General features: G+C 39.1%; 4 protein-coding genes, 1 non-coding gene and 2 pseudogenes across 5 annotated transcripts in view; 3 read left to right on the forward strand and 4 right to left on the reverse strand.

Moving 5' to 3' along the window:
* Window positions 1–1,391: 1,391 nt before the first annotated feature.
* LOC104118418 (UDP-glucosyltransferase 29-like) lies at window positions 1,392–3,169 on the reverse strand (annotated as a pseudogene).
* Window positions 3,170–15,875: 12,706 nt separating this feature from the next.
* LOC104118419 (UDP-glycosyltransferase 90A1-like) lies at window positions 15,876–22,644 on the forward strand (annotated as a pseudogene).
* Window positions 22,645–30,792: 8,148 nt separating this feature from the next.
* On the reverse strand, window positions 30,793–31,314 carry LOC117273018 (acylsugar acyltransferase 3-like). Its single transcript, XM_033652086.2, has one exon. It carries the CDS (start codon window positions 31,312–31,314, stop codon window positions 30,793–30,795), a length of 522 nt encoding a protein of 173 aa, XP_033507977.2.
* Window positions 31,315–31,407: 93 nt separating this feature from the next.
* Window positions 31,408–37,991, forward strand: LOC117281038 (acylsugar acyltransferase 3-like). The gene is made up of 3 exons (XM_070187509.1): window positions 31,408–31,946; window position 33,659; window positions 36,949–37,991. The coding sequence occupies exons 1-3, from the start codon at window positions 31,686–31,688 to the stop codon at window positions 37,872–37,874; spliced, it is 1,188 nt and encodes a 395-aa protein (XP_070043610.1). The 5' UTR covers window positions 31,408–31,685; the 3' UTR covers window positions 37,875–37,991.
* Window positions 37,992–56,366: 18,375 nt separating this feature from the next.
* LOC138899732 (uncharacterized) lies at window positions 56,367–57,439 on the reverse strand. The gene is made up of 2 exons (XM_070186423.1): window positions 57,251–57,439; window positions 56,367–56,882 (listed from the first exon to the last, which is right to left on the reverse strand). Exons 1-2 carry the CDS (start codon window positions 57,437–57,439, stop codon window positions 56,367–56,369), a joined length of 705 nt encoding a protein of 234 aa, XP_070042524.1.
* Window positions 57,440–58,090: 651 nt separating this feature from the next.
* On the forward strand, window positions 58,091–58,197 carry LOC117281039 (small nucleolar RNA R71). Its single transcript, XR_004511632.1, has one exon. It is a non-coding gene; the product is annotated as a small nucleolar RNA R71 (small nucleolar RNA).
* A 10,115-nt stretch (window positions 58,198–68,312) lies between these two features.
* The window catches only part of LOC104104634 (uncharacterized), a 4,506-nt gene continuing 729 nt past the window's right edge, over window positions 68,313–72,089 (reverse strand). Inside the window, exons 2-4 of the mRNA XM_009612775.4 lie at window positions 70,839–71,451; window positions 69,587–69,863; window positions 68,313–68,588 (exon numbers count right to left, since the gene is read on the reverse strand). Of these exons, the coding sequence (XP_009611070.1) occupies window positions 68,535–68,588; window positions 69,587–69,863; window positions 70,839–71,451 (944 nt within the window). The 3' untranslated portion in view covers window positions 68,313–68,534. The remainder of the gene's footprint in view (window positions 68,589–69,586; window positions 69,864–70,838; window positions 71,452–72,089) is intronic.

Below are 72,089 nucleotides of genomic sequence, written 5' to 3' on the forward strand. Positions count from 1 at the left end.
GTTTTAGCAAATAAACTAAAAAACTTCAGCTTGTTTAGACTGAAGTTTCGAATAAAACTCAGGACAAAACTGTAGACTGTGTTACAAAACTTCACCATGTTTTGGTATGAAGTTTTAGCAAATGAACTAAATAATTTCAGCATGCATTAGCAAAAACTCTTTAGAAAATTACATACTGCAAGACAAAAATTTAAACATGTTTAGTCTGAAGTTTTAACAAATGAACTAAAAAACTTCAGCATATTTAGTCTGAAGTTTTAGCAAATGAACTAAATAACTTTAGCATATTTTGTCTGAAGTTTTAGCAAATAAACTAAATAACTTCACCATGCATTAGCAAAAACTCATTAGAAAATTACATACTATAAGACAAAAACTTAAGCATGTTTAGTCTGAAATTTTAGCAAATGAACTAAAAACTTAAGCATATTAGTATGAAGTTTTAGCAAATGAACCAAATAACTTAAGCATGTTTAGCCTGAAATTTTAGCAAATGAACTAAATAACTTCAGCATGTTTAGATTGAAGTTTCAGATAAAATTCATGACAAAACTGTAGGGTGCAGGATAAATAACTTCGGCATGCATTAGCATGAAGTTTTAGCTTCAATGTGAAACAATTTCATGCTATATTAGCATGAAGTTTTAGCTTCAACATGAAACAACTTCATGCTACATTAGCATAAAATTTTAGCTTCAAGGTGAAACAACTTTATGCAAGTGTGATTCTGAAAATGAATCTGGACAAGTTTCTGATTTTTTTATAAAGTTGCTGAGAGGAGAGGAGAAGATCGTTTTATATCTTTTGTCAGGGGTGTAATTGTCATATTATTACGGATATTTTGTAAGATGGCTACCAAATCAATAATTTTAAAAAATAGGGTACAGGTTAAAAGGTGACACAAATATTGGGTACGGCTGCAAATCCCCCGATGAATTCCACCTTATAAAAAAAAAAAGGCTACACGGCCACTTATTTCTTATTAGAAAGATGTACTTTTTGTTTTTGAGATTTCTTCTCCGTAGAAAATCAGAGCAAAATAAGTGTGACCTAATTGTTACTCCTATTAAAGTGGAATAAAAATTCATAGAAACAAATTCAAATCTCAACAGAGTCAAAAGAGTGAGTTTTATCTTCTTATATGTCTAGTTATTGTAGAATAGAGAGTAATTTAATATTTGTATCATTATATGGTAGAAGGTACTCATAAAATATTTGAGTCGCATTTAAATCGATTCATATTGTGAAATCATAGATCAAAAGTTCATCATATATGTCCACCGTCACGCTCCTTTTCACCATCCGTGACCACGCGAAAGAATTTTAAAATCCGCCATCACCCACCCACCCAAGCAAGAAATTAAACTCAAAGACAATAATACAAGAAGGAGTAACAAATTTGAAATCATTGAACAATCTTCTTTCAGATAGAAGACATGAACCAAAACATCAAACAGATACTTAAATACTTTTCTCTTTCTTATTCATCAAGCAAAGCTTCCGAAGTTCCTCCAAAGCTTCTTGGTCAATCTCTTTTTCTTCCTTTATTCTTATTTTCTCACTCAATTCCTTTGATTTCTCCCTCAGTTCTTCTCCCATCTTCTTCTCCATTATAACATTTCTTATAGCTTTTGCGATCTCCTCTTTTCAGCCCTCCTTTTTCATCTCTCTGAACCTTCAATGCCATGCCTTGCTCAACTGCATAATTTGCAGTTATAAACTGATCCATATTAAATGGCATGGCTATAAGTGGAACCCCAAAATGTATACATTCAACTGTAGAATTCCAACCACAATGATTCAAGAATCCGCCAATGCTTGTGTGACTCATGATTTTGGCATGAGGTACCCATCTTGAAACAACCATCCCTCTCTCCTTAACTCTATTCAGAAACCCTTCAGGTAAAACTTGTTCAACTTCGCTCCCTGGAAACCTAAGTACCCATAAAAAGTTTACATCGCTTAGCTCAATTCCATGAGCAATCTCTTGAATATTTTCCTTTGACCAGACGTTTTCACTTCCAAATACTGCATAGACAGTTGAAAATGGATCTCTCTTATCGAGCCATTCTATGATGTCGGAATCCTGATCATATTGAGTGCTTTCATCAGTTTGCCCTATGAGTGGACCAACACTTAAAATCTTCTTATTGGTTATAGTGGACAGGTACTGCATATATTTAGCCTCAGTTTCCTTCCAATTGTTGATCAAAATGATGTCATTAGACTTTTTGCGTGCGCTGTAGACAAGAATCTTTTCCAAAAATGTCGTAATAGACGATCCAGTAGGCTTTGAAATCAGTCCTATCTCTATCTCATTGTTAGAGAGACACATTTCTGGGAAAGGGTAATCATCAGTTGAACCGTCGTGCAAATAAAGATGATACATAAAAGAATAGGATGCTGCACCAGAAACTGTGAAATTAACAATAGGAATATTTTTTGATAAAGCAATATCTGGAGCCCATGCCTGAAAGAAGTCTTCTATGATCAAATCAGGGTTAAGATTGTTGACTATGTTGGAAAAGCTTTCGCCAGCCATTTGGAATGCCTTGAAAAGAGATGGATATAGATGGTTAGGAAGGCCTTTGGTGCTCTGGTAGTGTGAAGGAAGATCGGGCATAGATGGCAAGTGAAGTTCTATGAGTTCGATATTAGTGTTTGAAACATCTGAGAAGTATTTTTCTTGGCTTTACTTAAGGAAACTAAGGACAGCAGAAGTGGAACATAGATAGATGTGGAAGTTGGCTTTGGAGAGCTTTTTGGCGAGTTCAAAAAATGGAGTTGCATGACCATGTGCTATCATTGGAACAATCAGAATTTTTTGAGGTTCATCAACCTGCTGTTTTTTCCCCTCCATGAAATCAAAGTTAACTCTTGGTCGAATAGTGGGATTTTGTTGTTTGAATAGATCAAAATCCTTAGAATATAAAAAGGTAGTATGTTTTAGGCAAAGAGGAACACTAATCAGATTGTTGGAAAAGATCAGAAGAGAAGAGACATGAGGAGGGGAAGACCTCTTTTATTGAGTGAGAAGTTCTTTAAACTGTCTTGATTCATCCAATATGGAAGGAATCTATTTATAGGAAAAAGAACTTTGCTTTTTCAGAAAGTTAAAGGGCGAAACATCTTATATTCACACATTGTAATGACCTTTTTAGTGATCGACTAACCCCCTTCAGAAAAGAAAATAACTTGCTAAACTTGATGATTTTGTCATGTAACATAAATAAGATGCACATGGTGTAATTATATTACTAATTGGCAAAAAATTAGTCATTTATTGATTCTTGTAATCTGTATAATTATTACATTGCCAAAGTTCAATTATTATGATACAATTATTTTTATAAAGATCATGCTAAGCAATCACAACGCATCGATCGATGGGGAGTTACAAGGAATAGAGCCCAATTATATTTAATGAAAGTATATCTCTCCAGTTAATGATAGAGATATACTGTGTTGACTTAGAGGATCTCTTGTTTGTTTTAGTATCTATCTATCTATCTCTATATATATATATATATATATATATATATATATATATATATATATATAAATATATATAAAGTAGGACATGGAAAAGCTGATGTAGCATATCTCTTTGGCTTTCATTCACATTTATCTTTTTCTGGTTTTTTATGCCTTTTTTTTTTTGTTCAAAAACAATTTTCCCTTTCAATGTACTTTTTACTATTAAAATATGACAATTATTACTCTATTGTAACTCCTAAAGGTACGTTACTTATTTTTGCAATTACTCAATAATTACCACCCTCTTTAGTACCTGTCATAATTATAATTTTTAAGACCATGAACTTTCATTTTAATTAGTAAAAATAAATATGACACCCAAGAGTCAGTCCTCTTCAAATAGTCCTTCTGCTCTCAAGTATTGTTTTCATTCCCTTTGGCATCAGGTCAATCCCTTTGGAATCTTTTTTTTTTCTTTTTATTTTTTTGTAGTTTTTTTGCCTAGAAAATTATTACTTTGGATGTAACACTATTTAGCCTACTTTTGTTTTTCAGAAATCGTTGATGTATTGATTTCCTGATAATAATTGTTTTCAAATGTTATTTGTTCTCTTCAAATTTTCTGATTTGATTGATGTTATTTTTTATCATGTTTTTATATTTTACTGATTCATTAATATGTTGTTTGTTGCATATATTACGGTTTTCAATTGATGTTGCTCTCTTCTTCTTTGTTTCGTTCTATTTTTGGACATGGAAGTGGAACTTCCTAATTAATTTCTAATGGATATGAGTTTTTTTGAAGTGAAAGTAAGTTTGTCAAGGTATTATAATCTCTAATGCCAATTGTCTTATGTTTCTTTTTGAAATAATATATACATCTTATTTTCTCTATTTTGAAATATATAAATAGCCAATATACTTTGATGTCTTTCATGTATTTTACTTGAGTGTGTAAGAATATTTGTTTGTTGTTTTTGCTAAGATTAAGAACTATATCAATAATAGTATGTACAAATGTTGCCTTAAGATAAGTTTTACCAGAAAATACTTAAATTTACTGAAGTGTAGTTCCAACATGTTAGATGAGTTTGGATTGTTTCCCACTTTGTGCTCTTTTTTGAGAATGGTAAAGGTTGCTCTTTTTAACTCCTATTTACAAGATTGATGTATAGTAATATTTTAGGCGTATACCAGTACATAATTTTCCTTAGGTACGTAATAACAGTAACTATTACACTTTCTTTAAAATAAACTTTTGTCTGTGACTCCTATTCAAATGTTTGCAATAGGAGTTGCATTTTAGATAAAGTAAATGTTATTTGTCAATCGCTATAAATCAATAGTATAATCTTATAAACTCTAGCCTTATGAGACATTACAAAGAGAGATTAACAATTATTATTGGTAATTAGGATTTGGGATCACATATTATGAGTAGAAAACTAAATATGGATTATATTAGTTCAACTTTACCGAAGGAATGGTCTTTTTCCAAGAAAACGAAAAGAAAAGCAGCTTAAAATTCATTAAGAAATAGAGAAATTCTCTTCAAATATCTAAAAAGGGGAAGTAAATTGTCACAACCCAAAATCTTAACCTGTCGTGATGGCGCCTATCTCGATACTAGGTAAGCCGATAATATCAATAAATCACAATTTCTTTTAAATTTGAAAATATAATATTTAAATACAATACCAAATCTCACAAATACTGATACGAACACTTCCCAAAACCTGGTGTCACTGAGTATATGAGCATCTAATATGAATACAAGTCTGAAAAATACGGTCTATAATAGTCTAAGACCAAATACAGTAAATAAGGAGATAGGGAAGGAGAGGCATGACTGTAAACACGGCAGATACCTCGGAATCTCCGAAAAATTAGCTGTGCGAAAGAATCAACACCCGCTATGTCCGGGAACACACAGATCTGCACACGAAGTGCAGGGTGTAGTATGAGTACAACCAACTTAGCAAGTAACAATAATAACTAAGGAACTAAAGATAATGACGAGCTACACAGTTATAGTTCATTTTCAGTAATTCCAACAAGGAATACACATGCTTTCAAATCCAGCAATTTAAGTCAAATCAATTTATACATTTCAAGTTCATATAATTCTGATATAAAAGCTTTCAAAGAATTTCACAACAATGACAAATAGCATTTAAGTGCAACAACAAATGAAAGCAAATACAGCCTCTCAGGGCAACAGTTACTCCACTCGTCACAACAACTCAACCACTCGCCTCTCAGCCCTCAGCACTCACACTCAATTGGTACCCGCGCTCACTGGGGGTGTACAGAGTCCGGAAGGGCTCCTACAGCCCAAGCGCCATAATCCGCACGGACAACTCACGTGCTATAATATCCTGTACGGACAACTCACGTGCCATAATATCCTTACCTCACCGATAGGCCCTCGGCCTTACTCAGTCCTCAACCTCTCTAGTCTCTCTGGCTCTCAGAAATCACAAAGATCAGCCCAAACAAAGATAACATAGTGAATCAACAAATATCAAGAAAGACCGAGGTATGATGCACAAAAAAAATCATGACTTAGTACAAGACAACAATTAGCAAGTAATTCAACAAGTACGCGACCTCTGTGAGTCCCAACAGTACTATCACATAGCCTAAGCATGATTTCTAACATGATTTACAGTCAAATTTCTTTAACACATAGAGAAAATATAGTTAACAACAAGTTGTTCAACTTTATAGTTTCACGGGACAGACCAAGTCACAATCTTCTCAGTGCACGCCCACACGCCCGTCACCTAGCATGTGCGTTACCTCCAAAATAATCACAGGACACAAAATTCCAGGATTTCATACCCTCGGGACCAGATTTAAAATTGTTACTTACCTCAGAGCATGAAATTCTTTACTCTGCTATGCCTTTGCCTCACAAATCGGCCTCTGAATGCCTCGAATCTAGTCACAAATAATTCGTTTTAGTCAATAGAATTTATTGGAATTAATTCCATATGAAAATATAATTTTTCCATAACAATCCGAATTTTACTCAAAAAATCGCCCGTAGGGCCCATGTCTCGTAACTCGACAAAAGTTCCAAAATATGAACGTCCATTCAATCACGAGTCTAACCATTCCAAAATTACTAAATTTTGATAACAATTCGCCCCTCAAATCCACAAATTCATCCAAGAGGATTTTCAAACTTTTCCAACTTAATTCTCCAATTAAATGATAAAAACAACGATGGATTCGGATAATTTAACCAATATTGAGTTAAGAACACTTACCCTGTTGTTTCCTCTGAAACTCTCCCAAAATTTGCTTCAATCCGAGCTCCAAATCGTTAAAAATGGAAGTCCCATTTTCTGAACTTAAACTTTCTGTCCAGACTTCTCTTCTTCGCGAACGCGACAGGTCCCTCGCGTTCGCGAAGCACAACTCGACTCCCCAAAATTTAACCCTTCGCGAACTCTATCATAGCTTCGCGAACGCGAAGCTTTACTAATCTTACCCTTCGCGAACGTGACCACCACCTCGCGAACGCGTAAAACAAGGACATGGGGTCCCCAATTGCCTCACTCCTCTTCGCGAACGCGATACCACTCTCGCGTTCGCGATGCACCACAGACCACACCTTCACACTCGCGTCCTCCCCTTCGCGAACGTAAAGAACAAAATCTCACCACTCCAAAAATACTCTTCGCGAATGCGAGGGCCCACTGGCGAACGCGAAAGAGGAAACCAGAAGAGTGCAGCAGCAGATATCAGCAATCTCACCAAGGCCAAAAATGATCCGTTAACCCTCCGGAACTTACCCGAGCCCCAGGGACCTCAACCAAACATACCATCAAGTCGTAAAATATCATACGAACTTAGTCGAACCCTCAAATAACCTCAAACAACGCTAAAACCATGAATCATACCCCAATTTAAGCCTAATGAACTTTGAAATCTCAAGTTTCCACAAATGACGCCGAAACCTATCAAATCAAGTCCGATTGACCTCAAATTATGCACACAAGTAATAAATGACATAACTGAGGTATTCCAATTTTCAGTATCGGATTCCGACCCCGATATCAAAAAGTCAACACCCCGGTCAAACTTCCCAAAAATTTAACTTTCGGCATTTCAAGCCTAATTCCACCACAAACCTCCAAATAATTTTTCGGAAATGCTCCTAAGTCCAAAATCACCATACGGAGCTATTGCAATCATAAAAATTCAAATCTGAGGCTGTTTACATATAATTCCACATCCGGTCACTTTTTTAACTTAAAATTTTCTATTATGAGACTAAGTGTCTCATTTCACTCCGAATTCTTTCCGGACCCGAACCAACTAACTCGGTAAGTCATAAAATAACTGTAAAGCATAAATTGACTAGTAAATGGGGGAACGGGGTTATAGTACTCAAAACGACCGGTCGTGTCGTTACATTCTCCCCCTCTTAAACAAACGTTCGTCCTCAAACGGATTTAGAATTATACATGGAATCTCAAATTGGTGTGGATATTTGTTTTGCATATCCTACTCAATCTCACAAGTAGCTTCTCCGAATGGATGGCCTCTCCGCTACACCTTTACTAATGCTATAGTCTTTGACATCAACTATCAAACCTGCCGGTCTAAAATAGCCACTGGCTCCACATCATAAGTCAAATTACCGTCCAATTGTACTGTACTGAAATCCAGAATATGAGACGGATCCCCGACATACTTTCGGAGAATGGATACATGGAACACTGGATGAACACCTGATAGACTAGGTGGCAAGGCAAGTTCATAAGCACCTCTTCAATTTTATTAAGTATCTCAAAAGGCCTAATATACCGAGGGTTCAACTTGCCCTTCTTTCCGAACCTCAACATGCCCTTCATGGGTGAAATCTTGAGAAGAACCTTCTCCCCAACCATGTAAACAACATCACGGACCTTCCTGCCAGCATAACTCTTCTGTCTAGACGGTGCCATGCGAAGCCGTTCCTGAATCACTTTGACCTTCTTTAAAGCATCCTGAACCAAGTCAGTACCCAATAGTCTAGCCTCACCCAGCTCAAACCAACCCACCGGGGACCAGCACCGTCTCCCATACAAAGCCTCATACGGAGCCATCTGAATACTCGATTGGTAGCTATCACTGTAAGCAAACTCCACGAGTGGCAGAAATGGATCCCAAGAACCCCCAAAATCAATGACACAAACGTGTAACATATCCTCCAATATCTGAATAGTGCGCTCGGACTGTTCGTCTGCCTGAGGGTGAAATGTTGTGCTCAACTGAACCTGTGTGCCTAATTCTCGCTGCACTGCTCTTCCAAATCTGTGATGTAAACTGCGTGCCCCGATCTGAAATGATGGACACGGGCACATCGTGTAGGCAAACAATCTCGCAGATATAAATCCTAGCCTACCGCTCCGAAGAATAATTACTGCCAACTGGAATAAAATGCACAGATTTGGTCAACCGATCCACAATCACCCAAACAGCATCAAACTTTGTCAAGGTTCGTGGAAGCCCAACTACGAAATCCATGGTAATACATTCCCATTTCCATTCCGGAATCTCAAGTCTCTGAAGCAATCCTCCCGGCCTTTGATGTTCATACTTTACATGTTGACAATTTAAACACCGAGCTACAAACCCAACTATATCTTTTTTCATTCGCCTCCACCAATTGTGCTGCCTCAAATCCTGATACATCTTCGCGATACCTGGATGAATGGAGTACCACGAACTGTGAGCTTCCTGGAGAATCAACTCACGCAAACCATCTACATTAGGTACACATAGTCTGCCCTGCATCCGTAATACATCGTCATATCCAATAGTGACTTCCTTGGCATCACTGTGCTGAACTGCGTCCTTAAAGACAAGCAGATGTGGGTCATCATACTGGCGCTCTCTGATGCGATCATATAAAGAAGACCGAGAAACCACACAAGCCAAAACTCGATTCAGCTCGGAAACATCCAATCTAACAAACTGGTTGGCCAAGGCCTGAACATCCAAGGCTAAAGGCCTCTCTATTATAGGCAAGTATGCTAAGCTGCCCAAACTTTTCGCCTTACGACTCAAGGCATCGGCCACTACATTGGCCTTTCCGGGATGATAGGGAATGGTGATATCATAATCCTTAAGCAACTCTAACCACCTCTGCTGCCATAAATTAAGATCTTTTTGTGTAAACAAATTATGTAGACTCCGATGATCGGTATATACCTTACACTGGACACCGTACAAGTAATGCCGCCAAACTTTCAAGGCATGAACAATAGCAGCTAACTCAAGGTCGTAGACTGGATAATTCTTCTCATGTACCTTTAATTGTTTGGACACATAGGCAATCACCCTACCGTTTTGCATCAGCACTGCGCCGAGACCAATATGCGGCGCGTCATAATACAAAGTATAAGACTTTGAAACTGTAGGAAACACCAATACTGGAGCTGTAGTCAAAGCTGTTTTGAGTTTCTGAAAGCTCTCTTCACACTCATCCGACCACTTGAACGGAGCACCTTTCTGGGTCAATTTAGTCATAGGCAATGCAATAGACGAGAATCCCTCCATGAAGCGACGATAATAAACCGCCAAGCCGAGAAAACTCTAAATCTCAGTAACTGAAGATGGTCTGGGCTAATTCTGAACTGCCTCTATTTCCTTCGGATCCACCTTAATTCCTTTACTGGACACTAAATGTCCCAATAATGCCACCGAACTAAGCCAGAACTCACACTTAGAGAATTTGGCATAAAGTCTCTCCTCTCTCAGCCTCTATAATACAATACCCAAGTATTGTGCATGCTCCTCCTGGCTACGTGAGTACACCAGAATATCATCAATAAATACTATGACAAATAAATCAAGATATGGCTGGAATACACTATTCATCAAATTCATAAATGATGCTGGGGTATTGGTTAGCCCAAACGACATCACAAAAAATTCATAGTGGCCATAACGAGTTCTGAATGTCGTCTTCAGAATATCCGAATCCTGAATTTTCAACTGTTGATACCCAGATCTCAAAATCCATTTTGGAGAACAGCCTCGCTCCCTGAAGCTGGTCAAATAAGTCATCAATACACGGCAAGGGATATTTATTCTTGATTGTAACTTTGTTCAACTGCCTATAATCGATGCATGTCCGCATCGTACCATCTTTATTTTTCACAAACAGAATCGATGCACCCCAAGGTGACACACTAGGCCTAATGAACCCCCTTTTCAAGGAGTTCCTGAAGCTGCCTTTTCAATTCTTTTAACTCAGCTGGTGCCATACGATACAGAGGAATAGAAATGGGTTGAGTGCCCTGCACTAAGTCAATATCGAAATCAATATCCCTATCGGGTGGCATACCCAACAGGTCTGTAGGAAATACATTCGAAAAGTCTTGCACAACCGGTACTGAATAAATAATAGGAGTATCTGCATTAACATCTCTCACAAAGGACAAATATGACAAACATTCCTTTCCAACCATACGTTGGGCCTTCAAATAAGAAACTACCCTACTAGGAATAAACTCTAGAGAACCCCTCCATTCAACCTTTGGCAACCCCGGCATCGTCAACGTCATGGTTTTTGTGTGACAGTCCAGAATAGCATGACATGGAGACAACCAATCCATACCCAGGATTATATCGAAATCAACCATACCAAGTAATAAGAGATCAACTCTAATCTCCAGTTCCCCAATAGTTACCACACACGATCGATATACACGATCCACAGTAATAACATCACCCACCGGTGTAGATACACAAACATGTGAAACTAAGGACTCACAGGGCATATCCAGATAATGAGAAAAATACGATGATACATATGAATAAGTGGAACCAGGGTCAAATAATATAGAAGCCTCCCTATGCACACTGAAACAATACATGTGATCACTGCATCTCAAGCAATAGCATCTGGCCTGGCAGGAAAAACATAAAATCGGGCCTGACCAGCCTCCCTCTCTTGGGCGACCCCTAGCTGCCTGACCCCCACCCCGAGCTGGCTGGGTGGGTGGTGTAACTATTGGTGCCGGTGCCGGTGTCGTCGGTCGAGAACTCTACTGTAGAGCCCCACTCAACAGCCTAGGACAATCTCTCTTGAAATGACCCAATTTTCCACACTCGAAACAACCCCTCATCTGACGGAACTGCTGCTCCTGATAACCCGAAGAATTACCTATAGAAGCCTGAGCGGTCGAGGCATGATGAGAACTCTGCACTGGTAGTGCACTGAATGGAGACTGTCATGAGTGAGCACTATAAGAATCGTGGCTAGCTGATGCACCACGATGAGCTGGACGACTCGTCTGAACGTGTCTGTAAGAACGACCCCTACCGCGGTAAAACTGACCCCCTGAAGGAACATCGCTGAAATTACCTGAACCACGAGGCCTCTTAGCCTCCTTCTCAACCCGCTCCTAGCTACGAACCATCTCAATCTGACGAGCAATGTCGACAACCTTGTCGAAAGTAGCACCATACACACTCTCTCTCTAGTCATGAGTAATCGTAGCTGAAAAGTGAGACCATCTATGAACATCCTGATCCTTTCTCTGTCTTTAGGAATCAACCAGATAGCATGACAGGCCAATTATGAAAATCTCATCTCATATTGTGTCACGGACATATCACCCTAACGAAGTTGCTTGAACTGCCTGCGCAGCTCCTCTCTGCGGGACTGAGTCACGAACTTCTCCAGGAATAGACCGGAGAACTGCTGCCAGGCAAGGGGTGCTGCACCAACCGGCCTACACCTCTCGTAAGCCTCCCACCATCTGAAGGCTGCCCTAGAAAACTGAAAATAGTGAACGAGACCCCACTGGTCTCTAGAATACCTGCTATCTGAAGCATCCGTTGACACTTATCCAGAAAACCCTAAGAATCCTCTGTCTTAGCACCGCTAAATTGTGGAGGTCGAAGCCTCTCAAATCTCTCAAGTCTCCTCTGCTCATCATCTACCATAACAGGAACTACTGGGGCCTGAGCAATTGCAGTCGTCTGGGCTGGTAGTGCCCCCTGTAACTGAAGTCCCTGTACTACCTGGTCTGGAGTACTGGCAACAGGGGTATGAGTACCTCTCCCGGCCTGAGAAGTGGCAGGTGCGGCCTAAGCCGAAACCACCTGAGCAAGACCAGTGCAAACTGTCAATATCTGGGCCAAAGTCTCCTGAAGGCCTGGAATCTCAATGGGCACAGCTGGTGCCCGAGCTGATCCTATCGGCTAAGCTATATCTGGAATCTGCTCCTGAGCTGGAGTAGCTGGTGGTACTACAGGTGCTGGTCCAACTGTGGTACGAGCTACACCTCAAACTCTACCTCGGCCTTTTCCTCTATCATATCCCCAGCCTCTCGTGGCCCTAGCTGGTTGCACTGGTGGTTGACCGTCCGATCTGGTAGTACATGTCCTCACCATCGGTGAGAGAATAGAATAACAGAAATTTAGTTTTCGAAATCAACAAATTCGCACGACAGATTACAAGAAAGTGAAATTTTCCTAAGGGTTCTGCAGCCTCTCGAAGATAAGTACAGACGTGTCCGTACCGATCCGCAAAACTATACTAAACCTGCTCATGACTCATGAGACCTATGTAACCTAGGCTTTAATACCAACTTGTCACGATCCAAATTCCCAACCTGTCGTGATGGCGCTTATCTCGATACTAGGCAAGCCGATAATATCAATAAACCACAATTTCTTTTAAGTTTGAAAATACAATATTTAAATACAATACCAAATCCCATAATATCCTTACCTCACCGATAGGCCCTCGGCCTTACTCAGTCCTCAACCTCTCTAGTCTCTCGGGCTCTCAGAAATCACAAAGATCAGCCCAAACAAAGATAACATAGTGAATCAACAAATATCAAGAAAGACCGAGGTATGATGCACAAGAAAAATCATGACTTAGTACAAGACAACAATTAGCAAGTAATTCAACAAGTACGCAACCTCTGTGGGTCCCAACAGTACTATCACATAGCCTAAGCATGATTTCTAACATGATTTACAGTCAAATTTCTTCAACACGTAGAGAACATATAGTTAACAACAAGTTGTTCAACTTTATAGTTTCACGAGACGGACCAAGTCACAATCCCTTCGGTGCACGCCCACACGCCCGTCACCTAGCATGTGCGTCACCTCCAAAATAATCACATGACACAAAATTCAGGGGTTTCATACCCTCAGGACCAGATTTAAAACTACTACTTGCCTCAGAGCGTGAAACTCTTTACTCTGATATGCCTTTGCCTCGCAAATCGACCTCCGAATACTTCGAATCTAGCCACAAATAATTCGTTTCAGTTAATAGAATTTATTGGAATTAATTTCATATGAAAATACAATTTTTCCATAAAAATCCGAATTTTAACTCCAAAAATCGCTCATGGGGCCCACGTCTCAGAACTCGACAAAAGTTATAAAATATGAAAGTCCATTCAACCACGAGTCTAACCATACCAAAATTATTAAATTCCGATAACAATTCGGCCCTCAATCCTCAAAGTTATCCAAGAGGGTTTTTAAACGTTTACAACTTAATTCACCAATTAAATGATAAAAACAATCATGAATTCGGGCAATTTAACTAATATTGAGTTAAGAACACTTACCATGTTGTTTCCTCTGAAAATCTCCCAAAAATTACCTCAATCCGAGCTCCAAATAGTTAAACTTTCTGTCCAGACCTCTCTTCTTCGCAAACGCGACTGGTCCCTCGCGTTCGCAAAACACAACTCGACTGCCCAGAATTTAAGCCTTTGCGAACGCAATCATGCCTTCGCGAATGCGAAGCTTTACCAATATTACCCTACGCGAATGAGACCATGGCTTCGCGAACGCGTAGCTTTTCCAGCTCAGACCTTCGTGAACGCGTAGAACAAGGACCTGGGGTCCCCAATTGCCTCACTCCTCTTCGCGAACGCGATACCACTCCTACGTTCGCGATGCACACACAGACCATACCTTCGAGTTCACGTCCTCCCCTTCGCGAACGCGAAGAACAGAATGTCACCACTCCGAAAACACTCTTCGTGAACGTGAGGGCCCACTTGGGAACGCGAAAGAGGAAACCAGAAGAGTGCAACAACAGATATCAGCAATCTCACCAAGGGAAAAAATGATTCGTTAACCCCCCCGGAACTTACCCGAGTCCCCCTGGACCTCAATCAAATAAACCATCAAGTCCTAAAACATCATACGAACTTAGTCGAACCCAAAAACCACCTCAAACAATGCTAAAACCACGAATAATACCCCAATTCAAGCCTAATGAACTTTGAAATCTCAAGTTTCCACAAACGACGCCGGAACCTATCAAATCAAGTCCGATTGACCTCAAATTTTGTACACAAGTCATAAATGATATAAACGGAGGTATTTAAATTTTCAGTATCGGATTCCGACCCCGATATCAAAAAGTCAACCCCCGGTCAAACTTCCCAAAAATTTAACTTTCGGTATTTCAAACCTAATTCCACTACGGACCTCCAAATAATTTTTCGGACACGCTCCTAAGTCCAAAATCACCATACGGAGCTATTGCAATTATCAAAATTCAAATCTGAGATTGTTTACACATAAGTCGACATCCTGTTACTTTTCTAACTTAAAATTTTTACTTATGAGACTAAGTGTCTCATTTCACTCCGAATTTTTTTCGGACCCGAACCAACTAACCGGGTAAGTCATAAAATAACTGTAAAGCATAAATTGATCAGTACATAGGAAAATGGGGTTATAATACTCAAAACGACCGGTCGGGTCATTACTTAAATGTAATACAAAAAGAAACTTTTATTCTAGAGCATAAATTAATTTACTTGGAGCATTAATATTAAATTAGACACTTGACCTAAAGAAGTGAAGTTGTAAAGTTCATCTGGATATGTTTTATAAAATAATTATCATTGATAGGCTATCCCACAAACATAAGTATTATGTTAGAACTTTAGACTCCTAAATCTTATTCAAATTATTATTTCTACTCTCAATCAAAAATTAAGTTAACAAAAGAGAATCCCCTGAAATAGGTTGAGCACCAAAGAAAGGACTTGCATTGGGCTGGTTTAGTAGAAGAAGCCAGATACATGTTTAATACAATATTTGGTGATGTGTGAGATCAATAGACTGTGATGAAGCAAGGTGAAGAGAAGTCGGGAAAAAATAAATGAAATAGAGGATACATTAGCTTTCTTTTTATTTTCCTTAATCAAGTTCATATACTAATTTAAATAGTCGTTTCATTTAATCTGAGATGTCTTTCACATACCTTTTCTCAAAATGTTTTTTGTTGGATATTATAAGAATCGAAAAAAGGATAGTAGTAAATATTATTTTGAATAAAATTAAAAAAGAAATCATATTTAATATTTTTTCGGGAAAGTACACTAGTAATAAAAAGTAAACCTCTCCTTTGTTTTAGGAATGAAACACCAAGGAGCTAATTAAGATAACAGGCGGCAGAGAAATGGCTTCTTCTGATCATGCTACTACTACTGCAACTGAGGTTGTTATGTTCCCTTTCATGTCCAAAGGCCATACCATTCCATTCTTTGACCTTGCTCGCCTTTTTCTCAATTTCCATGTTCACCACTCCGGCAAATCATCCTTTCATCTCCAGCTCCCTTTCTGATACAAATATTAATATCATCGAAAGTACTGATAAACTTCCATCTTTCCTCCCTTTGCGAGCTTCCATCTTTCCTCCCTTTGCGAGTGCCACTAAGTCCATGAAACCACATTTTGAAAAGGCGTTAGCGTCTCTTAATCCTCCAATTACTTTCATGATCACTGATAGCTTTAATTTCTCAGGTGGACTTTAGAGTCTGCAAACAAAATTGGTATCCCAAGACTCGATATCCTATATATATATATATATCATACAATGAGCCCATTTTCCACGTGCATGGGACGTTCGTCCAGTGCACTTGTTCAGACACAACTGTCCGACGACGAGCCTTTTACAGTCCCCGACTTCCCCTGGATTAAACTGATCACTAGAAACGATTTTGATTCACCCTTGAGAGAGCGTGAACAAAAGGGCCCCCTTTTCCAGTTTGTTATGGAGTCGGTCATAGCCACCTCTAAAAGTTATAGTATGTTTTTTAACAACTTCTATGAGCTCGAATCGATTTATGTAGACTACTTTAAAACCAAATGCAGTCCTAGAGCATGGTGCATTGGACCATCTTATGAGCAACAAAAGGCACAATTAATGAAATTCTTAGAGAAACAAATGGCTTGACGGAATGCTACAATAGGGGAAACCAGTTTTGTACGTGGCATTCGGGATCCAAGCAGAGATATCACCTGAACAATTCAAGGAAATTTAAATTGGGTTGGAGAATCCCAAGTCAATTTCTTGTGGGTTGTTAGGAGAAATACTATAGCTGATGAAGTTAACAATGGCGTAGCGTTTGAGTTTGAAGATAGAGTGAAGAATAGGGGACTGGTGGTGACAGAGTGGGCTGATCAAAGAGAAATCCTGAGTCACGAGAGCGTTCAAGGGTTTTTAAGTCATTGTGGTCGGAACTCGATAATAGAGAGCATATGCGCAAAGGTTCCAATTCTGGCATGGCCTATGATGGCGGTGTTTAATTTGACAAGATTAATGCGAACTAGTGTGAATATTTGAAGCCTCCTTTTTGGAAAAAATTGGTAGATGCATTTTTTCATGCATTTACATTGCATGATTACACTTAATGTGATATCATGCATGACATTATTAAGGTCATTTCCCTTCTATAAATAGCAAGGGTTTTGTTCATTTATAAATATCTCTCACTTGCCTTCTTATCTCCTAAGGCATTTGAATCTTCTTTCTATCTTGTAGTATTTTACTTGTATTTTTGGAGTGAAATAAAGTTTGAGTTGATTGTGTCCGAGGACTAGGCAAAAATAAAATTTTGCCGAACCTCGTAAACTTCTGGTGTTCTTTTTATTATTGTCTCACTTACTATTTATACCTTTAAATATAGTAGTTATTATTTAATTACTCTCTATATATTGGGCTTTCGCAATAATTGGTATCAGATTCAAGGTTCTATCTGAGTATGCTTTGTGGTTGCTGCATAGTCTGAATTTCCACATTAGAAAAGAATTACTTTGGTGTTCTGTAGTGTTAGCAAATAACTAGTATCTGTAGCAAAAATAGGAGACAAGAAAAATAAAGAGTCCACATCGAGTGTCAGTAATACGTCGTTGGCAACTTCGCTTATGACAAGAATTATGTCAAATGTAAAATTTACAGTTGAAATTTTTGATGGTTCAGGACATTTTGGGATGTGACAAGCTGAGGTTCTTGATGTCCTTTTTCAAAAAGGGGTAGATATTTCCATGGACGAAAAAAAACCAAACAATATCGGAGAAGAAGATTGGAAGATTATCAACCGCGTTACTTGTAGTACCATTCGATCTTACCTCGCAAGAGAACAGAAGTATTCATACACAAAAGAAACTTCTGCAAGTAAATTATGGAATGCATTGGAGGATAAATTCTTGATGAAAAACAGTCAAAATAAACTTTACATGAAAAAAATATTGTTACGCTTCACATATGTTCCTGGTACTACAATGAATAATCATATCACCAGCTTTAATAAGTTGGCGACATATTTGCAGAATATGGACATGACTTTTAGTGATGGAGATATGGCCATAATGTTATTAAGTTCACTTCCCGATGAGTACGAGCACCTCGAAACTACTCTACTTCATGGAAATGATGAAGTATCTCTCAAAGAAGTTTGTTCTGTCTTGTACAACTATGAACAAAGAAAGAGAGAAAAGCAAAAGAGTGGAGAAGGAGAAGCACTGGTCGTGAGAGGTCGTTCTCAAAATCGGATGAGAACGAAGAAAGGAAGATCGAAGTCAAGATCCAGACCCAGCAAAGATGAATGCGCCTTTTGCCGAGAAAAGGGGCACTGGAAGAAAGATTGTCCAAAGTTGAAAAATAAGGCCAAACCTAATAAGGAGAAGGTTGTCATCGATTCAAATGTAGCTGATTGTGACGACTCTGATTTCTCACTAGTTACAACTGAGCCATTCAAACCATGTGATATATGGTTGGTGGATTCAGCTTGTAGCTATCATATGTGTCCCAACCGAGACTGGTTCGTTGATTTTTAAAAAGGAGAATGTGAAGTTATTCACACCGCAAATAACAATCCTCTTACCGCATATGGTATTAGTTCAATCCGATTAAGAAACCATGATGGATTGATCAGAATATTAACAAATGTTCGATACGTACCAGAATTGAAGAAAAATTTTATTTCTGTAGGAGCCCTAGAGTCAAAGGGGTTCAAAGTTGTTGCAAAAAATGGGATAATGAGAATATACTCTGGTGCACTAGTGGTAATGAAGGGAATTCAGAGAAATAATAACATGTACCACTATCACGGTAGTACAGTTATTAAGACAGCAACAGTGACATTCAGTGATGACAAGGAGGCAGAAGCGACCAAGCTATGGCACATGCGCTTGGGACATGCTAGAGGAAAATTCTTAAAAATTTTATCAGATCAAAGATTGTTAAAAGGAGTAAAGACTTGCAATTTGAATTTTTGTGAGCATTATGTCAAGGGGAAACAGACAAGGGTCAAATTTGGAACATCTATCCATAATACTAAAGGTATTTTGGATTATGTTCACTCTGATGTTTGGGGTGCTTCCAAAACACCTTTATTAAGTGGAAAATACTATTTTGTAACCTTTATTGAAAATTTTTCCAGAGAGTGTGGGTGTATACTATGAAAACCAAAGATGAGATGCTGGGAGAGCCCAATCGATTCAAATCGGTCAGTCGAACAAACAAAGACTATAGATCGCGATCAATTCGTTCGCTTCTATAGCGGTTCGGAATTCTATTTTGATTTGTAAATTCTTCAATTTATCCATCAAGGATAGAAGGGAGCAGGGGTATAAGTAGGGGCTTCTTGAATGGGATGGCTTTTCTGGAATTTTTCTCCAATGGAAGGCGATGATAGAGACTCAAACAGGACAAAAAATAAAGTATCTTCGCACAGATAATGATGGAGAATACAAAAATTATCTTTACAATAAGATTTGTGAAGATGATGGCATTTAGAGACATTTCACCGTCATAAATATACCACAACAGAATGGAGTGGCAGAACGTATGAACCGAACTTTGCTGGAGAAGGTTCGGTGTATGTTGTCCAATGCTGGCTTGGGCAAAGAATTTTGGGCTGAGGCAATAACATATGAATGTCACCTCATTAATCGTCAACCATCTGCCATTATTGGTGGCAAGACACCATTTGAAAAATGGTATGGAAATCCTATTGAAGATTATAATTTTTTGCATGTGTTTGACTCAATTGCATATTGTCATGTGAAAGAGTCAAAATTAGATGCGAGAGCAAGGAAAGCTATATTTATGAGAATTATTTTGGAGTCAAAAGATACCGATTATGGTATCCAGAAACTAGAAAATTATATTCAGCAGAGATGTTACCTTTGATGAATCTTCCATAACAGATAAGGTGGCAGTTGAAGATGCCAAACAAACTGATGGTGTTTCAAAGCAGGTGGAGTTTGAGGAAAAATTAATTTTTCCAACACAGGGAGAAAACGAGGAAACAATAGAAGATTTTCCCCTCGAAGAAGAGTCAGCAGAGAGAGATATTCAAATTCAGGAACCTCAACAACAACTAAAATCAAATAGAAATCAGCAAGCCAAAAAGAACAATAAAGAAACATGTTCGTCTCATAGAGACGGTGGATTGTGCAGCCTCAATTGTAGCTGATGGTGTTCCTACCACTTATAAAGATACAGTCCAAAGTTTAGAAGAAGATAAGTGGAGGATTGCCATGAATGAAGAAATGCAGTCCCTTCATCAGAATCGTACATGAAAATTGGCCAATCTCCCGAAGGGCAAGAAAGCAATTGGGTGAAAATGGGTATTTGCAAAGAAATAAGGATTTCCTAACCAAGAAGATGTTCGCTACAAAGCAATATTGGTGGCCAAAGGGTACGCTCAAAAGGAGAGAATTGATTACAATGAGGTATTTTCTCTAGTCGTGAAACACTCCTCCATTAGAGTTTTGTTGTCTTTGGTAGCATAATTGAATTTGGAACTAGTTCAGTTAGATGTAAAAACTGCATTTTTACATGGAGACTTGGAAAAGGAAATCTATATGACTCAGCCAGAAGGATTCAAAGTTGTTGGAAAGGAAAATATGATGTGCAAACTTGAAAAATTACTGTACGGATTGAAACAATCTTCTAGACAATATTACAAACGATTTGAAAAGTTTATGTTGCGGCAGCAGTACAGAAGAAGCAAATACGATCATAGTGTGTATTTGCGCAAGCTTGAAGATGGATCCTTCATATATCTTCTCCTATACATTGATGATATGTTGATAGCTTCCAAAAATCAAGAGGAAATTAAGAAGTTGAAGATTCAACTGAGAAAGGAGTTTGAGATGAAGGATTTGGGTGAGGCAAAGAAAATTCTTGGCATGGAGATAAAAAGAGATAGACATTCAAAGAAACTCTATCTATCTCAAAGAGAATACTTGAAGAGAGTAATCGATCGATTTTTCATGAATGACAACACGAAGTCGGTTAGCACTCCACTTGCTCCTCACTTTAAGTTTAGTGATGCTATGTCGCTGAAGAATGAAGCTGAACGAGAGTATATGTCAAGAGTATTATATGCGAATGTCGTTGGTAGCTTGATGTATGCAATGGTTTGCACAAGACCTGATATTTCACATGATATCGGAGTTGTAAGCAGGTATATGCATGAACCAGGAAAGGAGCATTAGTAAGCTGTAAAATGAATTCTACGGTATATTCGTAATACTGTAGATGCTGGATTGATTTTTGAGCAAAAAGATAGTCAGTATCTAGTTGGATATTGTGACTCAGATTATGCAGGTGATTTGGACAAGTGTGATCAACTACTGGTTATGTTTTCACTTTTGTAAATGCACCAGTTAGTTGGAAGTCTACTTTGCAGTCAACGGTTGCTTTATTTACTACTGAGGCAGAGTACATGGCAATTACATAGGCTGTAAAGGAGCCAATTTGGCTTCAAGGGTTGCTTAGAGAGCTTGGTATTGGTCAAGAAAGCATCACACTATTTTGTGATAGTCAAAGTGCTATCCAATTAACAAAGAACCAAGTTTATCATGCAAGGACGAAGCATATTGATGTTCGATATCACTTTATACGAGATTATATTGTTTAAGGTGGAGTCACGGTGCAGAAAATTCGGACTACATACAACCCTGTGGATATGCTAATAAAAGTAGTGACTGCGATCAAGTTTCAACATTGTTTGAACTTGATCAACATTGTTGAACTTTGAAGATTGAAGTTGAAGACACAATCAAAATTTATTAGTGAGAGAAAATTGAAAGCGTGAAATCTTGCCAAGGTGGAGATTTGTTGAATTTGACAAGATTAATGTGAACTAGTGTGAACATTTAAAGCCTCCTTTTAGGAAGAAATTGATAGATATATTTTTTCATGTATTTACATTGCATGATCACACTTAATCTGATGTCATGTATGACATTATTAAGGTAATTTCATTTCTATAAATAGCAAGGGTTTTGTTCATTTGTAAATATCTCTCACTTGTCTTCTTATCTCCTAAGTCATGTGAATCTTCTTTCTCTCTTGTAGTATTTTACTTGTATTTTTGGAGTGAAATAAAGTTTGAGTTGATTGTGTCCGAGAACTAGGCAAAAATAAAATTTTGCCGAACCTCGTAAACTTCTGATGTTCTTTTTATTATTGTCTCACTTACTATTTATCAGATACCTTTTAATATAGTAGTTATGATTTAATCACTGCATATATATTCGGCTTCCGCAACAGGCGTAACAACATCTAAATGCTAGACTGGTGGCGGAGGAAATCAAGATTGGGATAAGAGTTGAGACATGTGATGAGTCAGTGAGAGGGTTCGTGAATTGGGAAGGTTTGGAAAAGTCGGCAAGGGAGTTGACGGAAGGAGAGAAAGGTAAAGAGGTAATTAGGAACAAAGTGAAAGAAATTGATGCGGTCAAACAAGGTGGATCATCCTGGAAAGCAATATTGAACCACATGATTGTTGAGTTAACACGGGTTTGATAAATTGTCATGTTTTTCTTGTTGAATTTGTTAAGAAATAAATTTGTTGTATTTTGATCCTTTGGATTTCTGAGCATTAATTTTTACTTTACCCATAATTTAAGCTTGCTATCAATCTGAAAAGGCGTTTTGGGGCGAGTATCGGGACTAACCCTACGGCAAGCTTAATGAAAATGTACCAGGGCGATCGTGATGCCTAAGCGCCAGTATTCTTGGCGTACACTTCGGCATTAGACAAGGTTTTCTTTTTGGACGTAAGCCCAAAATTCTCTCCAAATTAAAATAAAAATTGCTAAATAAGTCCTTAATTTAATACCAAAAAAACATACTTCCTCTGTTTCAATTTATGTAAACATGTTTGACTGGACACGGAGTTTAAGTAAAATATGAAGACTTTTGGAATTTGTGGTCCTAAACAAGTCAAAAAGGGGCCAGAGTATTTGTGTGGTTATAAAACCTTCTCATTAAAGGTAGAATTGAAAGTGTAAGCTAAATTGTTTCCAAATTTTGAAGGGGATCATTCTTTCTGGAACGGACCAAAAAGAAAATAGGTTCACATAAACTGAAACGGAGGAAGTAAAAGCCAACTTATTATTAAATTCTAAAAAGTTAAAAAACCTTAAAAGCCAAAGGAATTTTTTAATTATTAGCCTTTACTTTTATTGTTTCTCTTCCTTTTCTACTGAGTGAAAGGGAAAATGATCAATTTGTAAACTACAAAGGAATAACGTGTCATCCTTCGTCACTTGCTCTTGTTCAGACGCTTCTGATTGTAGATTTCTTATTTGCTTTTCTTTCTTTTCAAGTTCTTTTGCTCTTTTAATTTAGTTATAAATTTCTACTCAATTGTTTTTAAATGTGTGATTAGCTTTTTTGGATAAAGCAGGTATGATCAATCATGGCAACTTTAGGTGTGTCCATATGTATTAAGCTTTATTCTGATATAATATAAGGGTTCACCAAACTCTATAGAAAACTAGGTTCTCTATCGGTTCCACTGGAATACACGCACACAACAGAAAGTAAATGACAAGAAAAATTTTAAGTGGAAAATTTCCAGCTCAACGGGATTAAAAATCACGACCTGCCCTTGTAAGATTTCAACTTCATTACTGAGCAACTTTTAGATTACAACCTATGTAACCTAAGAATTAACCTCTTAATCCCTCACTATCTTGTAATACTCTATTATAAGCCACTTTGTAATAACTCTATTACAAAGACTTTATAACTCGACTAACTCTAGCCAAGACTCAAACACAGAGGTTTAAGGTTTACAAAGAGTTTCTTACAGAATACTTCTAAACAAGCTAAGTAGAAATTACAATTTAAGAACTATTACAAAGTTACAACTCAACTAAGAACATACAATGACTTGTTGTGGGGAACTGGTCTGTAGTAGTGTTGTTATTTATTCTTGATACACTTGAGAATTGATTGCTCGATGATCAATGACCGTAAGAGTGCTTGAATGAATTATCTAAGTGAACAAGTGATTTGTTTTACCTTGCTTGATGTTAATAATGCATTTGTGACATCACTAGGATGATGTAAGCAAGGTAGGTAAAAGACACTCCCTATAAAGTTGACTACTATACTATTTCTGCACTGCAGCATGTGCAGGCAGCAACTTTACAGTTGGGGCAGTTGACTTGTGCAGTTTCCTCGGGAAATGGTAGCTACCTGTTTCCTCTGTTGTTCCTTTGACTCTGAAGAGTTGAACCATATCACACGCTGGATCCTTTTGATCTTAAGGTCTTTAGAATGTGTAACAGGTTCCTTATCTGGTTCTTGACAGTAAGTTTGTTAGATCATCAAAACATAATAGGGATATACATATAGCCTATCAATTTCCCCCTTATTGATGATGACAAACTTATAATTCAAGTTCCCCCTAAGAACCAGCATTTCCTGAAAATTCCCCTTGAATCTATTTCCCATCATGTCCCCCCTGAATTACTTTTCCCCCATTTGGCATCATAAAAAGATTAGTAACAGGCTTATAACAGAAAGAAGTCTAGCTTGAGTTAACTCATGCCACTTGTGTGCACACAACATGACTAAAACTAGAGCATAAAGACAAAGCATAGTTAGCAAAAAGGGAAAAGCTTGCAATAGCATTAATTTGGATTTTTCAATAGGATCATAGTCAATGTTACTACCACCATCCACAGTTTTGAACAAACGGAAAAAACACCACAAACATCATCATAAAAACTGACACTGAGGGAATAGACTGATCACTAAAGACTGGACACTGAAGGGACGTTGTTTAGGGAGCACTGGAAGGAGATGGCTTAGAAAGGGTTTGGAGGACTAAATCCATTCGAGCATTTGCTGACATTTGCTCGTTGAGCAGTATCTCTTTTAGGTCCTCCACTTGTTTCCTGAGCTCAGCATTCTCTTTTGTTAGACGAGTAACCTTTTCTCCTTGAGAATTACTGGAACCAGGTGCCTCCTGCAGCTGACTTAACTGAGTCTCAAGGATAGCATTCCTTGCTTTCAATTGCCTTATATCCGAGGTAGCACTGTTCTAAGCATTGATCAGCTAAAATATGGTAGAAGTTCTTCCAACCCCTCAAATTTTCTTGATACACTCACATTCTTCAAGAGTAGCTTTGGAGAAAGTTTGCTTCTTTGTGCCCACTTTAGCTTGTCCCAGAGGAACCTTGAAGTGCTTAAAATCTGTCACTTTGTTCATGTGCTCTATCATAATCCCAGGCGGATTGATGGTAGTGAAGTTGTCCAGTGCTTCCATGAGGAACATGTCTGCACGGGAGGTGATAGATCTTCTCTCAGCTCGAGGCAGCAGTATTGTGTTCACCATCTCAAACAGCAGTTGGTATACAGTAAAGAGGGCCTTCTTCTGAACTCGTTCCCCCTGCTGAACTGCTCTGTCTTTTAATATGGCATTTCTGAAAATTTGAGAACAGGATCCATGAACACTAGACAGCCCGTCAGCAGGCACACCAAGAATGGACCCCAATAAAGTAGAGTCCATTACCATATGAACTCCATTCACCAACACACAGATGTGATCATCTTCAACTTTAAAAAGGCCAGCATAGAAACTTTGAACTTCCTCTTAATACACCATTGGAGCATCATTTGTGAAGAAATGTGTCCACTATTGGAACTCACAAATCTCAACCAGCTGTCTCATACCAGCCTCCTCCAAGATATCAGGGGCAAATGTGCGGCCCCATAGCACCTTTTGACTTTTTAACCTCTCTTTCCCAGCACTCCTTGGATCACCCACTCTGGCCTTCTTTGAGGAACCAGGTTTCTCATCCGCATCAACTTTTCTTTTAGCAAACTTGCGAACATTCTCTCCTTTTTAATTAGATTTTACAGACTTTTCACCCAATTCTTTCATCACCCTAGCAGTAGACTCTTCTACCAATTTATCACCAGATTCTTCACCATATTTTCACTAGCGACAGCATTATCAGACTTGTTCGAACTTTCACCAAACACAGAAGATCCCCTTTTAGGCTTGGGGAGACCATGCTTCTGTTAGCGCTTTCTAGTCAAGGAACCAGGTTCCTCTTCGATTTCATCATCCACATTCACAATTGGCACTGTTTTCTCACTCACAACTTTCCCATCTTTCACTAATTTTCTTCTCATTGACTTAGCTTGGATGTTCTTAAGCGCAACCTCAAGAGCCCCCTTCCTTTGCAACCTTGTAGTAGGTCGCTTAGGAGTAGACTCTTGAGCAACCATTGGTCTACGCCTAGTCAAGCTAGCAATTGGCATATCATCAGAATCTTCTTCACTATCATCTTTTTCTTCTCTGGACGCAGATCTTTCCTCAGTCCACACACAAAGGCTCAGCATCAAAATGAGGAGAGAGAGCAGGGTCAATACTGACCTGGGGCTCTTGAGAGGACCCCTGAGTGGGATCCTTCTGGGAGGGATCAGGTCCTCTATCGGTTCCACTGGAACACACGCACACAACAGTAAGTAAATGACAAAAGAAATTTTAAATGGAAAATTTTCAGCTCAACGGGATTAAAAACCACGACCTGCCCTTATAAGATTTCAACTTTATTACTGAGCAACTTTTAGATTACAACCTATGTAACCTAAGAATTAACCTCTTAATCTCTCACTATCTTGTAATACTCTATTATAAGTCACTTTGTAATAACTCTATTACAAAGACTTTACAGCTCGACTAACTCTAGCCAAGACTCAAACATAGAGGTTTAAGGTTTACAAAGAGTTTCTTACAGAATACTTCTAAACAAGCTAAGTAGGAATTACAATTTAAGAACTATTACAAAGTTACAACTCAACTAAGAACATACAATGACTTGTTGTGGGGAAATGGTCCGTAATAGTGTTGTTATTTGTTCTTGATACACTTGAAAATTGATTGCTCGATGATCAATGACCGTAAGAGTGCTTGAATGAATTATCTAAGTGAACAAGTGATTTGTTTTACCTTGCTTGATGTTAATAATGTATTTGTGACATCACTAGGATGATGTAAGCAAGGTAGGTAAAAGACACTCCCTATAAAGTTGACTACTACACTATTTCTGCACTGTAGCATGTGCAGGCAGCAACTTTACAGTTGGGGCAGTTGACTTGTGCAGTTTCCTCGGGAAATGGTAGCTACCTGTTTCCTCTGTTGTTCCTTTGACTCTGAAGAGTTGAACCATATCCCAAGCTAGATCCTTTTGATCTTAAGGTCTTGAGAATGTGTAACAGGTTCCTTATCTGGTTCTTGACAGTAAGTTTGTTAGATCATTAAAACATAATAGGGATATACATATAGCCTATCAATTTCTCCCTTATTGATGATGACAAACTTATAATTCAAGTTCCCCCTAAGAACCAGCATTTCCTGAAAATTCCCCTTGAATCTGTTTCCCATCATGTCCCCCCTGAATTATTTTTCCCCCATTTGGCATCATAAAAAGATTAGTAACAGGCTTATAACAGAAAGAAGTCTATCTTGAGTTAACTCATGCCACTTGTGTGCACACAACATGACTAAAACTAGAGTATAAAGACAAAGCATAGTTAGCAAAAAGGGAAAAGCTTGCAATAGCATTAATTTGGATTTTTCAACAGGATCATAGTCAATGTTACTACCACCATCCACAGTTTTGAACAAACGGAAAAAACACCACAAACATCATCATAAAAATTGACACTGAGGGAATAGACTGATCACTAAAGACTGGACACTGAAGGGACGTTGTTTAGGGAGCACTGGAAGGAGATGACTTAGAAAGGGCTTGGAGGACTAAATCCATTCGAGCATTTGCTGACATTTGCTCGTTGAGCAGTATCTCTTTTAGGCCCTCCACTTGTTTTCTGAGCTCTGCATTCTCTTTTGTTAGACGAGCAACCTTTTCTCCTTGAGAATTACTGGAACCAGGTGCCTCCTGCAGCTGACTTAACTGAGTCTCAAGGATAGCATTCCTTGCTTTCAATTGCCTTATATCCGAGGTAGCACTGTTCTAAGCATTGATCAGCTGAAATATGGTAGAAGTTCTTCCAACCCCTCAAATTTTCTTGATACACTCACATTCTTCAAGAGTAGCTTTGGAGAAAGTTTGCTTCTTTGTGCCCACTTTAGCTTGTCCCAGAGGAACCTTGAAGTGCTTAAAATCTGCCACTTTGTTCATGTGCTCTATCATAATCCCAGGCGGATTGATGGTAGTGAAGTTGTCCAGTGCTTCCATGAGGAACATGTCTGCACGGGAGGTGATAGATCTTCTCTCAGCTCGAGGCAGCAGTATTGTGTTCACCATCTCAAACAGCAGTTGGTATACAGTAAAGAGGGCCTTCTTCTGAACCCGTTCCCCCTGCTGAACTGCTCTGTCCTTTAATATGGCATTTCTGAAAATTTGAGAACAGGATCCATGAACACTAGACAGCCCTTCAGCAGGCACACCAAGAATGGACCCCAATAAAGTAGAGTCCATTACCATATGAACTCCATTCACCAACACACAGATGTGATCATCTTCAACTTTAAAAAGGCCAGCATAGAAACTTTGAACTTCCTCTTGATACACCATTGGAGCATCATTTGTGAACAAATGTGTCCACTATTGGAACTCATAAATCTCAACCAGCTGTCTCATACCAGCCTCCTCCAAGATATCAGGGGAAAATGTGCGGCCCCATAGCACCTTTTGACTTTTTAACCTCTCTTTCGCAGCACTCCTTGGATCACCCACTCTGGCCTTCTTTGAGGAACCAGGTTTCTCATCCGCATCAACTTTTCTTTTAGCAAACTTGCGAACATTCTCTCCTTTTTAATTAGATTTTACAGACTTTTCACCCAATTCTTTCATCACCCTAGCAGTAGACTCTTTTACCAACATATCACCAGATTCTTCACCACATTTTCACTAGCGACAGCATCATCAGACTTGTTTGAACTTTCACCAAACACAGAAGATCCCCTTTTAGGCTTGGGGAGACCATGCTTCTGTTAGCGCTTTCTAGTCAAGGAACTAGGTTCCTCTTCGACTTCATCATCCACATTCACAATTGGCACTGTTTTCTCACTCACAACTTTCCCATCTTTCACTAATTTTCTTCTCATTGACTTAGCTTGGATGTTCTTAAGCGCAAACTCAAGAGCCCCCTTCCTTTGCAACCTTGTAGTAGGTCGCTTAGGAGTAGACTCTTGAGCAACCATTGGTCTACGCCTAGTCAAGCTAGAAATTGGCATATCATCAGAATCTTCTCCACTATCACCTTTTTCTTCTCTGGACGCAGATCTTTCCTCAGGCACCACCACACACAAAGGCTCGGCATCAAAATGAGGAAAGAGAGCAGGGTCAATACTGACCTAGGGCTCTTGAGAGGACCCCTGAGTGGGATCCTTCTGGGAGGGATCAGGTCCTCTATTGGTTCCACTGGAACACACGCACACAACAGTAAGTAAATGACAAGAGAAATTTTAAGTGGAAAATTTTCAGCTCAACGGGATTAAAAACCACGACCTGCCCTTATAAGATTTCAACTTCATTACTGAGCAACTTTTAGATTACAACCTATGTAACCTAAGAATTAACCTCTTAATCCCTCACTATCTTGTAATACTCTATTATAAGTCACTTTGTAATAACTCTATTACAAAGACTTTACAACTCGACTAACTCTAGCCAAGACTCAAACATAGAGGTTTAAGGTTTACAAAGAGTTTCTTACAGAATACTTCTAAACAAGCTAAGTAGGAATTACAATTTAAGAACTATTACAAAGTTACAACTCAACTAAGAACATACAATGACTTGTTGTGGGGAAATGGTCCATAATAGTATTGTTATTTGTTCTTCATACACTTGAGAATTGATTGCTCGATGATCAATGACCGTAAGAGTGCTTGAATGAATTATCTAAGTGAACAAGTGATTTGTTTTACCTTGCTTGATGTTAATAATGCATTTGTGACATCACTAGGATGATGTAAGCAAGGTAGGTAAAAGACACTCCCTATAAAGTTAACTGTTACACTATTTCTGCACTGTAGCGTGTGCAGGCAGCAACTTTACAGTTGGGGCAGTTGACTTGTGCAGTTTCCTCGGGAAACGGTAGCTACCTGTTTCCTCTATTGTTCCTTTGACTCTGAAGAGTTGAACCATATCCCAAGCTGGATCCTTTTGATCTTAAGGTCTTGAGAATGTGTAACAGGTTCCTTATCTGGTTCTTGACAGTAAGTTTGTTAGATCATCAAAACATAATAGGGATATACATATAGCCTATCATATTCGAAATTATATTCATTAAAACATAAAATCCCGTATTAAAAAGGTTCAGTGTTATTTTGCTTGCTACGCAAAAGTAAATTGAAATAGATAACTGAAATAATTATACAACCTCTCCCAAAATAAGAAAACTAAAGTTTACAAAGATAATACATAGCTTGGGGAAATGGCCTTTTAACTTATTCCTGTGGCAGAACAAATGGAGAAGCAAACTGTAGGAGCTCTTTGTTACTCTGAAATATTAACATATCAGCTTCTTTCAAGGTGATTAGTGCATCTATCCCATTTCCATTGGGGGAATCCAAGAAAATGAAGTGATTCTTCATCGAATTTGTTGCTAGGGTCACTCTTATTGGCTTACCCCACCCAAAATCAATGTTATATAACTCAAAATTGCACAAGCTGCTGCACATATAAAAATCAACTTTATTCTTCTCTGGTTTATTTGTTGTCGCTTTGATTTTTTCAAGAACATGTGATGCTAGCTGATTTGGATTGTTCAACTTTTCTTGAAGATGTTTTTTTAGCTTTTCGTAGTTGAGCGACGAATTGGGGCAATTGTATCTCATCTTCTTTCACTGCTACTGAGCTAAAGAAACACAAAACATTTCCAATGGTGTTTAGGGGCAATGGGGGCCGAAAATTCATTATATGGAACAATACAGATGGTTGGAACATGCCGCAATTCGCCATTGATACTGTCGCTCCACATTTATGAAGCAGTGCTGTGGCAACTTCAACACGAGTTGGATTCTGCACTTGTGAATTCATTGCAACAATATCCTTGAGTCTGTCCAAACTAGAGGATGAGAAATGGTAGATTCTTGACACACATCGCTGAGGTTCACGCATAATATCGGGTACAACTGGAAGATCATCGATTTGTGGGAAGAAAGAATGTGCATCAAATTGAGTAGATGGTTCGAAATCCAACTCATGTCGAGCTGTAGCAGCCCAATCCTTAAGGAATTTCAAGAGACTGTCCATCAGCAATCTTGTGTGATAGGCATACACTGACTGCTATTCCACCACAATCGAAATGGCTTAATTGTATCACCAGTGGACTTCGGCCAAAGGAACTAGTCCAAGGCAAATCAGGTGGGAAGACAACATTAATAGCATCATTATAGGCGTGGTTGAGAACTTCAGACATCGGACAACTGATTCGTACATTGAGAAACTCAGCAGCTGTGTCATTGCAATCAACATATTTATAATTATCTTTGATTCTTCCGGCAAAGGGATAATAAGAGGACAATACTTTTGAAAGGGAGTTTTCAAGAATCTGGCTTGTGTTATTTGTAGGTTTGGAGTAGAAGGCGACAATTGGAGAGTATGCAGAACTGGCTATCTGATCAATGAAAGAAAGATTGTCAATAGCTAGTTCTGCATACTCTCCAATTGTCGCCTTCTACTCCAAACCTACAAATAACACAAGCCAGATTCTTGAAAACTCCCTTTCAAAAGTATTGTCCTCTTATTATCCCTTTGCCGGAAGAATCAAAGATAATTATAAATATGTTGATTGCAATGACACAGCTGCTGAGTTTCTCAATGTCCGAATCAGTTGTCCGATGTCTGAAATACTTAATCACACCTACAATGATGTTACTGATGTTGTTTTTATTGAAACTGTCAAAAGTCTCACATCGGTGGATGACAATTTTAAATGAGAATTTTACCCTATAAAAGGAGGCCTAATGTTTAGGATTTAAGTACACCTCTCATTTGCCTTTTTTATCTTCTTAAGGCATTTGTATCTTCTCTCTTTAGTATTATTTCACATGTAATTTTGGAGTGGAATAAAATATTGATTGTGTCCAAGCAAGTAGGCAAAATTGGCCGAACCTCGTAAATTCTGGTGTTCTTTTATTGTTGTCTTATTGTCTTGTTTATTGTTTAGTGGTTGTCATAATTTTTGGTATAGTAGTTGTGACTCATTCACACTATATACATTTGGCTTCCGCAACAATTGGTATCAGAGCCAAGTTACTGTCTAAGTATACTCTGTGGTTGCAGCATAGTCTGATCTTCCACATCAGAAAAGATCTATCTTGATAACTGAGTCAAGGTTCTGTCTGAGTATGCTCTGTGGTTGCAGCTTAGTCTGATCTTCCACACCAGAAAGGAAATAATCTTGATTTGTGTCGTCAGCTACTAAATAATATTTGTGTCAAAATGGGAGACAATAAACAAGAAGAATCTACATCAAGTGTCAATAATACGTCATCGTTGGCATCTTCGCTTATGACAAGAATTGTGTCAAATGCAAAATTTGCGGTAGAAATTTTTGACGGGTCAGGACATTTTGGGATGTGGCAAGGCGAGGTTCTAGATGTTCTTTTTCAACAAGGGCTAGATCTTGCCATTGAAGAAAAGAAGCCAGATGTTATTGGAGAAGAAGATTGGAAAATTATCAATCGTATTGCTTGCGGTACCATTCGATCCTACCTTGCTAGAGAGCAGAAATATCCATACACAAAGGAAACTTCTGCAAGTAAATTATGGAAAGCACTGGAGGATAAATTTTTGAAGAAAAACAGTCAAAATAAATTGTACATGAAGAAGAGACTATTTCGCTTCACCTATGTTCCTGGTACCACAATGAATGAACATATCACCAGTTTCAATAAGTTGGTCACAGATTTGCAAAATATGGATGCAACTTTTGATGACGGTGACTTGGCCTTGATGTTGTTGGGGTCACTTCCTAATGAGTATGAGCACCTTGAAACTACTCTACTCCATGAAAATGACGAAATTTCTCTCAAAGAAGTTTGTTCGGCTTTGTACAGCTATGAACAAAGAAAGGGAGAAAAACAGAAGGGCGGAGAAGGAGAAGCACTAATTGTGAGGGGTCGTCCTCAAAATCAAACGAGGACTAAGAAGGGAAGATCCAAGTCGAGATCTAGACCCAGCAAAGATGAATGTGCCTTTTGTCGAGAAAAGGGGCACTAGAAGAAAGACTGTCTGAAGTTGAAGAATAAGGCTAGACATAACAATGGAAAGGCCATTATGGATTCAAATGTAGCTGATTGTGATGATTCAGACTTCTCATTAGTTACAACAGAGTTATCAACATCATCAGACATATGGTTGATGGACTCGGCTTGTAGCTATCATATGTGTCCCAACAAGGACTAGTTCGTGAATTTTCAAGAAGGAGAATATGGAGCCATCCACACAGCGGATAACAGCCCTCTTACCTCATATGGAATTGGTTCAATAAGATTAAGGAGCCATGATGGAATGATCAGAACATTAACAGATGTTCGATATGTATCGGGTTTGAAGAAGAATCTCATCTCTGTGGGAGCCCTAGAATCAAAAGGGTTCAAAATCATTGCAGAAAATGAGTGATGAGAATATGCTCCGGTGCACTAGTGGTAATGAAGGCCAATCGGAAGAACAATAACATGTACCGCTATCGTGGTAGTACAGTTATTGGGACAGCGACAATAACATCCAGTGATGACAAAGAGGCAGAAGCAACCAGGCTATGGCACATGCGCTTGGGACATGCTGGAGGGAAATCCTTGAAAGCTCTATCTAATCAAGGATTGTTAAAAGGCGTAAAGACTTGCAACTTGGAGTTTTGCAAGCACTGTGTAAAAGGGAAACAGACAAGGGTTAAATTTGGTACAGCGATCCATAATACTAAAGGCATTTTGGATTATGTACACTCTGATGTTTGGGGTTCTTCCAAAACACCTTCATTGGGTAGGAAGCACTATTTTGTAACCTTTGTTGATGATTTTTCCCGAAGAGTGTGGGTGTATACAATGAAGAGGAAAGATGAAGTGTTGGAAATTTTTCTCAAATAGAAGACGATGGTGGAGAATCAAACAGGCAGGAGGATCAAGTGTATTCGCACAGACAATGGAGGTGAATACAAAAATGATCATTTCAATAAGGTATGTGAAAATGATGGCATCATCCGACACTTCACTGTCAGACATACACCACAACAGAATGGAGTGGCAGAACGTATGAACCGGACTTCACTGGAGAAGGTATAGTGTATGTTGTCCAATGCTGGCTTGGGCAAAGAATTTTGGGCTGAGTTAGTTACATATGCATGCCACCTCATTAATCGTCTACCATCTGCTGCCATTGATAGCAAGACACCATTTGAAAAATGGTATGGAAAACCTGCTGTAGATTATGACTATTTGCACGTGTTTGGCTCAATTGCATACTATCATGTGAAAGAGTCAAAATTGGATCCGAGAGCAAAGAAGGCTATATTTATGGGGATTACTTCTGGAGTCAAAGGATACCGCTTATGGTGTCTAGAGACAAGGAATATTATATTCAGCAGAGATGTTACCTTTGATGAATCTGCCATAATAGATAAGGTGACAGTTGAAGATGTCAAACAAAATGGTGGTGTATCAAAGCAGGTGGAGTTTGAGGGAAAATTTATTTTTCCTACACAAGAAGCAGAGGAGGAAACAAATGAAGATTACCCTCTGGAAGAAGAGCCAGTAGAGAGGGAGATTCCAACTCAGGAACCTCGACAACAACTTGAATCAATAGCAACCAACAGGCCAAAAAGGACAATAACGAAACCTGTTCGTCTCATAGAGACGGTTGCTTGTGCAACCTTAATTGTAGCTGATGGTGTTCCTACCACTTATAAAGACGCAATCCAAAGTTCAGAAGAAGATAAGTGGAGGATTGCCATAAATGAAGAAATGCAGTCCCTTCATAAGAATCATACATGAAAATTGGCCAATCTCCCGAAGGGAAAGAAAGCAATTGGGTGCAAATGGGTATTTGCAAAGAAAGAAGAATTTTCTAACCAAGAAGATGTTCGCTACAAAGCAAGATTGGTGGTCAAAGGATAAGCTCAAAAGGAGGGAATTGATTACAATGAAGTATTTTCTCCAGTTGTAAAACATTCCTCCATTAGAATTATGTTGGCTTTGGTAGCACAGTTGGATTTGGAACTAGTTCATATGGATGTAAAAACTGCATTTTTACATGGAAACTTGGAGGAAAAAATCTACATAACTCAGCCAGAAGGATTCAAAGTTGCTGGAAAAGAAAATATGGTATGCAAACTTGAAAAATCGTTGTACGGATTGAAACAGTCTTCTAGACAATGGTACAAGCGATTTGACAAGTTTATGTTGCGGCAAGGGTACAAGAGAAGCAAATACGATCATTATGTGTATTTGCACAAACTTAATAATGGTTCCTTTTTATATCTTCTCCTATATGTTGATGATATGTTGATAACTTCCAAGAATTCGGAAGAAATTGATAAGTTGAAGATTCAACTGAAGGAGGAGTTTGAGATGAAGGATCTGGGTGAGGCAAAGAAAATTCTTGGCATGGAGATAATAAAAGATAGACGTAGCAAAGAAACTCTGTTTATCTCAGAAAGAATATTTGAATAGAGTACTACAGCGTTTTAGCATAGATAAGAAGACTAAGCCAATTAGTACGCCACTTGCTCCCCATTTTAAGCTAAGTACTACTATGTCGCCAAAGGATGAAACTGAACAGGAGTATATGTCAAGGGTACCATACGCAAATATTGTTAGTAGCTTGATGTATGCAATGGTTTGTACGAGACCTGACATTTCACAAGCCGTTGGAGTTATTAGCAGATATATGCATAATCCAGGAAAGGAGCATTGGCAAGCTGTGAAATGGATTCTACGGTATATTCATAGTACTGTAGATGTTGGGTTAGTTTTTGAGCAGGAAGGCAATCGGTCTGTAGTTGGATATTGTGACTCAGATTTTGCGGGTGATCTGGACAAACGAAGGTCAACTACTGGTTATGTGTTTACTTTTGCAAAGGCACCAGTTAGTTGGAAGTCTACTTTGCAGTCAACAGTTGCTTTGTCTACAACAGAGGCAGAGTACATGGCTATTACGGAGGCTGTGAAGGAGGCAATTTGGCTTCAGGGGTTGCTAAAGGAGCTTGGTATTGAACAAAAAAATATTACAATTTTTTGTGATAGTCAAAGTGCTATTCAATTAGCGAAGAACCAAGTTTATCATGCAAGGACGAAGCACATTGATGTTCGGTATCATTTCGTACGAGAAATCATAGAAGAAGGTGGAGTCACGGTGAAGAAAATTCATACTACGGAGAACCCTGCTGATATGCTGACAAAAGTGGTGACTGCGGTCAAGTTTCAACATTGTTTGGATTTGATCAACATTGTTGAACACTAAAGATTGAAGATGAAGACACAACCAAAATTTGTTATTGAGAGAAAATTGAAGATGTGGAATTTTGCCAAGGTGGAGATTTGTTGAAATTGTCAAAAGTCCCACATCGGTGGATGACAATTTTGAATGGGAATTTCACCATATAAAAGGAGGCCTAATGTTTAGGATTTAAGTACACCTCTCATTTGCCTTTTTTATCTTCTTAAGACATTTGTATCTTCTCTCTTTAGTATTATTTCACTTGTAATTTTGGAGTGGAATAAAATATTGATTGTGTCCGAGAAAGTAGGCAAAATTGGCCGAACCTCGTAAATTCTGTTGTTCTTTTATTGTTGTTTTATTGTCTTGTTTATTGTTTAGCGGTTGTCATAATTTTTGGTATAATAATTGTAACTCATTCACACTATATACATTTGACTTCCGCAACAGTCTTTCCACAAGATTTGCCTTGGAGTAGTTACTCAAACGGAAGTTTATTGGTGATTCAGTTAAGCCATTTCGATTGTGGTGGAATAGCAGTCAGTGTATGCCTTTCACACAAGATTGCTGATGGATATAGTCTCTTGAAATTCCTTAAGGATTGGGCTGCTACGACTCGACATGAGTTGGATTTCAAACCATCTACTCAATTTGATGCACATTCTTTCTTCCCCCCAATGGCAATGAATGATCTTCCCGCGGTTATGCCTGATATTGTGCGTGAAACTCAACGACGCGTGTCAAGAATGTACCATTTCTCATCCTCTAGTTTGGGCAGACTCAAGGAGATTGTTGCAATGAATTCACAAGTGCAGAATCCAACTCGCGTTGAAGTTGCCACAGCACTTCTTCACAAATGTGAAGCGGCAGTATCAATGGCGAATTTAGGCGTGTTCCAACCATCTTTATTGTGCCATTTAATGAATTTTCGCCCACCACTGCCCCAAAACACCATTGGAAATGCTTGTTATTTCTTTGGCTCAATAGCAGCGACGGAAGATGAGATACAATTGCCCCACTTCGTTGCTCAACTACGTAAGGCTAAGCAATATCTTCAAGACAAGTCTAAGGATCCACATCAGCTAGCCTCACATTTACTTGAAAGAGTCAAAGAGCGTGCAAACAAATCAGAGAAGAATAAGTTTGATTTTTATATGTGCAGCAGCTTGTGCAATTTAGGAGTATATAAGATTGATTTTGGATGGGGTGAGCCCATAAGAGTGACACTTGCAAGAAATCCAATGAAGAACAACTTCATTTTCTTGGATTCCCCAAATGGAAACGGGATAAATGTGCTAATCACTTTGACAGAAGCTGATATGTTAATATTTGAGAGTAACAAAGAACTCCTAGAGTTTACTTCTCCAGTAGTTTAATTAGCAACTCAATAAGTCTAGTGCCATATTTCTATGTGTGATCTTCATAGAGTAAGTGTGTTTCAATTTTTCTTTTATTTTGGGAAAGTTGTGCAATTGTTCAAGTTTTCGTTTCAATCCATCTGTCGTTATACACCTTACAGGTTATGACCATGTTGTAAAATATTCGTGCTGTACGTGCAATTGAAAATTACGTTTAATAAGACACATTTTTGGCTTGCGCGATTGCAAACGGGCCAATGTACCTCACACTCAACTTCTTCCCAAACTACATCACTTCCTTCGTGGGAGAAACCTTTAAAAATACTTTCTCACCCTCTATGAACTCTAAGTCACGAACCCTCCAATCCGTATAAGCACTTTTGCCTACTCTGAGTTGTCTGAAGTTGTTCTGGTATCAATTTGATCTTTTCCAATGCCTACTGTACAAAAATTGGACCTAATAGTTTTGTCTCACCCGATTCAAACTAACCAATTTGAGATCGACGTCGTCTACCATATAAAGCCTTATACGGGGCCATCTAAATACTAGACTAATAACTACATTGTAGGCAAATTCTACTAAAGTCAAATACCAGTTTCAATAACCTCCAAAGTTAATGGTACATATTCTCAATATGTCTGCAAGAATATGACGAGTCCATCCGGACCGACCATCGGTGAGTGGGTGAAAAGTTGTGCTAAGCTTGACCTGTATACCCATAGCTCTCTACATAGGCCGCAAAAAAAAAATGATCTTGAATTGTATCATTCAGTCACGAATGAAATAATGCAGATATGTCAGAAGGACCGGATTCGAATATCCCCATTCTGCAAATCGAACATGGTAAAAAAGATATGATGAGTAGTGGGTTTAATTACGTGAAATACCCCTTTTTCTTTACAAAAAAAGATGCATGCCCCTTTACTTAATATTACATTAGTAAAGTCAAGAGCCCCCCAAAGAAAAAAGAAATGCGGTACCGGTTGTGATCACACGATGGACACAAATCCGTCATTCTTATGCTTCAGCATAAACGGGACAAAAGTAGCTATCTGGCACACTAGAAATTTTCTCAGAAGAATAATTAATCTACACTGGTAAGATCTACGCAGATTTGGTCAACCTATCAACAACGACCCAAACAACGTTAAACTTCTTCTAGGTATATAGTAAGCCTACCACAAAGTCCATCATGATATTGATACGCTCCTACCTCCGCTAGAGAAAATGATAAAGGGAAGGAAATTAGATGGAAAGCTTGTGAAGTTAAAGAAATATAGGAAATGCCATTACAGATTATGAAGATTTCAAAGGTTCTTTTGTCAGAAGTTATAGATTGGGAAGGAAATTAGATGGAAAGCTTGTGAAGTTACAGATTATGATATCTAGGTCTTGCTCTGGCCATGCTCCATTACTGATATCTGCGGCCAGCACTGACTCTGATTTTATAAATATTTTAAATTTCTCAATATATGGGTAGAACATAAGGAGTACTTGGGAAAAATTCAACAAGCCTGGTCAGAAGAAGTTTTTGGCAATCCTTTGTACATCTTTCATCAGAAGCTTAAGAAAGTATGCTCTACTCTCAGTGCTTGGTCTAGACAAGCTTTTGGTGATATATATGAAGAACCAAAGAGGCTTGAAACTCTTATAAGAAGTTTGGAGGAGGCAATGATCTCTGATCCATATCCTGAATGCAGAATGAACTTATCTAAGGCAAGAGCAAAATTTACCAGATTTTTAAAGCTGCAAGACTCAATTATGAGGTAGAAGGCAAGAGTTAAATGGTTGACAGAGGGCGATGATAACACAGCTTTCTTTCATGCTGTAATCAAGGATAAAAGGAAGAAATTAAACATCCAAAGGATCAGAGGTGATAATGACAACCTTATGGAAGGGACGGAAGAGGTGGCAGGAGCAGCAGTCAGATTCTTTCAACAACTATTTGGTGCTGGAATAACCATTGAAGATCTTATTGTGCTTGATGTGGTGAAGAGAACTATTACTGAAGAGGATAATGCTTTCCTCACTGAAATACCAACCATGGAGGAGGTTAAAAAATGTGTCTTTATATTGGATGTTGATAGTGCACTTGGACCTGATGGTCTTACTGGCAGGTTCTACCAAAGTGCCTGGTCTATTATTGCTGAAACTGTTTTAATGCTTTAGTGGCCTTTTTTGATGGAGCTCAGTTACCAAGATATTTCACTCACACGTATCTAGTAATGCTTCCAAAGGTGGAATCCCCTCATACTTTCTCAGACATTAGGCTTATTAGTTTGTGCAATATATCTAGCAAGATTATTGCTAAGCTCTTAAATACTAGATTGAGTACCTTGTTGCCTAGAATCATTTCACATAATCAGAGTGGGTTTGTTAAAGGTAGATCCATAACTGAGAACATTTTGTTGGCTCAAGAGATTGTGAATTATATTGGGAAACCTGTTGAAGGGAGAAATGTGATTATGAAATTAGACAAGGCAAAAGCATATGATAGAGTATCATGGTCCTTTCTCTGCCTCATGCTGAAAAAAATGGGTTTTGCTAAGAGTTGGATTGACATCATTCATAGATATATTTCAAATAATTGGTACACAATAATTCTGAATAGGAGTAGGCATGGATTTTTTAAATCTGGGAGAGGGCTCAAACAAGGTGATCCTCTCTCACCTTCTCTTTTTGTTTTGAGTACTGAATTGTTATTCCAATTATTTAATAAACTCCAGAAGCACAGAGGGTACAAAGGTTTCTACATGAGTAGTCATGGTCCACAAATCAACCATCTCGCCTTTGCCGATGATACTATTTTATTTTGCAATGGTGGGAAAACTACTCTTCAGCTGATCCAAACTACTTTAGCAACATATGAACAACTTTCTGGACAAAAGATCAATAAATCTAAATGCAATTTCTCATTGGCTTCTTCTGCAACATAAAGATCCATTCGTAGGATTGAGGAAATAACAGAGATGAGACATGAACCCCTTCCTATCAAATACCTCGGTTGTCCTATATATTCTGGTAGAAAAAAGTTGTCTACCTTTGCAGGGATGGTTATCAAGGTGATTTACATGATCAAATGATGGCATTTAAAGCTACTTTCTTCTGGAGGCAGGGCAGTTCTTATCAGGCATGTTCTATTAGCCCTGAATGTCCATACATTGGCTGCAGTCCATCCAACCAAGGGTACTATCGCTACAATTCAGAGGTACTTAGCTAGATTCTTCTGGTCTGGGAAAGAGACTAGTGACATATACCACTGGTTTGCATGGTACAAACTTTGTTTTCCATATGAAGAGGGAGGGGCTAATTTTAGAAAGTTGGAGGATGTCTGCAAAGCCTTCACAGCAAAGCAATGGTGAAGGTTGAGAACCACAAACTGGTTATGGTCCCAATTTGTCAAAGCCAAATATTGTAGAATCTATCATCCACTAATTAGTCAATGGACAGTTGGAAAATTCCATAATTAGCAGGCTATGTGCAAATTGAAATATGAAGTAGACCAGAACATCTTATGGAGAGTTGGGAGCGGTAATAACAGCTTTTGGTATGATAATTGGACCAATTTTGTTCCTTTGTCTTCCATCTTAAGCGAAGATGTCGGGCATGACAATACTAAAGTTAATGAAGTATATAAGGATGGAGTATGAGACTGGTCTTGCTTACATATTCAGCCTCCTGAAGTTGTTAAGTCTTAGATAGCCTCTGTTCACATCACAATTAACTAAGAAGAGGATGATACTCCAATCTGGACAATTACTTCTTCAGGAAAATTAAGTGTGGCCTCTGCTTAGAATGCATTAAGACAAAGAAGGGATCTTGCTCCTTTTGACTCTAAGTTATGGCATAAATATGTCCCATTTAAGATGTCTTTCTTCGCTTGGAGAGCTGTCCATGGAAAAATCGCAGCAGATGAAAGGATCACGAGGTTTGGGATTTCCTTAGCCTCTAAATGTTGTTGTTGTCCTTCTCCAGGAATGATCCCAGGCGAGGAAACGTGTGAACATTTATTTGTCTGGGACATTTTGCACAACAAGTGTGGGCAATTTTTGCTAGAATGGTTGGAATAGCTCATATGAACATCCCCTTAAGAATTCAGTTTGCTAACTGTTGGAATCATAAGTCCAAAAACTCTGTTGCTGCATTTGTTTTTTCAGATTATGCCTCATATTGTTGTATGGGAGCTGTGGAGATCAAGGTGTTGTAGAAAATATAAAATGGAGAGGCCATTAGTGGCAAGATCCAAATGCCTTATCACTTTTAATATTGCCCAATTAATTAACTCTCATTTTGGGAAGCTAACTATTAACAATAATTGGGAAGATATATGTAAATTCTTTGACTACTCTATGATTGAAAGGTGTATAACTTAGGTTAAGTTGCTTAAACCACATTTTCTCTTTGTTAAGTTAAACAATGATAGTAGTTGTGCTAATGGGAATTGCGGAGGTGGCGGGGTGGTTAGAGACAATGGTGGTAAAATGCTTATGGCTTATGCTATACCAATGGGTTAAGGAACAAGAACTTAGCAGAAGTAGAGGCCCTTCTTTTTGGCCTAAAATGGTACGTTCAATAAGGATATGGACTGATTATTGGAGAAACTGATTCATTGCTACTTCACAACTGCATTCAAGGCATATTGTCACGGGCCCAAATCCTTACGTTGGGTAGCGGCACCTGCTCGCCCGTGCGGCGGTTCCTTTCCCAGGATTCCAAAGCACGATCCTGTGCCTGTTGGTGGGACTCGCCCGCAGGCTCGCCCCAACTTGTGCTGCCCGTAAGATGCCTAGGCCCTTGGCCCTAGACATGTCGTGGCGCTTCATCTTAGGATCACAATCCATGCGCGCCCTGGGAGAATTGGCTTAGGACATGCCTTGTCCTTAGCCCAAGACTGAGCATCGCTCCCGCGTGCACAGCCCAATCCTCAAGCTTGACACTCGCCTAGTGCATCCGCGACTAGCTCGTGCCTCGCCCGAGTAAGGCAACATTTATCCCTTGGCCATTGTCATGCGCCTCTTTCGTGCCATGCCCAATCATAGCCCTCTTGCAGCACGCTTCCATTCCAAAGTAGTGCAGTGTCGCCCACACCTGCACCTTTAGGCCAACGGACCCTTGCTTGCATGGTTGAACCAAATCCATGATCACAAGTCGACACATGATGCCCCTATGACAGGTGCGTCAAGTATCCAATCGGCACGGAGGTCTCGTTCCAACATTTGGCAGCCCGCGGGGCTGGTCATTCCACATATCGAGCCTCCAGCACCACTTTGATGCCCAATGCTGGCCCGAAGGCGTCGCGCTGTCCATACGAGTTCCCAAACTTGTGTGGATACCTTTGACACTCCTTTGAATCATCTAGGCAGGCCCTTGAGGTTGCCCCCAAGGCAGCTCGTTCGATACGGCTCGGTGGCAGCACGTATGGGGGAGGCAGGTCAGAGCTTTCATCACCTATACCCCCCTTATATATGCTTAAAATTAAAAAGCCCAAGTTGCCCGAGTAGACAGACCTACGTAAGATAATCAGAAGAGCCTTTTCTCACCAGTTCTTGGCCGAAATCACAACTCCAAAATGTGAGTTGTGACATCCTCCCACACTCATAATGTCATCGTCCCCGATGACACATCATGGCTTAAGACATCCCGGAGTCTGCCCCCTCAGGTATGCCCATTTCAGCTCCCTTTGTCCTGTGGGTTGGACTTCCTCGAAGTCCTTTCTCAAAAGGAGTTGTGCCCCATGCACTTCTCCCCCAAGTATCTTCCAAGCGTGCCTCTGCACTTCATCGCCTTTCGATGTTCACTTGGAAAGTGCCTCCGCACTTTCACCCTCTGGTGTCTAACTTTGTGATTGACCTACACTAGTCAATCATACCATGACCCTCACGGCCTTCATGTCCGTCTGAAGCTTTCTTTCACAGGTTGGCACATCATGTGCTCCTTTTGACGTCGCTCCCGTAGCCTTAAGATGCCCTCTTTGGCATGGCTCCCGCAGCCTTTCGCTCCCGTAGCATTAAGACGCCCTCTTGGCATAGCTCACGTAGCATTCCGCTCCCGTAGCTTTCTTTGCCTTCACTACCTTGAAGATGTGTTCGCTTCCAGACCCATGACTTTACCCATATGCCTCTTGCATAGGCGGGATCCTCCCACACTCAATGTGGAGGATACATCTTAGCTCTATCGTCCCACTTGGCATTCGGCCAGCACTTGGGATGACCTTTGGTGAGTACTACATTCCCAAAGTCATAGCATCGCCGCATTTCCGAACAAAGCTCTTTGTTTTCCAGTTGTCACTTCCTCAGCAAGTAGCCAATGCTCCCGGTAGTACTTCAATACTCGCCCTATAGACAGGCGCCCTCTTGGCCCTGCTAGCACGGCTTCCCGGTTCGGTATGCCTCGCACTTGGACACTCTCGGTCCCCGATCATTCGACATACCCCTTTCCAGAATGATGACACCTTCTAACTTGGAAACTCGCCCCATTTTGAAGCTTCGCTATACCCTCGAATTCGTTTCCTCACCTTGGCAATGCCCTTAGGCAGCTCACAGGTCTTCTCCCGAAGGAAAGACACTCAACATGATGCGTCGCACGCATCCTTGGCAAGATCTCCGCTATGATCATGCCCAAGTTTATAGTCCATGGCTCCCACTCTTTCGCAATATGGTTGCACGACCTGGCAAATATGGCCTTCTCTTGGCCATCCGACTCATCGGCATATCACCCTATTCAGTAGCGACCTAGACTTCGAAAGATAATGGAATCACCTATTTCTTTCGTTGACCATCAGTATCGGGTTCTCGATCTTTGGTGGCATATGAACATCAATCTCTGCTTTGACGTGATCTCGGCACTGACATTCAAAATGCACTCGCCATATCCACCCTTTGCCTTGACGTTGTGCCATGGCATAGTATGGCCTTAATCAGCTCTGATATCAAGTGTCACAGGCCCAAATCCTCACGTTGGGTAGCGGCACATGCTCGCCCGTGCGGCGCCCGGGGCTCCCCTTGCCGCGGGCCAGCCTTCTTCCTGTCCCAGGACTTCCCAAGCACCATCCTGTGCCTGTTGGTGGGACTCGCCCGTAGGCTCGCCCCAACTTGTGCTGCCCGTAAGATGCCTAGGCCCTTGGCCCTAGACATGTCGTGGCACTTCATCTTAGGATCACAATCCATGCGCGCCCTGGGGGAATTGGCTTAGGACATGCCTTGTCCTTAGCCCAAGACTGAGCATCGCTCCCGCGTGCACAACCCAATCCTCAAGCTTGACACTCGCCTAGTGCATCCGCGACTAGCTCGTGCCTCGCCCGAATAAGGTAACCTTTAGCTCTTGGCCATTGTCATGCGCCTCTTTCATGCCATGCCCATACATAGCCCTCTTGCAGCACGCTTCCATTCCGAAGTAGTGCAGTGTCGCCCACACCTGCACCTTTAGGCCAACGGACCCTTGCTTGCATGGTTGAACCAAAGTCATGCTCACAAGTCGACATATGATTCCCCTATGACAGGTGCGTCAAGTATCCAATCGGCACGGAGGTCTCGTTCCAACATTCGGCAGCCCGCGGGGCTGGCCGTTCCACACATCGAGCCTCCAGCACCACTTTGATGCCCAACGCTGGCCCGAAGGCGTCGCGCCGTCCATACGAGTTCCCAAACTCGTGTGGATACCTTTGATACTCCTTTGAGTCATCTAGGCAGGCCCTTGAGGTTGCCCCCAAGGCAGCTCGTTCGATACGGCTCGGTGGCAGCACGTATGGGGGAGGCAAGTCGGAGCTTTCATCACTTATACCCCCCTTATATATGCTTAAAATTAAAAAGTACAAGTTGCTCGAGTAGTCTGCTCTACGTCAGACCATCAGAAGGACCTTTTTTCACCAGTTCTTGGCCGAAATCACAACCCCAAAATGCGAGTTGTGACAATATGGTCCATACCATGGAGAATCAACAGTGTTGTTATGGAGGTAAAAATGCTGGTTGAACAAAAGGGTCTAATCATTAGACATTGTTTTAGAGAAGCAAATCAAGTTGAGGACAAGATGGCTTCTCTAAGTCACCAATTAATGAAAGTGTATATTTTCACTTATTTTGATACATTGTCGCGGCAGGTCAAAGGGCTTCTAAATGTAGATAGATGGCAAATTTCAGCATTCCGAGTCAAGAAGAGAAGATCAAGTACCATAATGTATGAACCACCATGAGTTCTCAACTTTATTATTAATTGGCATGTTAGTGTGGAGATAATCCTACTAATTATGTACTAATTGTATGAATTTGTTGTGTCAAGTTCTCAGTCCATATAGAAGGCCAGTCTATACCGTTCTTCTTCAAATTGTATCTTTTGCATTGCAATGGTAATAAAATTATGACTTGGAGTTACAAAAAAAAAAGTTTCTTTTGTGAAAGCAATGGAAGAGTTTCTTAATGTAGCTTTCTCCGCGAAGAAGATGTCCAATGGTGTGAGGATTTGAAGGAAATTTGATTCGCGGCATCCATGTGGTTCAATCCTGATCCATGTCTAAATAAATAAATATGAAGGATTCATTGTATTTGTTCTTAATAGTTTGGAATTATCCCGTAATCGTCGTTCTTGTTACTGTAATTTGCGAATAAAGCTTTATCTTCTTGAGTTTTGAAATGTATGATTCTCAAATGTCATTAACAAACTTAATTTGAAGTGTTTTTAGCCGTTCTGGTATTATGATATTCTCTTTTCCTATCTTAGCCAATACAAGACGTTCTCCACGACTTCTCCACATAGGTCGACATATCCAACGTGCAAACTAATGAGATGCAGCGTTTTCGATCGATTCTTTTTTACTATAATCGCATTAGGGGAGTTGGGTTCTTTTTGGGTCCTTCGCATTTGGGAGTGAGGGTTAATAATATGTATTTCGTATTTGGGGTTAAGAATTGCATTAGTTAGTATATACGGTCAGAGGCGGATCATGATTTGAAGGTTTTGAGTGTTATATTGCTTTGAACTTTGACTTGATTTTTTTTGAGTTTCGGTTCAGATTATTCATCTTTTTGGTTTATATAGACAAATCGATCGAATAAAATAATTTAATAATAATGGTGAGCAAAGTATAAAACCTCAATAATGTAACTAACATCAACAAAAAAATTAGTATATTTTATTTACAATTATCTTCGACAAATTTTTATATTCTTGAGTTATGATTTAATTAAAAGATGGACAATTAGGACTAAAACTCGGTATAAATACATATTTAGATACTCAAACTAAAAACTTGCTTAATAAACACTACAGTTTAGCCAAACACGCTCTTAGTAGGTGTTCAAATGCATTTGGCCTATTTTTAATGAGAAGTCAAACAGTATCATGTGCTATCAACAGCTGGAATGCGTATTCTTATTCTTATGAATAGGGATTCATCACTCAAAAGTCGTGCTTAGTACCCTATATTTGGAACTTGGAGATCTGCGAACTTTAACCCATTATTAATTATTCAAGTGTATGCCCACGAAACGAAGACGATTCGCATAATCTTTTTGAGCTGGAGATTACAAATTAAATTATTTGATTAATCAATTTAAATCGTTAAGTAAGCGGGGAGAAAAAAAATCCATTCCAGTTGGCCGTGGATACATACAGAGGCAGTTTCAATAATTTCGAGTCAACGAGTGAGAAGTTTGTATCCATTATTATAATTGGCTCTGAAATAGATTAATCATATATTTGTCGTGGATGGTTCTCTACACGTCTCACTTCCATTTTTGCTCTTTTTAAAACCAAAAAAAAAAAAAGCTCCGAAAGAGTTACACATATTATGGGTGTATTTAATGTAATGACCCGATCGGTCGTTTTGACCTTTAGTGCGTCGTTCGGCGGTTTGAGGCCTTGAGTAGTTTCACATCATGTTTTATGACTTGTACGCGTAGTCAGAATTGAATTTCGGAAAGTTCGGAGTTGATTCAGATGGAAAATTCTCAATTCGGAAGCTTTAAGTTGGAAGAATTGACCAAGGTTTGACTTTTGAGCAAACGACCTCGAAATCGGGATTTGAAGGTTCCAATAAGTTCGTATGATATTTCGGACTTGGGCGTATGTTCGGGTTAAGTATCGGATGGTCCAGAAGCATTTCAGCGCTTATTATGGAAAGTTGGTATTTTGAAGGTTTTAGAATTTGCTAAGATTGATTTGAAGTGAACTTTGATGTTATTGATGTATGTTTGGGATTCCGAGCCTTGGAATAGGTTCGTATCGTGATTTTTGACCTGCACGTAAAGTTTGGCATCATTCCGAAATGTTTAAGTGTAATTCGGACGCGTTCAGCGTTGAAAGAAGGGTTTTGATCGTCGATTAGTAGTTTGGATGTTGTTTGATGTGATTTGAGGCTTCGAGTAAGTTTGCATCATGTTTCGGGAATAGTTGGTATGATTGGATGGGGTCCCAGGGGCCTCTGATGTGTTTCGGATGAGATACAGGTCATTTCGCCATGTTTGAGCTATTGTTTTTGAGATGTTCAAAACTCAAAAATTCACTCTATAAAACTTTAGACAAAAAATCCCTAATTTCTCTTTTGAATTCATCCACCAAATGCCAAAAACGAGAATAGATTCATGAAATATAATCAAAAGAGTAGAGAACACTTACCCCAATCCATATGGTGAAAATCGCTTCAAAAATCGTCTCAATCCGAGTTTCATAGCTCCAAATATGCAAAAATGGCTGAAACCTCCGAAATAGAGTATCACTTAAGGAATCAATGAATCGCGATCGTGGAAATACCATCGTGATCGTGAAGAAGAAAGATGCACTGCCCCAGAAATTACACTACGCGATCACAGTAACAGCCTTGCGAACGCGATACACAAGGCTCACAAAGCTACGCGATCGCGGGAACAATATCACGAACACGAAGAGGAAACCAGCCGCCTGCCCAGCTCAGCCCAAACACTACGCGAATGTGACCTTCACTATGCGAACGCGTACTGTATCCAACACCAAGCTATGTGATCGCATTCATTCAATCGCGACCGCGATTAAGAAACTGCCCAGCTCCAATTTTCCCTCTACGCGATCGCATCTCTCAATTCGTGATCGCGAATAACAATGGGTGCAACAGACATCAGCATAACCAGCAGCGCAATTATAAAGAAAAATGGTCCGAAAATAATCCGAATCACGCTCGAGTCCCTCGGAAACCCGTCCACATATTCCAACAAGTCTAATAACATAACACGGACCTACTCGAGGCCTTAAATCATGCATAACAACATCGAATCGATAAATCGCACCTCAAATCAAATATAATAAACTTTGAATCTTCCAACTTCCAAAACTCTTGCCGAAATATATCAAATCAACTCGGAATGGACTCAAATTTTTTACACAAGTCCCAAATGACATAATGAAACTATTCCAATTCTCGAAACCACAATCCAAACCCGATATCTTCAAAGTCAACTCCCGATCAAACTTCTGAACATTCCAAACCTTCAAATTTTCTAACTTTTGCCAATTAGCGCCAAAACCTTTTAGAAATATCCAAATGAGATTTCGGGCATACGTTCGAGCCCAAAATCACCATACGGACCTAACAGAATCATCAAAACTCCGATCAGGGGCCAAATACACAAAAGTCAAACTTGGTCAACTCTTCCAACTTAAGGCTTCTTAGTTGAGAACCCTTCTTCAAAATCAATTCAGAATAACCTGAAAATCAAAACCGACGATTCACACAAGTCATAATACCTCGTACGTTGCTGCACAAGACTTCCAATAGCTTAACCGAATGTAAATGCTCAAAACGACTGGTCGAGCCGTTACACTTATAATCATAGCTTGTATCTTTTCTGCATTCTTTGTAACTGGCGTATTGATCACACCCAACTATACCTTATAAAAAGGACTAAGCGGTCGTTGCAAATATAATCCGATTTATAAGTCCGGAGTCGAATCCCACAAGGGAATTAACGTATTAATCACAACTGCTAGTTTTACTAGAATTCAAGTAATCAACTTCCAAAAATATTGAATAATGAGTGGAGTGTTTACCAACTAACAACAAGAAAATTAAAAAGCTGTAATTTTATTACTAACAAAGCAAATGTTGTAGACAAGATTGGAAAGGCCTAGGGTTATGATTTCCCCTCTTATCGTAATCCTATCTGCTACATCTCCTATAAATTCGCCTAGATACTCTCTACCGATCATGAACACTTTAGGTGTTGTAATTCTCTTACGAGCAAATACAACAATTTACTACTCATATTCTTCCGAACTACGCTAGCTAGTACTAATTTACTGCTCACTAAAATCGCACCAAGATTTTGTTATTCCTAATCCCACATTTAAACCCTCTGTCTTAATCCCTTAAATACCTTAGGAGTGATATTGTTCAACAACTACCTAAATATGTACCCTTTTCTAAGTAATACACACTAAATAGGCATAACCGATTGAGGGCCCTTCAATCAATCACAATAATCACGTAGTTGAACAAGTAGAGAAAATCCAATGGCAAATTTATATTATACGCAACAAAAATTCATCCTCCAAGAGGTTCCATCAAACCCTAGAACAAAGAGTTTAGCTACTCATAATTGTTTTCATAACCACAATATAAGAATTCATCACCAATACTAGAAAAAAGTAAAGAAGAAAGATAAAAACTCATTTCTGAATCTTCCGTCTTGCTCCTTGCTTGTTCTTGCCTTCAAAGTTTTTTCAAAAACCAAGATATCCTCTTTTTGGACGAGTTGGGCTTCATATAGGTCAAGGGAAGTAGCCTCCGGAATTATAATTTTAGACTTGAAATATTTTTTTCTCGGAAGGACGTGCGCGACCGCGCATCTGACCACACACTTTGGCCAATTTCTGCTTGACTTGCGCGGTCAGTGCACGGCGCGCACTTGGGAAATTTTCTGCACTCTTCTTCGTTCTTCTTTTTAAGTGCGCTAACCTCCTTTGATCCTCGAACGAATTCCCAATTTATTCCATAAGATTTTACTTGGCCTTCAACGCTCCATATCTGCTAAAAAAATGGTCCTTAACATCATTGTAGCCCAGAATTGCTCCTGTAAAGCATAAAGTACTCAGTTAGAGAAATTTACTACCATTAACGCTCAAACATCAGTAAAGTGCAATAATTTAGAGTGCAAATAATGGCCAAAATACATTGTTATAGCCTACCATCAACACCCCACACCTAAATCGTTGCTCGTCCTCGAGCAATCAAACCACACTTTACATAGACGCAACCTCACTGAGCAACTTTCCTAGCTCATCACACCAAGAATATTTAAAATAGACTAAGCACAGTAGTGTAACATCTTCACCTCAAGAATTGACTCACAAGCACCACGCATTATTCACAATTTACTCACTTACTCTAACACAGAAGTCAAGAATTACCTTTCCTTCATGAATCAAGTTCCCTCCTACAACAAAAGAGAATAGTTCCACAATTAATCAAATTCAAGAACAATTAGGAACTCAAGATCGACAGAATTCACTCACTCTCAGAAATGACATTCATGTGCCATAAAAGATGCACCATAGAATTTCCCGTAGTGGACTACTCTATTAATTGAGTTCATTCAGTCAAGGATCTAGTAAGACTTTTAACTGGTTGTAATGTAGGCCGCGGGACGGGTAGGATACATTTAGATATAAGAGTGACTACACCTCCCTAAGCACTTGAATACATACACTTTAACAGTCAAACCCGCACTTATGTCAAACTATATCTCCACCTTCATATCATTATGCATCAATTCCCTACTTATTTAAACACCTTTACATAAAGAGTCACCATTATTTTCACAACAATACAAAATATTTCCAAGGTGACTCTTACTTTTTCCAAAACATTGCACCCTTCTCCTTATTTCACTAGTTCCACTCAAAAGCCAAACCAACCACCCCACACTTCAACTTTTTACAAAGTTCATAGCAATTTTAAGTGCTCATGGGAGGTAAATAGTTCAAATATATGGTCAATTCAAACAAAAAGGGTAAGGCTTGTAATGTGGTTGTCAACAAAATAAGATTACATGCTCAAAGGGGTTAACTAAGATACATAATAATTAGGTGGTAAAAGCATATCACTGGCTCAACAAAGAAATGCCTATGTCACTTCCTAGACTGACAAAACTACTATTTCGCTTTGCAAACACACGGGGTAAGTTCTAGATATCAAAAGCAATGCATAAAATACAACAAAACTCACACGCACATGGCACATGACTCACTCAAGATTGGAAGCAGTTAAGCAAAGTTGAGAATATACAATTTAAGGCACTTATACAAGAGTCAAAAACTGAGCCTAAGCGTCACACTAAAGTACTCACTATTCTCAAGGCATAACGAAGTCAAGAGACCTTGTTTTCATTTCAGCCCATAGTACAAGGGTTCCTACACCTAACAAAACAAAAACTAACTACACCCGGTTCAAACAAAAACCCTTGGAAAAGAACCGCGACACAAAGAAAAACCAAAGGGGATTTAATACATTACCTACAAAAGAAAATCTTTTTGTCTTTTTCTTTCGATATAAACCCCTCAAGAAACCCGTCGAATGATATCCATCGTCGGGAAAAGTCAAAAATTTTAAGTTTTCAGATTTTTTTTTACTACTCAAACTCACAAAACAAACTAAAGCTAATACACATTACTATATATATACAACATAAATATAACATATCCCCCACCCCACACTTTAAGGGGTGGCATGTCCCCATGCCACACAAAGAAAAATGTAAAGCAAAGAAAACTTTCCTGATAGATTCAGTCAGTGTCGGATACCGTGCCGGGGTCTAGATGGCAAGCCCTGCCAAGCGCACGCAGCCATGCCATGACCTTTCTCTCAGAGTTGGCATTTTGGGTAGCAAGGGCATTCACTCGAGCTCCCAAGTCTGTGACAAAAGTACGCATCCCCACCATTCCCTGCTCTATGGCCTTCATTCTTGTGTCCCCTCTGACAACTAAGGTTCCCTCAACAACCTGCTCATGCGGGGGTGAAGCAGCAACAGCCTCAGCTTGCACTTCATCACCATCTTCTGGTGCATCAGACTCATCGATATTTGCCTCAACAGGTCAAACAGGGTCCTTCCCAATTACCACTTTATCAGCCCGGAACTTTTGTTCCTTTTTTACTTTCCCATCCAAGTCCTTGTATTCCGGTACCCGTGCTGCACGGCATAACCGAGTGATTAAGGATGGAAAGAAGAACCCATACCTTTGCACAGGACATCGAATGAACATCTCGTCGTGAATAACCTTAGCCACATCAAAATCATGGCCATTGATAAAACACCATATCAGTGCAGCCTTGGGACCATTCACCTCAGTGGTATTGGAGGAAGGCAACAAATGACTATTTATGACATAAAGCCAATACTTCCCTTCAAAGGTAAGCGATGCCAAATGAAACATCCACCCCGACATAACCCACACTACCTCCTTGTTGGGCACACCTATTGTTCTAAAGAACAATTGCCACGAGGTTGGTTCTCTGCTATAGGTGTCATAGTAGTCGTCCGCTTCAGGATCTTCCCCAAACACTGGCAAATGGTAGACCCTCCGAATGGCCTCTATGGATGCGTCCACACTCTTCTTTCAAACTGTGCAAACATGGTTAACATGTTCCGGGCAGTTCGCATAAAACTCCCGCACAATCATTAAATTGGCTTCGTCACGTTCTTCAAATAATATCCCCAGCCCTTGCCGGATCAATTCATGATACATATTGGGGAAGCCATTTTGGAGGGACCTCATATCAATTCCCCTCTCCGGTATGGATTTCTTGGATGGCTTATTACAAAAATATTCCTGGGCCTCACTAGATACGAACTTGTTAGCAACAAACTGGCGAGCATTGGCAGAAGATCGCGGCCAGGATGAGCCAGCATGACCATTGGAGGAGGCACCTGTGGTTCTTCATTTCTTGGATGGTGTCATAATACCTTAAACAAATACCAATATCAGCTAAAGGCACGATGTGTGAACCAAGAGCGGCTACTCAGACTTCACCAGCACACTTGGTTACAAAAGTACATTCTCAAACTTGGGTGCCTCCATCACTGATTATTGCCCTTAGAGTTCCAAATTGGGTGAATATATTCTTTCTCAAAAAACCAATGACCCCCTTTTCATCATTTGTAGGGAGCGCTGCAGCCTCCACCCATTTTGACACATAGTCCACAGTTACGAGTATGTACTTGTTGCCATATGAGCTGATAAAAGGCCCCATGGAATCGATTCCCCATACATCAAACATTTTTACCTCTTGAATTGGGTTCATGGGCTTCTCATGTCGATGGGAAATATTCCCGGTTCGTTGGCATTCATCACAACCCTTCACCCAGAAGTGTGCATCTTTGAACATTGTCGGCCAGTAAAAACCTGACTCCAACACTTTCGCAGCTGTCCTTACTCCCCCGAATGGCTACCATATGGGGATGCATGACAAACCTGCAAAATAGAAGATTGGTCTATCTCGGAGATACATCTCCGGATCATGTTATCAACACAAATCCTGAATAGATAAGGATCATCCCAATAATACATGCGACAGTCACGAAAGAACTTTTTCTTTTGGACAGAGGAAAGGCCATAAGGGACAATACCGCTCACCAGGTAGTTTACAATTTTTGCATATCATGGCGCTACCTCAAGACTCGTGGCCAACAGTTGTTCATCCGGGAAAGTCTCCACAATCTCTTCCACCTCAACCTTCTTCTCTGCTCCTTCCAGCCTAGACAAGTGATCAACCACTTGGTTCTCCGTTTCCTTTCAGTCACGGATTTCTAAGTCAAATTCTTGCAGCAGTAATACCCATCGAATCAGGCGCGACTTTGACTCCTTCTTTTCAATTAGGTACATGAGATCAGTATGGTCAGTATAAACAATTACCTTCGAGCCTATCAGGTATGACCTGAATTGGTCAAATGCGAACACCACTACTAACATCTCCTTCTCGGTCACTGTGTAATTTAGTTGGGCACCACTCAAGGTTCTACTTCCGTAGTAGATTAGATGCATGACTTTATCTTTTTGCTGCCCAAGAACGGCTCCCACATCATAGTCGCTTGCATCACATATCAGCTCAAATGGTTGCTCCTAGTTGGGTGCAACTATAATAGGTGCAGACACCAACTTCTTCTTCAATTCCTCAAAAGCTACCCTGCAGTCATCAGAAAACACAAAAAGGTGATTTTTTTCAAGCAATTTCCACAGCAGGTTAGCAATTTTGGAAAAATCTTTTATAAACCGCCTGTAGAAACCGGCGTGGCCAAGGAAACTTCTTATTTCCTTGACGGAAATTGGTGGTGGCAACTTTTCTATTATATCAACCTTTGCGCGATCCACTTCAATGCCCTTACTCGACACTAGGTGCCCCAAGACTATACTTTCATGTACCATGAAATGGTACTTTTCCCAGTTTAATACCAGATTAGTCTCCATACACCTCTTCAATACTCTTTTCAAGTTCATAAGGCAATCATCGAATGAGTTACCCACCACTGAGAAGTCATCCATGAAAACCTCCATTATTTCCTCTACCATATCTATAAAGATGGCCATCATGCACCTTTGGAATGTGGCGGGTGCATTGCATAGGCCAAATGGCATTCTCCGAAAGGCATAGATGCCATATGGACAGGTGAACGACGTTTTCTCTCTATCTTCCGGGGCAATAGAGATCTGATTATACCCCGAGTATCCATCCAAAAAGCAAAAATTGGACCTCTCTGCCAATCTATCTAGCATCTGATCAATGAATGGCAGTGGGAAATGGTCTTTCCGAGTGGCCTTGTTTAACCTTCTGTAATCCATGCAGATTTGCCATCCTGTGACTGTTCTTGTTGAGATCAACTTGTTGTTCTCATTTTGCACTACAGTCATTCCACCCTTCTTTGGCACACACTGAACTGGGCTGACCCAGTTACTGTCAGAGATGGGGAAGATGATTCCCACATCTAACCAGTTGATCACTTCTTTCTTCACCACTTCTTTCATGTTGGGGTTCAGCCTTCTTTGATGTTTTCTGGACAGTTTGTGCCCATCTTCCAGTAGAATCTTATGTATAAAAATGCCGGGCTGATACCCTTAATATCTGCAATGGTCTAACCAATTGCAGTCTTGCACTCCATCAACACCTGCAAAAGATGTTCTGTCTGCACATCTAACAAACTAAATGAGATAATAACAGGTAAAGTTGAGTTATGTCTCAAGAAAGCATACCTGAGGTGAGAGGGTAACGGTTTTAGCTCCAACTGTGGTGGCTCTTCAATTGATGGCTTAGCTGGAGGGGTCTTTCTTTCTTCTAAGTGTAAAGGATCGAATTCGAGCTCTCTTTTCTAGTACCATTGGCCTTCAAGGGCCAAAACCCACTCAGCTAAGTCCTCACCATCTACCTTTTCTAAGTTCATGAGGCAGGCTTCTAGAGGGTCTTTTACGTTTAGAGCCTCATCTTCCTCCTCCAAAATCGCATCCACAGCTTCTATCAGAGAGCATATAGAAAACTCACTGGGTCGCCGCATAGACTTCTACACATTGAACGTTATCTCTTCATCGTTCAGTTGCATTTTTAGCTCCCTAGTTTCACAATCAATTAGAGCCCTCCCAGTGGCCAGGAATGGCCTTCCCAAAATTATGGGAATCTCCTCGTCAACCCGACAGTCCAGAATGACAAAATTTGCCGGAAACACAAACTTTCCAACCTGCACCAGTACATCATCAAGTATACTTGATGGCCTCTTCACTGTTCGGTCAGCTAGCTGTAGTAACATGGATGTGGGTCTTGCTCTTCCAATGCCTAACCTTTTATAGATAGCCAAGGGCATCAAGTTTATGCTCGCCCCCAAATCACACAATGCTTTAGCAAAAGCATAGTTGCCTATTGTGCATGAGATTGTGAAACTCCCTCGGTCGGACAACTTCACAGATGTGGGTCTCGTCACAACAATTCTACATGTCTGAGTTAGTGTAACCATGGGCAAGTCTTGAAAGTCAAACTTACGAGATATCAAGTCCTTCATCATTTTTGCATAACCAGGCATCTCCTTCAAGGCGTTAATCAAAGAAATGTTCACCTAGATTTGCTTCAACATCTCCATGAATTTCTTATACTGCTTATCCTTCTGATATTTGGCCAATCTCTATAGGAAGGGTGCTGGAGGTCGCTTCTTTCCTGTGATTTGAGTTTGATCCTGCTCGGGCACTGTTTCTAAATCCTTCTCTTGCACTAACTCAGTCTCCTTCGCAACTTTTTTTCTTTGCTTGTTTCAGCTGGTGCATGTTGTATCGTCATCTCTGTTAACCCTGTTAAATCATCTACCTCAATTGGTACTGGCACAAATATCTAAGTTGGTCAGCTTTCGCGAGCAATTTCGTGCTCTAGATCAAGATCTCTACCATTTCTTAGACTCACCGCCATAAGTTGCTTCGGTCCTTGCTCTTTTGGATTGACATGCGTGTCTGCCGGTAACGTCCCTTGGGGAAGATTATTCAGAGCCATGGATAACTGCCCTAATTGAATCTCAATGCCTTTTATCGCTGAGTCATGTGCTTTGACTTTCTCTTGCATTTTTCCATTAGACCCAATCAGTTGTTGCAGCATTCATTTAATTTCAGACAACCCATCATCTTGTTTCACTATCTGTTGTTGTTGAGGCTATTAATAAGCTAGCTGCTGATTTTGCTGATTGTATCCTTGTTGCCTTTGGTAAGGCACAACTTGACCATGTGGTCGCATAACTCTAGGATTATTGCTATTATTGTATTGCTGATGTGATGGTCTATCTGCTGATTCTACTGCCCCCCATTCTGACCACCTTGCCTCTATCCTCCATAGTTGCCCACGTAGTTCATATTCTCTTGATAGTTCTGGTTGTCACTTTCACCACTCCACGAGCATACATATGGTTAGTTAATGCATGGTGTACATAAGCCTCCATTAGTCGTGTCAATTATGTGTACTTGCTTCTAGCCTGATTCGTCAATCTTCTTGGTGAGGATACTCATTTGCATCATCAGAGTGGCCATATTCTCAGCTATAGAATTGTTAGGGTCCAAATCTACTGAGTGAACTACAGAAATGATTGTAGAGTCTTTTGTCATCCATCCTGAATTTTGAGCCATTTTATCAAGTAACACCTTGCATTCCCTGAATGTTTTGCTCAAAAATGCTCCACCTGTTGAAGAATCAATATTGGCCTTCAAGCTGTCTGCTAATCCAATGTAGAACCTTTGCCCCAACATCTAATCTGGAATGCCATGGTGTGGACACTTAACCAGCATACCTTTGAACCTCTCCCACGTTTCTTGCAATGTTTCAGCTAGTTTCTTCTTAAAGCTCAATATCTCATCAACTTGTTTGGCAGTCTTAATGGGTGGGTATAACTTGTTCAAAAATTGCTTGACTAATTCCTCCCAAGTGGTGATGGAGTTTATGGGGAGCGAATTGAGCCAAGTCTGAGCCTCTCCGGTCACTGAGAATGAAAACAACAACAGCCTTATTGCTTCCGGTGTCATATTTGGTTGTCTTTGAGTGACACAAATTGACAAGAAATTTTTCAGATGTTGCTGTAGATCTTCAATGTATGACCCTGAGAATAGTCCCTTGTTTTGCAGGAGATGCAGCATGTTGTTTGTGATTTGAAATAACTCCGCTTGTATCTGAGGGACTGCAATTGTGGTTGCCAGATTTTCAGCGGTGGGTTGTGCCCAATCATACAAGGCAGTTTCTGGCACAAGACGTGCCACACCCCGATTGTTCGGGTCGTTCACCTTGTTCAGGTTGTTTTGGTCGTCTATGACGTCACCCATATCTAGTTCGATTCATTCAGTTGAGTTCTGTTGTCGTTTGACCTTCTTGTTTGCACAATTCAATGCCTTGAAAACTTTCTCAGGATATGATAATACTTCAAACAATTCACCAGTTCTTGAGGGCTTTCTAGGCATACACTTGTAACACCCAAGACTACAAACGTTAGAATTTAAATATAATTAGTTTAAAATGAAGAAAATTTACTAAACCAAGAATCCTAGTACTTCTTTTAGCCGCAATTAATAACACCGTTATGTCCCCGGCAACTGCGCCAAAATTTGATCATGCCCAACTATGCCTTATAAAAAGGACTAAGCGGTCGTTGCAAATATAATCCGGTTTATAAGTCCGGAGTCGAATCCCATAGGGAATTAACGTATTAATCACAACTGCTAGTTTCACTAGAATTCAAGTAATCAACTTCCAAAAATATTGAATAATGAGTGGAGTGTTTACCAACTAACAACAAGATAATTAAAAAGCTGTAATTTTATTACTAACAAAACAAATGTTGTAGACAAGATTGGAATGGCCCAGGGTTATGATTTCCCCTCTTATGGGAATCCTCTCTGCTACGTCTCATATAAATTCGCCTAGATACTCTCTACCGATCATGTACACTTTAGGTGTCGTAATTCTCTTCCGAGAAAATACAACAATTTACTACATGTATTCTTCCGAACTACGTTAGCTAGCACTAGTTTACCTCTCACTAAGATCGCACCAAGGTTTTATTATTCCTAATCCCACCTTTAAACCCTCGTATTGATCCCTCAAATACCTTAGGAGTGATGTTGTTCAACAACTACCTAAATATGTACCCTTTTCTAAGTAATACACAATAAATAGGCATAACCGATTGAGGGCCCTTCAATCAACTATAATAATCACGTAGTTGAACAAGTAGAGAAAATCCAATGACAAATTTATATTAAACGCAACAAAAATTTATCCCTCAAGAGGTTCCATCAAACCCTAGAATAAGGAGTTTAGCTACTCATAATTGTTTTCACAACCACAATATAAGAATTCATCACCAATACTAGAAAAAAGGGAAGAAGAAAGATAAAAACTCGTTTCCGAATCTTCCGTCTTGCTCCTTACCTGTTCTTGCCTTCAAAGTTCTTCTAAAAACCAAGATACCCTCTTTTTGGACAAACTGGGCTTCATATAGGTCAAGGGAAGTCACTTCCGGAATTACAATTTTAGTCCTGAAATATTTTTTCTTGGAAGGACGTGCGCGGTCGCGCACCTGCGCAGGTGACCGCGCACTTTGGCCAGTTTCTGCTTGACTTGCGCGGCCCAGTGCGCGATCAGTGCGCTGCCACGCACCTGGGCAAGGCAATTTTCTGCACTCTTCTTCGTTCTTCTTTTTAAATGCGCTAACCTCCTTTGATCCTCGAACGAATTCCTAATTTATTCCATAAGCTTTTACTTGGCCTTCAATGCTCCATATCATCTCACAAAACGGTCCCTAACCTCATTGTAGCCCGGAATTACTCCTGTAAAGCATAAAGTACTCAGTAAGAGCAATTTACTACCATTTAACATTCAAATATTAGTAAAGTGCAACAATTTAGAGTGCAAATAGTGGCCAAAATACATAGTTATAGCCTACCATCACGTATCCTGCTTCTGAACTGGTAGATTTTCCTCTTGTTGTCTCTGAACAAGTGAAGGTTACTGCATCTTCTTTGCCCGACAGTTCTGTTCCTCATGATCATATTTCTTGCAGAACTTACATAAAGTAGGTTTCCAATCGTATTGAACCTTTTGCTCTATAAGCATTCCTTTTTCATTTTTAAAGAAAACCTTTTATGGTAACTTAGCATCCATTCCTACTTCAATAAGTAATCGTGCAAATCTAAGTCACATCTTCTTTTCTACGTGATTGTCTACCATCAGTGGTTTGCCAATTAAACTTCCTATTTTGCTTAATCCCTTTGAGCTCCAATATTTGAAGTCCAGACCAGGTAATTTCACCCAGATTGGAACTGTATAGAGTTCCTCCCTAGTAAATTCCATGTCTCGATGCCATGCTTTCACAATAAAAGGTTTGTTGTCGAAGTGATATATTCCTCCTTGGATGACTTCATTCTTCCCTACTACATCATCAAATCGCACCAGTACTATCCTATTCTTCATCATGGAGATCTTATTAATTCCATATTTGCCCCATATTTTCTGGATATAGCTATTCCAAACTAAGAAGGGAGGATGAGCCCCTAAAACATAACACACTACAGTAGTTTTCCAATATTCCAATTATGTATTGATATCCTCTGTTTCAATTTCACATACAGGGGTATCTGCATGCACCTCTGGAGCTATGTATTCTAGTTTAAAACCAGCATTTGTTATCTTAGTGATGTCGAATTATCCCAGATGGATCCCTTGCTTGCAACTTCCTCCAATAATTCTACTTCATCTGCCCATGAGAGCTTACTGTAATATGGCTAAATTTTCATGACATTTGCCATGACATAATATCCATTATAACAAATTTGTGGTTCATGACATTTGCCATGATATAATATCCATTATAACAAATTTATGGATCATGACGTTTGCCATGACATAATATCCATTATTAGGACAAGGATTTCTTGCTATAAATAGAGGAGTTTCTCCTCATTTGTAAGCACACCAATTCAAGAGCTTTTCACTCTTGTCTTTCTTTCTCCTCCTTTATTTTATTATAGAGTATTTTGTAAGAGAGTGGGTATTGGAAAACACTTGTGTGAACCCTTTCTTTGGAGTGATCTTGTGAGGTTATTCTCTTGGAGTATTTGGGATTAATTAGAGTATTTACTCTAATTTTGTACTCTTGTTGGTATAGTGAAATTGCTCCTCTCCGCTTGTGGACGTAGGTCACCTTGACCGAACCACGTTAAATTTGTGTCTTCTTTATATTTTTTAATTGTCGTTATTATCAACTTCCATTGTCTTTGTTATTGTCATTATACCATTGTTTGGCTAAATTCTGCACTACCCGGGTTCCCGATCCTAATAAATTGGTATTAGAGCCAGATCTAACCGGGTTAGTTTAAATAGACAAAATGACTCTAACAAAGTCTTATGTTGAGAAATTTGACCGAAGTGCAAACTTCGGAATATGGCAATTAAAGATGGAAGCTATCCTAATTCAGGATGGCTTAGATTTGGCACTGCAAGGAAAGGAGAAGATGCTGGATAAAATGACAGACGAAGAGTTTGCCGTCATAGACAAAAAGACAAAAGCAGGTATTATTTTAAATCTTTCAAATGAGGTTTTGCATGAAGTTGCAGCAGAAAGCTCAGCCAAAGGCATATGGGAAAAGCTTAAAACCTTATATATGAAAAGAACAGTAGAAAGCAGGCTTTACCTAAAGTAAAAACTCTACACTTTTCGTATGGCTGAAGGTACATCTATACTTACTCATCTTGATACTTTTGATTCTCTTCTTATGGATTTAAGTAACATAGATGCTGAAATCAAAGATGAGGATCAAGCTGTGTTATTGCTTGTTTTCTTATCCAGTCGTTTAAACATATAAGAGATATTATGCTTTATAGAAAGGATAATATCTCTTATAAAGATATCAAATCTATTTTGAAATCAAAAGAACAAATAGATAGAGATATTACTGGGGAAACTAGTGGGAACCAAGGGGAAGACTTATTCATAAGAGGTAGATCCAATAAGAAAGATTCAAGTAGTGAAAAACCTAAATCAAGATCAAAATCCAGATACAGAAATGTCATGTGCAAATATTGTCATAAGAAAGGTCACATTATTTCTGAATGCTTTAAATTGAAAAACAAAGAAAAGCATAGAGAAAAGAAAAATGAGCACAAAAATACTGACACTGCCGAAGCAAGTGTAGCTGCTGATGAGACTGAGGGAACTATTTTTTTAGCAACTAATAATAGTTTCAAATTTAACAATGAGTGAATTTTAGATTCGGGTTGTTCTTATCATATGTGTCCCAGTCGGGATTTATTTACCACATATGAATCTATTGGAGGTGGAGTTGTCTTGATGGGTAACAATGCTGCCTGCAAAGTTATTGGAAAAGGTACAGTCCGAATCAAAATGCACGATTGTGTGGTGAGAACTCTCACCGATGTTAGACATGTTCCTGACTTGAAGAAAAATCTCATCTCTTTGGGCACTCTAGAATCTCTTGGGTGCAAGTACACAGGTGAAGGTGGAGTTTTGAAATTTTTTCATGGTGCTCTTGTAATCATGAAAGCATGTAGATCTGGTACGTTGTATACTCTTTTGGGATCTACTGTTACAGGTGCTTCTGCAGTTTCAATATCAGATAAATCAGATTCTAGTATCACCAAATTGTGGCATATGCGATTGGGGCATATGAATGAAAAAGGTCTTTCCATCCTCAGCAAAAGAGGTCTCTTATGTGGCCAAAGTACCAAAAATATGGAGTTCTGTGAACATTGTGTGTTCGAGAAGCAGAAAAGAGTCAGCTTCAAATCTCCAGCGATTCATAGAACAAAAGGTACTTTGGATTACATTCATTCAGATCTTTGGGTCCTTCACGAATCCCATCAAAAGGTGGTGCCAGGTATATGTTAACTTTCATTGATGATTATTCAAGGAAAGTTTGGGTTTATTTCTTGAAAAATAAAAGTGATATTTTCTTAAATTTCAAACAATGGAAAATTTTGATTGAGAAGCAAACTAGAAAACAGGTTAAGCGGCTTAGAACAGATAATGGCTTGGAATTTTGTAATGATGAATTCAACGAATTTTGCAAGAATGAAGGAATTGCTCGACATCGTACTGTGAAAATGACACCTCAGCAAAATGGTGTGGCAGAAAGGATGAATAGAACTCTTTTGGAAAGGGCTCGTTGCATGCTGGGTTAGCAAACGCCTTTTGGGCAGAAGTTAGAAGTTATCTCTACAGCTTGTTATATTGTCAACCGAGTTCCATCTGCACCTTTGAACTTTAAGACTCCAGAGGAAGTGTGGTCAGGTACTTCTGCTAATTATTCTGATTTAAAGATATTTGGTTGCCCTGCATACATGCATGTAAATGATGAAAAATTAGAGCCAAGGGCTAAAATATGCATTTTCCTTGGCTATGCATCTGGGGTGAAAGGATACCGACTATGGTATCCTGATCCTATGGCACCAAAATTTATAATTAGCAAAGACGTAACCTTTGATGAATCCTCTATGTTACATTCTAGAAAAGAGTCTTCTAGTTCTTGTGATACAGGTAAAGAAAAGTGTATACAGAACCAGGTGGAGATTGAGATTGGCATTCCTTCTGAGCCAAGCTCATCAACTTTGGAGAAAAATACAGTTAAAACTCCTCAAGTTGAGACATAAGCTAAAATTTCTGAAGTTGAGACTCCTGAAGTTGAACCAGAAGAAGAGGAGTATTCTATAGCCAAACATAGACCAACAAGAGAATGTAAACAACCATTAAGGTTTGGAGATTATGTTGCATTTGCTTTTTTCAGTTGCACAGGAAACTAAAGAAATTGGAGAACCATCAAAATATTCAGAAGCAGTTTCTGCTGCTGACTCGGCCAAGTGGCTGATTGCAATGAATGAAGAAATTGAGTCTCTCCACAAGAATGGTAATTGGTCTCTTGTGAAGCTGCCATCAGGAAAAAGAATTGTTGGTTGCAAATGGGTCTTCAATAAAAAGGATGGCATTCCAGGGGTTGAAGATGCGAGGTATAAGACACGATTAGTTGCAAAGGTCTATAGTCAGGTACAAGGAGTTGATTTTAATGATATTTTCTCACATGTTGTTAAACATAGCTCTATTCGTGTCTTGCTTGCCTTCGTTGCCATGTATAATTTGGAATTAGAACAACTTGATGTTAAGAAAGCTTTCTTACATGGCGAACTTGAGGAACAAATATACATGCATCAACCCGAAGGATTTGAAATTGAAGAAAATGAAGATCATGTTTGCTTGTTGAAGAAATCCTTATACAGATTAAAGCAGTCTCCAAGACAATGGTATAAAAGGTTTGATTCCTTTATGTTGGGTCATGGTTATTCGAGGAGCATGTTTGATAGTTGTGTTTACTTCCGGAAGTTAAATGATGATTCATTTGTGTACCTATTATTATATGTTGATGACATGCTCATTGCTGCTAAGGATTTAACAGAAATTCACAATTTGAAAAGTCAGCTGAAAAGTGAATTTGAGATGAAAGATTTGGGAGCAGCTAAGAAAATCCTTGGCATGGAGATCAAAAGAGATCAAAAAGCCAACAGGCTATTTCTGACCCAGAAGAAGTACTTGGAGAAAGTCTTGGAGAGGTTTGGCATGAAAGATGCTAAACCAGTTAGTACCCCTCTTGCTGCTCAGTTCCCGCAGTCAGAGGAAGAAGAGAGGTACATGGCACAGGTTCCTTATTCCAGTGCAGTCGGCAGTATTATGTATGCAATGGTTTGTACATGTTCAGACATTTCACAAGCATTGAGCGTGGTAAGCCGGTATATGGCTTGCCCTGGTAAAGCACATTGGCATGCTGTGAAATGGATTCTCAGATACTTGCGAGGTACTTCGAACACATGTTTGGAGTTTGGGATAAATACTAACACTTTGGTTGGTTTTGTAGACTCAGATTATACAGGTGATCTTGACAAAAGAAGATCACTAACAGGCTATGTATTTTGCATCGGTATTTGCACTATTAGTTGGAAAGCTATATTACAACATGTAATAGCTTTATCTACTACCGAAGCAGAATATATGACAGTGACCGAGGCAATCAAAGAAGCTTTATGGTTGAAGGGTCTATTTGCGGAACTCAGTTCACACCAAGGTGGTCTTACCATTTTCTGTGATAGTCAAAGTGTCATTCACTTGACTAAAGATTAGATGTATCATGAGAGGACGAAGCACATTGATATAAAGTATCATTTCATCCGAGAAACCATTGTTGAAGGAAAAGTCTCTGTTCAGAAGATCAACACTAGAGACAATCCTGCTGACATGTTCACAAAACCTCTTCTAGTGTCCAAGTTCAAGCTTTGCCTCAACTTGATTGGCATTTATGAAGAATGATTTTGCCCATTGGGATTTTTGCGGAGAATGTAGAGCAAATTTACTATATATAAGCCGAAATTAGGCCAATGTGAAAATTTGTAATATGGCCATTAATTTGGCTTCTTCTCAAGTGGGGGCCAAATTTTCATAAAATTTGCCATGTCATAATATCCACTATAACAAAATTTATAGATCATGACATTTGCCATGACATAATATCCACTATTAGGCTAAGAATTTCTTGCTATAAATAGAGGAGTTTCTCCTTATTTATAAACACATCAATTCAAGAGTTTTTCACACTTGTCTTTCTTTCTCCTCCTTTATTTCATTATAGAGTATTTTGTAAGAGAGTGAGTGTTGGGAAACACTTGTGTGAACCTTTTCTTTGGAGTGATCTTGTGAGGTTATTCTCTTGGGGTATTTGGCACTAATTAGAGTATTTACTCTAATTTTGTACTCTTTTGGTATAGTGAAATTGTTCCTCTCCGCTTGTAGACATAGGTCACCTTGACCGAACAACGTTAAATTTGTGTCTTCTTTATCTTCTTTAATTGGCGTTATTATCAACTTGCATTGTCTTTGTTATTATCATTATAACGTTGTTTGGCTAAATTCCGCACTACCCGATTTTCCGATCCTAACAGCTCTGCTAGTCAGATCCCTCTCTAGCGGCGCTAGTGCTTGACATATAGCCATATAAGTGAAAGAAACGACCCATAGAGCCATGTAAGTTGCAGGTCCAAATCCAGCCATACCATAGGCGAGATTCACACTAAGTAAACACAGTACCCGAAAATCTTTAGGGTGCAGCACGTAAAAGTAAAAATAAGTTACTGCTGCTACAAGCAGAATAACGTATACGTGAAACTGTTTGTGGTGCAGGTGGCTGAACAGAGGCGCTACACCTACACAGAGCACGACTAATGGGCATATATAAGATATCACAATGACGGCGAGCTCGTATGGGATTCACCCCGTAGTAAGAAATATAACAGCGGCGGAGCCAGAGTAGTACCAAAACAACTTCAGCCAACAGAAGGGAAGCAGTTGTACAGATAAGCCATGCTCCATAGCCAGAAGCAGTGGCAACGACAAACACCGCAAGTGTAGCCCAAATCTTCTGGTGCTCAATGTTCATTTTTTCTTAGATAAAATGAGTTTAGTTAGTAGTATTAGAAAATGTGTTAGCTGGTGAGAAAGATAAAGCAGAAGGGCGTAGATTTCTGCCTGTTATGTGTTTGTAAAAATGTGGAGATGAAATATTTGGTGGTGAGAGGAAGAAAATGAACGAAAGAGAAAAATGGCAAAATCAACGTCGCACTGCTGCAGAGGTACGTGCATCTTTTACTGCTGCAGCAATAAGTCGCTTTTAAAGCTTGTGGGCTTTTGAAAAATCTCCAATATAATTAAGATAAAAGTATTAAAAGCTTATAGCCCGTTTGGCCGACCGGCAAAAATCTAACTTATTTTGAGAAGTATTTTTTCTCAAAAGTGTTTTTCTCAAAAGTACTTTTGGTGAGAAGCAGTTTGTGTGTGGCTAATTAATTAAAAAACACTTCTGAATAGCAATTAGTGTTTGACCAAACTTTTAAAAATTGCTTGTAAGTGTATTTTTCTCAAAAGTACTTTTCAAAGAAGTGCTTTTGAAGAGAAGTTACTTTTTTCTGCTTCTCGTCAAAAGTACTTTTTTTTTTCAAAAGCTTTGTGAAACACTTCAATTTTTTTTTTTTTTTTCAAAAAAAAAATTTTTAGGATTGGAGAAGTTTCGCCAAACAGGCTATTAGTCTTGCAATTTTAGCTCTGGGGAAGGAGTATGGATGTTTGTGAGGCGTTGATCATTTGCATGGACTCACTTTTCAGTTTATTTGTGGGAATTTAGTTATCCATAAACTAATCCTAACGAGTGATCAAGGAAATTTGATTATCTATAAACTATCTAGTAAGCGATCAACTCATGTTTGAGCATGATGAATCACTACGTGCCAACTTGTTATCAAGCATTTTATGGATGAAGAACAACAAACATAATAATTTCTGGCCTGTTTAGTACTTCCGTTGTCCCAATTTGTTCAACACTTCTGTGTTTTTTTTTTTTTTGGTCAATGAACACAAAAACAAATATGTTACGGGTACTTTTGTTTATTTTAAAATTATCTAATTTATTTATCGAAATCGTCCCCTTTTTTCTTCAATTACCTGTTCAACCAAATTATGCCAAAGAAATTAATATAAAGTGAGTAATAAATACATGACCATTTTACATGTGAAGCATTTTCCGGGTGATCTAATTCACCTCTAAAAATATTTTTCTTAGTTATTCTACTTCCTATACTACTCGATCTTCCTCCAAATCCAGAAAGAACAAAGGATTTCTTCTGGTCAGTCATAGTTTCAATTTTAAGTTCTGTAAAATGGCAAATCCTACTTATAAACCCATAGGGCCATTCCCACATAACACAAGGTTCCTGAATATTACACACATAACACAAGGTTCCTGAATATTGTAGTTAAAGCACTTAACTCAGAAGTCCTCTTCCTCAACGCTGCACTAATAAACCCTCAGAAAAATAAAATACAGTAGTCTTCCTGATATTTTAACGGGAAGTTTGTGTATTGACGCAAAAGAAGACGGAGTAATAACAGCAAATGCATATAGGTCATACGAAGTATTACTGCAAAATATACTGAAAGTACTTAATTCTTCCAATTGAACTGATTTCCAAAAAATGAAAGCAAAAGGGACTAATGCAGCACCAAGTTTAATAGTGTCTATCACAATTAACCTAGACCAGGATAACACTAAGAGAGAATAAAAACTACATTCCCAGCGGAAACATCCTCTGAACCATTTCTGGACCATCAACTGTGGGTCTGGGTGTAACCAAAACTCAGCGGTTGCTGACAGAAAGGGGGCTGCAACAAAACAAAAGGAGGAATTGGATCAGTTACTTAAGTTGCATGCTGTTAACAGAGATCACAGACGTCAAAAAAATAATAGATGAATAAATAAAAGAGAGACCAAAGACAAGAACAACTCTGCAAGCACAACTCTCCACACACATTAGAACAATCAAAAGCAAAGTTTTTCTGCAAATTTCCCTTTTCATTGGGTTGAGGAGTATTCATAGTACAATATGCAGGCATGCACCATCAAGGCATCAACAGTGTGGTTGAGTTCCAAAAAGTAGGAGCCCCATAATAATATACACTTATCTCCTATAATATTTGCCGAGAGAGATGGCATTGGTTATTTCTCCCAAAAGGTGCATCCATAGAGATATAGTTAGTCAAAATGCGAAGAAAAGAACAATTTACAAGACATTAATATTATCTCAGCATGCGTAACAAGGAAGACACACTTGGAGCTAATAGTACAGCTGCCATAATTAACATATAAGCCACTCCAATATATATTTATTATACGTAAACTGCAGTTCTTGAAACATAGGGCCTGTGATAAGAAGAATAGAGGATAACTGGCAATTAAGATGTTATACTAATGCCATGGGAGACATTAGCCCCTAGAAGAGCACCTCCACATGGCAGTATGGCCACTACATTTGCATGCGGCATCAACATAAACAAGCCCATTATTAACACCTAAAGCTAAACGACATATTGCTTTCAACATAAAATCGATACTTTTATTTACTTATAGCTTCTAAATCAGAGTTCCACATACTTCATCTTCTAAAATACTAAATTATAGTTTGACATAACGTGCATTTCCTTTTGTTGAAATATTATTTGACAATTACTCATTTAATTACCAAAAAGGGTACTCCCAACAGACCCCTACAGCAAAAAAGTTGGCGCTTTATAGTATAAGGCCCAGATTTATGAATCATAATGATTGCCAATTGAATTCCAGTAGGAAAATAGCATTCAAGGGACATGAAACTGATTAGTACCTGAATGAAAGCATGCCTAAGTTGATCATATGAATGTGCATAAATCATGCTCTGGGTTGGCCACTGCATGAATACTCCATTATTGGAGGTGTGATTTAATCCCATGGCATGGTACGGGCCAGGAGCAGGGTTCCTGTAGTTCGGTGAAGCTTGAGCATTGGGCAGCTGACTCATCTGAGGAAAAGCAGCATCATAATGCACATATGGGGGCTGAAACTTCTGCACATCAAAAGGTGCCAAGCTAAAGCACTGACCAGTCGGGACACTCTTAACGTATCTGCATCAGTTTGAAAGACAATTAGATGTATCATCTTCAGACACTATTTAATGTTATAAGTTATAGCAGAACAAGGTGCAGCATTTGTATATCATTTGTTTGACCTGCATAAGTGTGTATATCTACATATAGATGAAGCATCATCTACATTCTAACCTAACTGCTTAATTAATGCAGCATCACCTACCACGTGACTCCTCCAATTCCACAACTCAAACTTGCTAACATATTAGGTTACACAGTCAAATTTCAATCCCAACTTCTTCCACAGTCGGAACTTAAGTAGTGGTGCTGAAAAAATCTAAATCGTAATGCTGCTCAAAAGGTCAGGAGGAGAACAGAAATTATGCCAAACCAGAGTGCGAGATACTCTCTAAGACAACAATTTTCACTCGCATAAAATTTCATTGCTGCTAACTGTTCAAGACGTGTAAATGCACATACACTGCTCCAGTTCTGGTGTATCAGCTATAAACACACTAGAAATTACAGAACAAAAATGCATCACTCTAAAAGATTCTCTCTAATGACTTTATCCAAACAAAGATGGTTAATATAGCTTTTCAGCAAGCCACGCAATCAAAATCCCATATCAAATCATGCAATACTTTCAGAAGCATGCTTTTTTGATTAAGTTACTATCAGAAGAAAACTAACAATATACTAGTCCTTTATATGTCAAATTAATACAGACAATACGCCAGCACTTGATGTAATTTTGACAATAGAAAATGGTCTAACAAAAGAAAGAACAGCTGCTCAAGCATCCAAACAATAGCCAGTTGTCATGAAAAGACACTAGCAGAATTAACTAGATCAAACAGAAGCAGAGTACAGGCTGCATATAACAACTAAATCATACAAAATAAAACAAAGGACTGAAAGTAAATTCCAGTAACTGAGATGGAGCATTTTAGAATACAAAAATATATCATACAAATCACTAAAGAAGGCATAGCACCCAAGATAACTTACCTAACATAATTCCTGTCATAATCAGGGTCACTCAGCTCTTTCTCCCTGTCCCTAAGGATGGCAACACGAGATGAAGTACCACTTTCCCTGCTGATGAGGCTTTTCTCCATATCCAAGAATAACCTATTTGAACATTCATTCTCATCTATGAGGTTCTTGATGTCAGAAGCAACACGAGCTAATGTGTCTCTTGACTCAGAGCTAATAGGACTATTAAAAATACGTGCACGTGCCCTGTCATACTCCTCTTTTCTCTCTTCCACAGTTCTCACTGGACTGCGTTTAGGACCCGAATCATCATCATTTGAGGAAGTTTTACTAGGTCTTGGTCGTATTACAATTTTCATCTTCTCATATTTGTCATTGTCAGATTGTTTAGGTGGGATGTCCGATAAACGCACAGCTGGGAATTTACTTTCAGGCTTTCTTGTCACCAGAATTTTGGCTCCCTGACCATCCACCACATTATCCTGGACCATAGTCTGTAAACCATAGTGTTGAGCAACACGGTGCGCTGCAAGCCGGAGGTAGGAAGTAGGGAAATGTGGGAACTCAAAATGTTGCAAATCAGAATTTTGCAAGAACTTCTGAATATCAAGTTCCATTCGTAGAACTGCCAAACAGCAAAAAAAAAAGACTTAAATACTTTTTTGTCTATAGAGTAATTATTCTAATAAGAGACACAAAAATATATTAAAGAATGAGCATGTAAAGGTTCACTGTAATCTAGTATAACACCTACCAATAGAACTCCCAACGCTAACAAATAAAATAGGAACTGATGTCAAGTAACTATACTATCAGGAAAGACAGACTAAATAGCATACTAAATCAACAAAACAAATTGTTGGTCAATCCATCAGTAGAGAATTAAATCTTCCACTTCTATGCTAAATTGCTAATTAACACTTTGGAGCTCTCATATATAATAATCAACATACATCCCACAGCTCTTTCTAGTACTATAACAGTAAAGCAAGATAGGGCATCCACACTATGAGTAGAGCAGGGAACTAAACCAATTTTTTAATGGGCATGCAACGTATATTATTCACATTGTATTAAGTCCACATAAAGAAGTTCTAGTCACCCATTATCTCAAAAGCATAAAGAAACACAGCGCTTAGCTCAATCTGACCATATTTACAAACTAAATTCAACTTCTCAACCAAACCAAATTATACAAAACAGAGAATCAATTACATACACAACATATATATAAAGAAGCTCAACCCAAGGGTGTGGCCTAGT

The sequence above is a fragment of the Nicotiana tomentosiformis genome, chromosome 10 (genome assembly GCF_000390325.3).
Source record: "Nicotiana tomentosiformis chromosome 10, ASM39032v3, whole genome shotgun sequence".
In the NCBI taxonomy this organism is placed as follows: domain Eukaryota; kingdom Viridiplantae; phylum Streptophyta; class Magnoliopsida; order Solanales; family Solanaceae; genus Nicotiana; species Nicotiana tomentosiformis.

Bases quoted from the DNA above. Each gene is read 5' to 3' on its own strand.
- LOC117281038 (XM_070187509.1), top strand. From the start codon at position 31,686: ATGAAAGAAAGATTGTCAATAGCTAGTTCTGCATACTCTCCAATTGTC.
- LOC138899732 (XM_070186423.1), bottom strand. From the start codon at position 57,439: ATGCTGCAACAACTGATTGGGTCTAATGGAAAAATGCAAGAGAAAGTC. The intron at 56,883-57,250 runs GTGAGTCTAAGA...AACGCCTTGAAG, and splicing joins GACCGAAGCAACTTATGGCG to GAGATGCCTGGTTATGCAAA.
- LOC117273018 (XM_033652086.2), bottom strand. From the start codon at position 31,314: ATGGACAGTCTCTTGAAATTCCTTAAGGATTGGGCTGCTACAGCTCGA.